Raw genomic sequence first — 72,089 nt, forward strand, 5'->3', positions numbered from 1 at the left:
TGCTCATTCCTTTGGTTTGGAGCTCTGTACCTTCCTGTATCCCAATGACTCTTAAGTTTGGTCTCTTAATGTTATCCCATATTTCTTGGATGTTCTGCTCATGGTTTCTTAACAGTCTTGCTGAGCTGTCTATGTTCTTTTCCAGTTGAAATACTTTGTCTTCATTGTCTGATGTTCTATCTTCTAAGTGTTCTACTCTGTTGGTAGTATTCTCCATTGAGTTTTTAAGTTGGTTTATTGCTTCCTGCATTTCTAGGATTTCTGATTGCTTGTTTTTTATAACCTCTATCTCCCTGTATAGTTGATCCTTTGCTTCCTGGATTTGTTTGCGTAATTCGTTGTCGAAGTGATCTTTCATTGTCTGATTTTGCTGTTTAATGTCTTCCTTGATACTCCAGATCATCTGAAGCATGTATATCCTGAATTCTTTATCTGACATTCCATCTGCTGCAGCTGTTACCTCTTCTAAAGTTGCGTTGACCTGCATTGCTTGTGGTCCTTTCTTTCCTTGTCTTTTCATACTGCTTGCGTATCTTTCCTGCAGGTGCGGGCGGCGGCTCTGCTCTCTCCTTATTCCAATTGGGGTGTCGTGGCTACCACGCCGGCAGGTCACTGGGCCTGTTCTGGGAGCTGGTGGCGGCTCTGTTCTGCCCCTACTCCAATTGGGGTGACGTGTCTGTCGTACCAGCAGGCCACTGGGCCTGTCCTGCTGGTCGGTCGCAGATCTGCCCACCTTTCGGGCACGAGTGGAGGCTCTGCTTTGCCCCTACTCCAATTGGGGTGTCGTGACTACCCCGCCTGCAGGATGCTGGGTCTGTTCCTGGCAAGGGAGGCGACTCTGCTCTGTCACTACTCCAATTAGGGTGGTGTTTGTACCCCGCCGGCAGGCTCCTGGGCCTGATCCGCCGGTCTGTTGTATGTCTGCCTACCTTGAAGGCGCGGGCGGCGGATCTGCCCTGCCCCTCCTACCACGCCTGCGGACCCCTGGGCCTGATCTGCAGGTTGATCACTGGTCTGCTCACCCTGCGGGCACGGGTGGCGGTTCCGCTCCACCCCCACTCCAATTGGGGTCACGTGACCACCACACCGGCAGGGCCTGATCCGGGCGTGGGATAAGGATCTGCTCTGCCCCTACTCGAGTTGGGGTGACGTGTGTACCACACTGGCAGGCCACTGGGCCTGACCCGCCAGGCTGTCACAGGTCTGTTTACCTTGCAAGCGCGAAGGGCGGCTCTGCCCTGCCCCTCCTACCACGCCCATGTACTACTGGGTCGTGGGTCTGCCCACCTGGCGGGTGTGGGTGGCGGCTCCGCTCCGCCCCCTCTCCAATTGGGGTCACGCGGTCACCACGCTGGTGAGCCGCTGGGCCTGCTCCGGGGGCTGGCGGCGGCCCGGCTCCTTCCCTCCGGCTCGAGGACAAATTGAGGAGACTCGGGTGACTGAGCCTCACCCCCCTTACCAGAAGACCAACTGCTTATGTCACCGCTGGTATTGATGAAGATCTCTCCTCCACCGCTTTCTGCTGACATCAGATCTCTGCCATGTTGGTATCCTATGCGAATGGCAGCATTTCGTTCCCCTTGCCAGGCAACCCAAGCAATGGGTGAGTCCTGACCTGCCCTCAGCAGGACCCGGACCGAGACACAGTTTCCGCGGGCTCCTAGCCCCGGTCCAGGGAAGTTCCGGGAGCCGGAACTCGGCCGCTCCGTGCTCGGTGTAAGCTCCTATAAGTGTAGGCTCCAAGAAGCAGTCCCCGCGGGCTCAGTTCCGGGAGCTGGAATTCGGCCGCTTAGTGTTTGGTGTATGCTCTGATAGTAGCAGGGTCCAAGAAGCAGCCTCCGCGGGCTCCGCAGCCCTGAGCCAGGGCGGTTCCGGGACGGTTCCGGGAGCCGGAACTCGGCCGCTCTGTGCTCGGTGTAAGCTCCTATAAGTGTAAGCTCCAAGAAGCAGTCCCCGCGGGCTCAGTTCCGGGAGCTGGAATTCGGCTTCTTGGTGTTTCGTGTTTGCTCTGATATTAGCAGGGTCCAAGAAGCAGCCTCCGCAGGCTCCGCAGCCCGGAGCCAGGGCGGTTCCGGGACGGTTCCGGGAGCCGGGACTTGGCCGCCCCGCGCTCCGTGTTCACTCCGATAAGATCAGATTTTAAGAAGCCCCCAGGCGCTGAACCCTAGCAATCTGTCTGCAAGCCGCAGGCGAATTGCAGCCTGAAATTACCTGTTCTATGGCTGAATGAGCTGCGGTCAGTCAAAAACAGGTGTGGTGACGTCAGTTTACCAACATGGTGGCTGCTGGCCTCCTCTGTGGTCTGACCGGTGTGGAGAACCGAGATGGACCGCTTCCTTCCCCGTCTCGAACCCAGAATTCAGCCCTGAGTGCGGTGCTTGCGCGTCTGGCAGAAACTGCAGCGCTGTAACCCTGCGTCTCTATCCCAGCGCGCCTTGCAGACTCCTATTTCCTGAATTTTTAAATTTTAAAAATTGTTATTGCTTATTCATCCCTATGTATGTATCAAGATTCTGATTTTAAAATAGATTGCTGTAAGGGGACTTACTGGATCAAAAAGCATATATTTTAAAACTTTGTTGCACACTGGCAAACTGCTCTTGAGAAAGATGGATGAAAGATGGTACGTCACATCTTCAGACACTTCCATGGATGCAGCCCGCTGTGATTAACCTTGTATTTTCCTGAGTTCCCCACAGCATGTTTTGATTTGTATTAATATGCTTGTTTTTATATTATACTGATGCTATTACCATTACCCTGTATTTTTCTTTATTATAAATCTTCTCACCTACATTTATCCTTCAGTCTTCCTTAGTAATTGATAGAGATTCCCTAAAAATAATTGATATTTTTTTTTAGAGAGAATTTTTTTAATATTTATTTTTTTAATTTTCAGCGGACATGACATCTTTGTTTGTATGTGGTGCTGAGGATCGAACCCGGGCTGCACGCATGCCAGGCGAGTGCGCTACCGCTTGAGCCACATCCCCAGCCCCAATAATTGATATTTTGAAAAGTATTGATTTGAGGTGATTCAAGTAGGAAAATAGGAAAAACTAAATGAATATTAGACTTTGTAGTATTTGACAGATACCACCTTCAAGACACCTTCTAATAAATACAATAAAAAGTGAACAAGTAAATAATACTTAACATTTATAAATAGTACATAAATGACAAATGATTTGTAATGCACTGATGCATTATGGGGTCAGAGATGCCTATCACTAGGTCTGTAAGTCACCTAAAGTTGACTTCTGGATATAGGAATACATTGTTTGTATCTTTAAAGTTGCTATTGAGAGTAATGCTTATAGATGTTATTCATTATGACCACCTCCTCACATCACGTACACATCTCAGATAGTACTGTCTTTGATTCCTATGACTCTGTACCCTTTGTTGAGTAGTGTTTTGCCAAACAGACTGGCAAAATCCACCACACAGATTCATGAAAGTGACAATAAGCATACTTAGTTGGCAAAACCTTGGGAAAATTGTTTAACCTCTTTAAAAATTTATTTTCTTGTCTGTAAAATGGGGATAATAATACCTGCAGCTACCAGGAAACTGTCAGAGCTGTGCTTCTGGAGAGATGGTGCACATTTAAGTATTTGACACAGGCCTTGTCATAAGACAAATATGGTCATTATTATCATTCCTTATTTTATACTAAATTTGGGCAATGCTGTACTCTACCAATATATAAAACAGAATGACAATCACCAAATCTTTGGGGGATAGTTTTTAGTGGCAAGTTTCCTGATGAACATGGTGGGGGATATAAGCAATTCTAAAATTGAATCTTTGTTATTTTATTGTCTAGCTTAGGATGAAAATCATATCAAATTTATCTGGATATATGAAATCTTTTAAGTGCCAAATAAGATATACAAACACAGCTGCTCTAAAATATGAAAAGAATGTATGGAATTTGTGAACTTCTCTGTGACTTTTATTGGTTACCTACAAATGCCTGTCATCTTTTCCCCCCATTTTTCTGAGAAAGAGAAAGTGTCAAAAGAAGAGATTCATTTAAAAGCAGAATCAAAATAAGGGATAATAGGTCAACATTCATTAATTATTCAATGATTAGGTACCTCTTGTTTGCCACTACTATAACCAACACTCAAATGAATGCTTCAAGACATAAATTCTGCATTAAGTAATGCAAAAGAAATGAAGCATAGGATTTATCAAATACTTATTCAAATAAACTAATGATTGAGTTAATCAGGAAGGATGTAAAATAATTATAATAGGATGTCTCGTTATATGCCTGGTAGTCAATAAAAGTGTCAAAGCAGGAATTTTAAATAATTTAAAAATAAATGCAGATTTCACTTTAATTAAAATGTGTGAATGTACTTTTTATTCACTATATTTTAGTAGAACAATTAAAATTTTTTTATTAAGGATCCATCATTGACAAACTTACTTGTGCTTTCATACTTGCTCAAATCACACTCACTGTGTATGAGTTTCTGTTTAATTTCTTTTAAGATAGTTGAAAGGCAATCAAATTGCAAGTTCATCCAGAGTTTACAATTATTTTTTTAAAATGTTTTTTAGATGTTGATGGACCTTTATTTTATTCATTTATTTATATGCGGTGCTGAGAATTGAACCCAGGGGCCTCACACATGCTAGGCAAGTGCACTACAACTGAGCTACAACTTCAGCCTCCCAATTCTTTATAATAGCCTTGCCCACAGCAAAACATTAAGTTAAACAAAATAACTTTCATTTTTAAAGAGTATTTGCTACTATTTACAAAGCATTCTACTTAGTTTTCATAAGAAAATTTTAAAATATTCATTTATCATTGGCCCTTATCAAATAATATAACTACAAAAAAGTGGCATAAACAGATTTGAGAATAAATATCCTTGCCCTTGTTAATGGGTAATTCTGCTGTCCAGCTATACCTGAGGACAATCTACTATATACACCTGCTCAATGTACCATGGACAGCACGGAATTTGTCACTGATACTGGTTAGGAATGATTCTATTGTTAAGTTGTACTGAGCACTCACAACTAACAGGCCGTTGGTTTTAGTCTATCTTGATGAATTCACAGTATAGTGAGGAAGGCAGATATGTAAAATAGTAATTATCCTGTTACAATGCAAGTGCTATAATAGAGAAATATGTAAGTGCCTGAGACTGTGAAGGAGACTTCAAATAACTGAATGGAGGCATGAAAAAAATGGGGTCAATTGGAGGATATTTGTAAGTTGAATAAAATCTTTAATTTTCTCTCAGAACTGAACATGAAAAAAATCTATTATAAAAACAAATGCACGGAGATATATAAGGAGAGGAAGGAACTATGAAGTTTGTCCCACTGGAATCTCTAAGATACTAGACAACCCGCTACAATTCCTTATGAGTAGCAGGAAAGGAAAGTTATGTAAGGACAGAGAAATGGAAAGGTTCATTCCAGCTTGGAGTGCGGGTGATACAGAGCATGTGGTAGATGGGTAAAGGGCTCCTATAGCAGGTGACATTTAAGCATTCATCATGCAGTAGACATTTTCATGCTGGGCTGGTGTTATTGCCAGATCAGCCACACCTGATTCTGCTATCTGGAGCAATAATCCAAGGTTGTTAATATAACCAAAACAGCTTGACTCACTTTGTACTTTGGGTGCAAATTTTTCTCTCTGTGGTCACATTATGCTACTATAAAAATCTATGAGACTAGATTCATGGGGCTTATGGATTCTGGGCTTCTTCATTCTGGGAAAAGTTTCTAACTCAGATACTGAAAGGTGTGGATACCCAATGAGTCAAAGCCCAGGAAGGAGAAGAATCTGGCATGTCACAGAAAAAGAGACATTTTTACTGCCCTACTTTGGGTTGGACACAGTGTAATTTGTGAAAAGTAGTGCATTCCCTAAAGAAGTAGAACACCTAGTAACTCTAGTTTTAGTGGAAAAGCCAGATATAACTGTAGCCAGATTAGTAAGTAATTTCTTCTTTCCTAAAATTGTACAAAGCCCACTCAGAGCCAATGGGGACCCTCACTGCTCAGGAAACTGCATTAACTTTAGTCAGTGAAATCCCAGTGAGTATAGCAATGAAATAATTCTGGCACTCTTCACTTGCCTTAGTTAGTTTATTTTGCTTTAGGATGACAAAGTGTGCTTCAAGTGCAGCTGGCAGAACACACTGGTGCTAAATGATTAGTGATGATTTTAGTCAAACCTTGACAACTATCCAAGCATCTATGCCATAGCTCTTGGTTAAAAAAAAATGTGGGATGACAGATTTGTTTTCTTTCTTTTTTTCTTTTTTTCTTTGTGGAAAGTTCCTCATGAAGACTATAGGAGTTTCATGGAGAAATTAAATAAACCATGCATCCACACATTATTGCCTACATTCTTACCATTTTATACCAGTTCTTGGGATCACTTCATTCTTTTTCAAGTCTGTTGTGGGAATAGACTATGAAGGAAAGGCCTGGCATCCTTTGCATATATTTAAGTCTAACTCCTGCTATCTATCAGGATGGCCGGGGTCCTCAAGCCTCAGCCTTATAATAGGGGAAAGTGAGTACAGAAATACCCGTCTGACCTCTTGGCATTCCCATTGATATAGAACAACAAAGAGTGCTTTGAGAACTACAAAACACTGACCATGTTAAAAATATTAAATAACATGACACTTATTGTTGATTTTATAAGGCAATTACAGTGTCACAAAATCATGTGTGGCACCAAGTTCCATAAAGCAGATTTGAAATATTTTATCAGTTTTCAAATCTCAAGTTGTGTCCCCTATTAGCAAAATATTTGAGTGAATTCTCATGCTTTTATATAGTGCATGTGTGTTTTTGTTAACATATTATTTGTATATGGATACAATATCTTTATTTTATTTATTATTATGTTGTGCTGAGGATCAAATCCAGTGCCTCATGTGTGCGAGGCAAGTGCTCTACCACTGAGCCACAACCCCAGCCCCTTAGATAAACATTTTAATGAAGCCAAAACTAGCTAAATCCAGAAGAGTAGTGATCAAGTTGTGCTCCATATATCAGCAGGATCAACATCACCTGGGAACTTAGAAATTCATTAGGGCTCACCTCAAAACTGAATCAGAAATTCTGGAGGAAAAGGTCCAGCAATTCATGTTTTAACAAGCTCTCCAACTGGGTGAACCACTGATATTGGAGTAAATTAACAAAACAGATTTTAAGTATTTGCATTTATTTATTTGTACATTTTTTATTGCTTAAGTATTTGCATTTATTGATGTATTACTCCAAAACAATATAGTTAGGGACTTTTAAATATAGTTAGGGACTTTGGGCATACCACACTATCTTCACCTTTGCCATAATTGACCTGACATCTCAACTCCTTTGCCGTTTTCTATTGGTTAAGAATTAAGTTCCAAGTACTGTTCACAGTCAAAAGAAGGAAATGACACATGTTCATGGATCATTGGGATTCAACTTAGAATTCTACCTATTATACCATTAATGGAAGGCATGGTAATTATCCTAGGAAATGTATGAAATACCCATTTTGGAAATGAGATGTTTAGATTATTTGATTGGCTAGAGAGAGCATCGAACCTGCTAGCCCAACTTACCAGCACCTTTGAATCAAGTAATAGTCACAGTCAAAGTGCTATTTATCCTTATTTTCTATTTCATGGGGGGGGTGTCTGCCACTTAACTTGACAGATATCTCTGGCTGGTTACATTTCGAGATGGTTGCAAGTGCCTCCACATGAACACTTCTCATGAGGCACATTCCAAGTGTCCAACAATAGAGAGTGGGAATTCCCTTGGTTTATAAAGTCTGTTTTGTGATTACTTATAAATAAACATTTAAGGCTTACCAATATTTAACCTAAGAGTTGGCTTTCATAGAGCAGACTGTTGGTAGAGAAGTGGTAAAAGGACACGAATGCTACTCCTACCTCTAAACCCAAGGGAATATGATTATTTAACAAAATACTGGAAAAGAAAATTAGCATAGGTCAGTTTACATAAGAAATGAAGTACTTACATTATACATTGTTACATACTCTGGGCTGCCAAGAAATCCTAGAAGGCTAGGTTAACAGTTAAATCACATGCTTGCATGGCAATCAGTAAGACTTCAAAATAGCACGATAAGGATATGGGAGAAGATGTACACTGGGAGTAACTTTTAAGTTTGAAAGTCAGCCTCTTTATTCAGATTTGTAAATATACTGCTGACAGAGTCCAACTATAAACCTAAATGCCTGACTTCATAGAGTTGATGAATCTTTCCATTGCTTCAGTTTCTGGTGGAAAAGAGCTCAAGTTCCCTGAAATATATGAGGGTTTTTAACAGGATAATTGACCTGAACACTCAACCAGTTTCATTTAATTCTGTGGTAATGATCCTGGAATCATATGTTATACATGAAAGGTTAACAAGGATGTTTTAGTATTGGATGCCATGTTGAAAATAAAGCATATAAAATCCTTTAAAAGCTGAGTATGATGATGCACACCTATAATCCCAGTGGCTCAGGAGGCTGAGGCAGGTGGATCATGAGTTTAATGCCAGTCTCAGCAAAAGCGAGGCATTAGGAAACTCAGTAAGACCCTGACTCTAAATAAAATACAGAATAGGACTGGGGATGTGGCACAGTGGTCGAGTACCCTTGAGTTCAATCACCAGTACCGCTAAAAAATAAATTTTAAAAATCCTTTAAAAACTATCCAATGAAGATATTCCTTTAAAAACAAGGTGTCCTTTGCTAAATGTATACATTATAAGTAAGTCTGTTAGGAAAATCTCTTGTGTTGCAGACTCTGCAGTCTTTAAATTCCCTAGTGTAATTGAAAATGAAAACAAACCAACAGAAAAAGAAATGCTGGCAATATTTTTGAGTCATTTCTGTCTTGAATTCATCAAAGATGAAGACACTGGTACCTGAGTTTATGCTGTTCTATAACTTCCTTAGACTTTCTGTTTTTTCTTTGTTTGCTTGTCTTATCATTGTTAATTAATTGATTCTGCATTCATTCTATCTCTAAATTTCTTTGAAATATCAAGTAAGCCTTGTGACCACCATGTTGCAAACACAGCATCAATTAACTTACCAAAACATAACTTTGGTGATAGCTGTCCAAGGTAGAGCACTCTCCATGGAAGACTTATTGCTCTGGAATTACCTTTCTCTCTTACACTGATGAAACTAGGTTTGGTAGATAGAAAGATGAAAATGTAAGGGGCTGCTTTATAGAGGGAATGATGGGCTTTTTTGAAAAGGGCTAGCCTTTATATTTGGTGGCTCAACTCTTAAAAAATACCTCCTTAAACGTAAATCATCTCTGATCCTTCACAAAGCAGTTGATATGATTATCACTGCATAGAATGATCGGTTTCTACAAGGATCCTGTGTGTGAGTCAGGCTAGGCAGGGGAGGATTATTGTCCTTATTGTCTCTGCTACCACTTTGGTTCACCCTGAATGCTGAATTTGGATTATAACTTTCTAAATGATTTATTTACCCAGTTTTTCCTTCTACAAGCCTATTCATAGCCAGATTAGTATCCCTTGCTGTAGTCAGTCTCCCTTGTGCAAAATTTGCACTCTAAAATTAAAAATTATTCACACATACACATAAGCAAACAAATACCCCAGCATACCCTTAGGCCTTTTCCATATCCAAATTATACTCATTCATTCCATACTTTCTTTAAAGTTTGCCTATTCAGCTGAGCTGGAAGTAACTTCTCTCATTTTCTGGATGACTTTTATGAACTCTGTCTATAATTTAACATTTTTATACAATTTAACATTGTTTTGAATCTTCAACAAATTTGGGGGGGGGGGGCCCAAGGTTATTTTGTGTTTCACATTGGGTCAGGCAAGGACTCTGTGTATAAACAGACAAATACCTCTCTCTGGGATATCTTGGGAAGAGTCCATGAATGCATTAGCTCTATCAAGTTGCCTCTCAATTCATTTGATGCACACTCATTTGGAGATATGTGAAAGAGAATGCTTAACCCTAATTTTTTAGGAGATCTGGCGCTCAGATAATGAAGGATAAGGGGATGGAAAGTATAGATACATACTAAGGAAATCCCATAACCCCATGCCACTGGCCATTGATCCTTACCCTAATGTTTTATCTACATTTGTTTTTTGTGGGTAGGAAAAAAATGGGAATTCCAGGTTCCAGATCTTTTTAGGTTTTTCAATATTTTATTATGGCACACAAGAGAGAGATGGACAGTGGACTTACTTCAACCAAGTGTTCCTCAAACCAACCAGCAGTTTCCATTTGGCTAATTGTTTTACATGTATTTTGCATCTGTCTGAAAATTACCACATGCATCATCCCATCAGCATCAATGGGAAGACCTTGGTTTCTGAGAAGACTCCTAATCTTTACCCAGGCTGAAATGCTGAGAGCCTTCTTGGTACCATCCATATCATGATAGACCAAGAAATATTTTACCTATTTGCTTAGTCACATATGTTTGACTAGATACAGTGCAAAGAGATCAAATAACTTTAAATGTAGACCACTTTGGTTTCAAGTGAAATCCATAACCTTTAAAGGCCTAAAAAACACATATTGAGCAAAACTGGCTAACAAAGCAATTGCTCAAAAACAGAAGCAGAGCAGAAAATAGTCAATAAATTTCATCTCTATTCCACACCAAATGCAAGTGCAAGAGTTTTCATAAACCTAAGGTGCATGTGGACAGATGGGATGTACATTCAATGAAACTTCCAACTAGATAAGTTTTCACTGGAATCCAAGTATTTCCCAATTAAGACATGCAGAACAATGCCAATGTAACATACAAATACATTATCTCTCCCCTAAGTGACTGATAACAATTTCATGTATCTATAGTTTTTAAAGGGTTTAAAACTGTGTGGCATTAAATATTGTCTATTTGAGGCAATAGAAGGAAGCTAATACCACACTGAATCTTAAGCTTAGGATTTCAGGCACCATATTTCCAGTGGCAAATGACCTTTGGTATTCTTTCTTCTCCCTAAATTACATGCTAATTTAAAAAATTATTCCTCTTGACTATATCATGCGCTCAGATTTCAACTTCTGACCATGATAATTAGATGGAAAATGTTAATAATGACAAATATGTAGAATTCCTATTCTACCCATATTGTATTATTACATACTAGTTTACAATAAAGGATATACTTGTCACATAATTTCAGAATTATCTCCTAGAAACTATTCTTCACATAATATAGTACACATGTAGGGCAAAATATATTGTTACTTATGGACTCTCTTTTTACTCATGTTTAGTACCAATAAAATTTTTGAGAGAAAAGATTTTATGAATAGTCACAACCTAATTATAGCACTAAGAATTTCCAATTAAAGAAGAAAAGATATTTTAGTTGTTAAAATTTTGATTTTACAAAAAAAGAAATTGTAGATCAGTAGTCCACTTGTTTATAGTTTATATTTTGCCATCATTAAGGGATTTTAATTAAGTCAACAACCACAGCAAGAATATGTTATTCAATGTAACTTTATTTACTATTTATTGCACATAACTCAAAGACTTTAATTTCTAACCACCAAAGGTTCAAATGACTATTTTTCCATGAAGTCTGACCTTGACATTAGTGAATTCATTTATTCATGTTGTGTTTTTATGGCAAACCTCTGAATGATTCACATTGTCATACATCCTGAACTTATAAGTGTGGACCATGCACAGGCTGGCAGCAAGCCAGAAAGCCAGTCTGCAAGCCAAAGGATACTCTGCCTAAGGAGAAAATTCATAGCACAACGCTGAATGTCCAACAAAGTCATCTCAGAATTATACATATATTGACTTCTTAATTTATGTAAGGTCTGGAACTCCACAGGTTAGTTGGTGATGAGGTTGATCTGATTTCGGGAGAATTTTTCCTGGAATAATTAAGGAAAGGGGGCTGGATGGATATTTCTTCTTAGTTGCTTGTTCCTCCCCAGCACTTTCATCTTTCTTCTCATCCTCTTGGGCTCCTTTGGTTTCTTCTTCTTCTTCACCTTCACCTCCTCCATCTTCTTCCTCTTTTGCTTCTTCAATTCTTTTTTGGCAGCTTCTTCCTCTTCGGCTCCCTCCTCTTCCTCAGCCTCTCCTTCTCCTTCTCCTCCTCCTCTTCAGCTTCCCCTTCAGAGAGCGGCTTGCCTTGGCCTCCTAGGCTTTGGCAGCCTGGATGGTCTCCACCTCTATCTTTTCTTCCTGGACGTGGATGGTGTAGTTAAGAGGAGAAGTAGTGGGCGGACATCAAGTAGGAGCCAGTCTGCAGACTTCCATTTCCATAGGCAGATCAGCCAAAGAGCTGGGAGCTTTGGGAGTAGCTGCTTGTTAAGCTGCCCACGCTGGTGAAACTGAGCCGGGTCTCCGCCTTCCAAGAGTTTACTCTAAACTATAATCTCGATATCCAAAGCCATCTTCACGCGGATGAGGTCTGGGTATTCTTTTAGGTAACGTGCCATTTTGCTCTTTGTGGTTCTCAGTTCATTTTGTAATTTGTTGATGGCGTCCTGCATAGCACTGATGTCAGCATTCTGCTTGTCCTCTAGCTCCTGCAGCTGCTTCTATAGGGCTTCGTCCACACCCAGCATGCTTCAGTCTCCTTGGTCTTGGCCTTGAGCAAGCGATGACTCTCCGCACCTCTTCTTACCTCTTTCTTAGTGGCGCGCACCGCGTGGGTGTTCTTGGCTGTACTCACAGGGAGCACGGTGAAGTGGCTCTTGCCCTCTTGGGCATTCTGCATGTTCTTGGAGGCCAGCTTCTCACATTGCGCGTGGATGTCCTTGAGCGCAGCGGAGAGGTAGGGCTTGGAGGACACGTCCATCTCCAGCGAGATCTGTGTGTACTGGATCTGCATCTGAAGCTCTGTATTCTCCTCTTGCACTTTTTTTCAGAAAAGCGATTTCGTCCATCAGGCTGATGATATGCTTTTCCAGTTCAGTGCCGGCCAGCGCCGCCTCATCTGCGCCTTTGCGCGCCCCCTCATCTGTGCCTTTGCGCGCCCCCATCAGCCGGCCTTTGGCGTCCGAGCAGCTCAGCACCTCCTCTTCATAGCGCGCTTGCAGGTTGCACAGTCTTCTCCAGCCCTTCGCATTCTCCTTGGAGCGCCTGCTTCTCGGTGGTAGCGTCTTCCGCCACCAGGTGCAAGTCGCGAATCTCCTGCTCCTACAGCGCCCAGAAGCGGGACAGCTTGGAGTGCTTAGGAAGCAGCAGCAGCTCCGCTTTCAGCACCTTGTTCTGCTGCTCCAGCTCTTGCACTTTTTTTCCTTATGCATAAGTTGGATAAATTAACACCTATTCCATTTTTTGGATTGTCATATCTAGATTTGACATTGTGACTTTGGAAAAAGTATTTTCTCTGTAAGCCTTACTTTCTTAATTTATAAAAATATGAACAATTATAGTATCTCATAAAATTGTAGTAAGGATAAGGAAGGTCCTGGCACATAGGACATACCCAGTCTTAGCTCTTATCTATTATGACATCACAAGATGTTTGAATGTAGGTAATGTAAGTTGTGTTAAATAATATTGCATTTAATCATATCATAGCTATTTACATTTCAAAATGTAAGTAGCTAAAAGATGAGTTAATAACACTGTGATCTTTTTACAATCAAACATTCAGTTTTTTACTTTAACCACTTTCATGTGGTGATTCATGTGTGTCATGGCCTATGTTAAATTTCAGTGATATTTTTATTTGGATAAATTGTATTTAGCTTCCTATTTCTGTCAGATGATAGGAAAATAATGAAATAATAGTATGAGAATTTGACCAAAGTGAACCTGAAAGCCATCAACTGAATATTTTGTTAGAAAAGTAATAATGAGATAAAAATGTGAATTATATTGAAATTCAGAATGACTTCATTCTTTGGTTGAATAATACTGATATCTGCAGTTTTCCTTTTGATGATAAAAGTGCATGAGAGGTAAGCATTTTTCTTTACATGAACAATATTTGGGTTTTACATACTAATAGCTCTTTTAGTTTAAAATTGTTCCCCAATATATTTATTGCTGTTTTGCTACTTTTAAACTTTATTAATAGGGTATCTTGTTATCAAAAATTATTTCTTCTCTATTAACATTATTTTAAATCCTGTACTCTTTCTCTTTTATCTGATTTTTATTTGAAAATATATTTTAGTGTATTTTTATGAATCTTTATGGATAGAAAACTATGGACCTGTACAGTATTTCTGGGAATTAATTGTATTCCTATGAGGTGATAAAAGTATTGTTAGTTTGTTATTCAGTACAGAAATATGAAGGTTGAACAGCTATTTAGTGCAAAATTATTGTGGAGGAATGTGTCCTAAGAAGTCCAACACTGATGTGCATTTTACATTTTACAAGCTTTTAGACAAGCTTTTTTTTTACACAATTTTTATTAAATAAGGAAAAGTGACTTAGGTGTGGTTTGGGTAAAGCCCATCTTCTTAGATTAATTTTTTTTATCATTGTGATTGTCATTGCCCACAATAAGGATTCAAGTACAGCAATAGCAACTCATGTTAACCATGTGTTCCCTATCCTTCTATACCAAGCTAGAGAATGTATTAGAAAGGTTTCAGATAACATTGATCAAATTAGTGTGTGCCTGTGGTTTTACTAATACTTTTCTAGGAGCTTTAAGTATAAGACAAAGATTGGATAATAATCCAATCTTTGCTCTTATAAGAGCAAAAAAAAACTAATTCAGCAGAAAACTTTTTTGCCATATCAAGTGTATTTATTAATGAAATCTAATTGGCCTGTCACTGATTGATCTTTGAGACAAAATCCAAAGGCTGTTGGTGTAATTGCTATATTATTAAGTGCATCTGTACACATTTATATTGTAAAATTACATATTCTTATATAGTCTTAAGATTTAAAAATTAACAATCTGAATTTTCTCTAGTATCTTTATATTTTTAATTTTCTTATTCTAGTACCTGACCTCCTAAAGCTAGAATAATGCAGACAGCTGTATTTATTCATTAGTGATAGAAGGCTGAAGGAAGATGGTAATGAAAGAAAAAACAAATTTTCTCAGCATAAGCTTTGCCAGTTACTCCTAAGTGTGTAGCTGTCTTACATTTTTAACACATGACTAAAGCAGATACTAAATTTTTCACAATTGTATAAATTAACAATGTACGCTCTTTTAGTTTAGATCATTAAAATGACTTTACCATATGATTTGACTTTGAACATGTCTTGACATGTTGCTGTTCCTTTAACATTCCTTAGATGGCACAAAATGGAAAATTTTTTTTCTGAACAAAAACATGAACAAAGTATTCTTTGTAAAGTATGCAAGTCAAATATTTAGTTATGAAGCAAGCCATCATGTGCAAACATTATCTGGCCATAATTTTCCTTTTGGGAAATATACAATTTTAACAGATGCTGTCACTGAATATAAAGCAAAAGAAAAAATCAGAAAAAAAAGATAGCTTTATTTTTTTCCCTTCCACAACAGTTATACAAAATTGCTTTAGTATTTATTGCAGGTAGATCATATGCAGTTGAATCAATTATCAATGTACTGTTGCCAGGCTTATGATGAAAAACTGTGATTATATTTTACTATTTACTACATATTATTTTATCATTGACAACTAATGTTAGGACTATTTAAACGTTTAAACATTTGCTGGCATGATATTTGGAATTTGTTATTAGAGTGTCCTAAGAAGGATGTACTGGGTTGGTGGTGATTGACTTATCCCCATCACACTGAACCTTCCACTCTTCTTCTGCTTTGTCCTTCCTTGGAAAAATTTATGTTAGAAGCCCATAACTATAATTCTTTCCAGCAGTATCATCGGTTCCTTGGCACCAGAAGTTATATTAGTTCTTTGTGGTTGCTACTGAATTTGTCATAATATAGGGTGTTCTTGCTATATGATCCTAATTTTCTTTCAACTAATTATTGATTATTACTTAGAGAATCTTCTTTTGCCATTTCTGAGAGCATATCAGGATTTTATTGTGACAAAATTTTCGAATCCAAACAAGTTGTATGTCAGCCTGGAAATTCTTTACCCTGTATTATTTTTTGTTGAGTTCTCCATTTCAAGAGAGATTTATTTAAAGTTAAACATGAAGGTTTACTATTTCATTTAAAGCCTGTGTATCCTTTAAAAAATCATTAAAATGTATATTTAAAATCCTATTATTACTACCATCATGTCCCACGTGTGAATATTTAGAAATTTCTATCAGTGGCTCAGATAACCTTCTAAAATCCAACAATAGTTTATCCGTGTTTAAAGATAACTGCCTGTGTGAATATTGTTTTATTTTGTAGATGAGGTGGTTCTACTGTCACATCTAATAACATTTAGAAACAATTTAAAAGTAGAATTGTGGAAAGTTCATCTGAATTTCAATAATTAAAAAGAAATTTCCAAGCACATATTTCTACAAACTTCAGCAGTTTTTTCATCTTACATTGTCAAAAAGACACTTTTGTTGAAAGCAAATTATTTGGCCCACTTTTTTCTAAAATAAAGATCATAAACAAAAATAATTTCTTAAGCTCTTAAAGAATCTGCATAGAAAGCAGATCACTTTCATAAATATTTATTTTATCATTTTATTTGATTTATTTTTTTATTTCTTTATGACAGGAGAATGCATTACAATTCTTATTAAACATATAGAGCACAATTTTTCATATCTCTAAATGTATACAAAGTATATTCACACCAATTCATGTCTTCATACCTGTACTTTGGATAATAATGATCATCACATTCCACCATCATTTATAACCCCATGCCCCCTCCCTTCCGTTCCAACCACTCGGCCCTATCTACAGTTCGTCTATTACCTCTCATGCTCCCTCTCCCTATCCTACTATGAATCAGCCTCCTTATATCAGATAAAACATTCGGCATTTGGTTTGGGGGATTGACTAACTTCAATTAGCATTATTTCCTCTAACTCCATCCATTTACATGCAGATGCCATGATTTTGTTCTCTTTTATTATTGAGTAATATTCCATTGTGTATATATGCCACATTTTTTTAATCCATTCAGCCATTGAAGGGCATCTAAGTTGGCTCCACAATTTAGCTATTGTGAATTGTGCTGCTATTAACATTGATGTGGCTGGTAGTATGCTCTTTTTAAGTCCTTTGGGTATAGACCAAGGAGAGGGATAGCTGGATCAAATGCTGATTCCATTCCCAATTTTCCAAGAAATCTCCATACTGCTTTCCATATTGGCTGCACCAATTTGCAGTCCCACCAGCAGTGTATGAGTGTACCTTTTTCCCCACATCCTTGCCAACACTTACTGTTGTTTGTGTGCATAATAGCTGCTATTCCAACTGGAGTGGGATGAAATCTTAGAGTGGTTTTGATTTGCAGTTCTCTAATTGCTAGTGATGATTAACATTTTTTTTAGATATTTGTTGAATGATTGTATATCATCTTCTGAGATGTGTCTGTTCAGGTCCTTGGCCCATTTGTTGATTGGGTTAATTGTTTTTTTGGTGCTTAACTTTTCGAGTTCTTTATATACTCTAGTTTGTGTCCATCGCATTGATTGATTCTTGATTTTAATTCTTGCACCATAGGAGTCTTATTAAGGAAGTTGGGGTATAATCCCACATGATGGAGATTAGGGCCTACTTTCTCTTCTTTTACATGCAGGGTCTCTGGCTGTAATCCTTGATCCATTTTCAGTTGAGTTTTGTGCATAGTGAGAGACAGGGGTTTGATTTCATTTTGTTGCATATGGATTTCCAGTTTTCCCAGCACCATTTATTGAAGAGGCTATCTTTTCAACAGTGCATGTTTTGGGCACCTTTGTCTAATATAAGATAATTGTAGTTTTGTGGGCTAGTCTCTGTGACCTCTATTCTGTACCATTGGTCTACCAGTCTGTTTTGGTGCCAACACCATGCTGTTTTTGTTACTATTGCACTGTAGTATAATTTAGGGTCTGGTATACCGATGCCATATGCTTCACTCTTCCTGCTTAGGGTTGCTTTAACTATTCTAGGTCTCTAATTTTTCCAAATTAATTTCATGATTTCATGCTGTTTTTAAGTCCTTTGTGTATAGCCGGAGGAGAGGGATAGCTGGGTCAAATTTGCTTTTTCTATTTCTATGAGGAATGCCATTTGGATTTTGATCAGAATTGAATTAAATCTGTATAGTGCTTTTGGTAGTATGGTCATTTTGATAATATTAATTCTGCCTATCCAAGAGCAAGGTAGATCTATCTTCTAAGGTCTTCTTTGATTTCTTTGTTTAGGGCTCTGCATTTTTCATTATATAGACCTTTCACCTCTTTCGTTAAGTTGATTCTCAAGTTCTTTTTTTTTTTTTTTTGAGGTTATTGTAAATGAGGTAGTTTTCCTCATTTCCCTCTCAGAGGATTTGTCACTGATATACAGAAATGCCTTTGATTTATGTGTGTTGATTTTATATCCTGCTACTTTGCTGAATTCATTTGCTAGTCCTAGAAGTTTTCTGGTGGAGTTTTTGGGTCTTCTAGGTATAGAATCATATCTTCAGCAAATAGTGCTAATTTAAATTCTTCTTTTCCTATAATATCCCTTTGATTTCTTTCGTCTATCTAATCATTCTGGTCAGTGTTTCAAGAACTATGTTGAATAGAAGTGGTGAAAGAGGGCATCCCTGTCTTGTTCCAGTTTTTAGAGGGAATGCTTTTAATTATTCTCTACTTAGAATGATGTTGGCCTGAGGCTTAGCATAGATAGACTTTATGATGATGAGATATGTTCTTGTTATCCCTAGTTTTTCTAGTGTTTTGAACATAAAAAGGTGCTGTATTTTGTCAAATGCTTTTTCTGTATTTATTGAGATGCTCATTTGATTCTTAATCTTTGAGTCTATTGATGTGATGAATTACATTTATTAATTTCTTTATGTTGAACCAACCTTGCATCCCTGGGATGAATCCCACTTGATCATGGTGCACGATCCTTCTGATATGTTTTTTATTCAATTTGCCAGAATCTTAATTGAGAGTTTTTGCATCTATGTTCATTAGAGATATTGGTCCAAAGTTTTCTTTCTTTGATGTGTCTTTGCCTGGTTCGGGGATCAGAGTGATATTGGCTTCATAGAATGAGTTCGGAAGTGCTACTCTTTTTATATTTCCTAAAATAAATTGTAGGTCTCTTATTTTTCCAGATTAGTATTGGTATTAATTCTTCTTTAAAGGTCTTGTAGAACTTGGCTGTGTATCCACCCAGTCCTGAGCTTTTCTTGGTTGGTAAGCTTCTGATGGTGTCTTCTATCTCATCACTTGATATTGGTCTATTTACATTGTGTGTATCTTCCTGATTCAATTTGGGCAGATCACATAAGTTAAGAAAATTGTCGATGCCTTTAATGTCTTCTATTTTATTGGAGTATAAGTTTTCAAAATAATTTCTAATTATCCTCGGTATTTCTGTAGTATCTGCTGTGATATTACCTTTTTCATCACATATGCTAGATATTTGAGTTTTCTCTCTCCTTCTCTTCGTTAGTGTAGCTACTAAAAGGTTTCTTCTCAGCAAAAGAAACAATCTGTGAAGTAAACAGAGAGCCTACATCCTTGAAACAAATTTTTACCCCTCAAACATCAGATAGAGCACTAATCTCTAGGGTATATAAAGAACTCAAAAAGCTAAACACCAAAAAAAACAAATAATCCAATCAACTAATGGGCCAAGGACCTGTAGAGACACTTCTCAGGAGATGATATACAACCAATCAACAGATATATGAAAAAATGTTCATCATCTCTAGCAAATCAAAACTACTCTAAGATATCATCTCACTCCAGTCAGAATGGCAGCTATTATGAAGACAGACAACAGTAAGTGTTGGCAAGGATGTGGGGGAAAAGGTACACTCATACATTGCTGGTGGGACTGCAAATTGGTGAGGCCAATATGGAATGCAGTATGGAGATTCCTTGGAAATCTGGTAATGAAACCACCATTTGACCCAGCTATCCCTTTCCTTGGCCTATACCCAAGGGACTTAAAATCAGCCTACTCCAGAGACACAGCCACATCAATGTTTATAGCAGCACAATTCACAATAGCTAAATTGTGGAGCCAACCTAGATGCCCTTCAGTGGATGAATGGATAAAAAAATGTGGCATATATACACAATGGAATTTTACTCAGCAATAAAATCAAATAAAATCATGGCATTTGCAGGTAAATGGATGACACTGGAGAAGATAAAACTAAGTGAAGTTAGCCAATCACAAAAAAACAAATGCTGAATGTTTTCTCTGATATAAGGAGGATGACTCATAGTGGGCTAGGGCAGGAGAACACGGGAGGAATAGATGAATTCTAGATAGGGCAGATGTGTGGGAGGAAAAGGGAAGGTGGGGGATTAGCAAGGATGGTGGAATGTGATAGACATCATTATCCAAAGTGCATGTATTAAGGCACAAATTGATGTCAACATAATTTATATCCAACCAGAGATAAGAAAAACTGTGTTGTGTATGTGTAATAAGAATTGTAATGCATTCCACTGTCATTTATTCTTTAAAAATCAATAAAAATATATAAATATTTAAAATTTTAAAAAAGAATTATAATGCATTCCACTTTCATTTATTTTTAAAAAATAATCAATAAAAAAAGAAATGAGTACTCTTTGCCATTGCTCCTTTGACTTTTTTTGCATGAATCTCTGTGTGAAGTCTGTTGTCTTTTCTATTTATTGATGCACTATCATTTCCTTATGCTCACTCTCTGAATTCCTGGGGCTTTATAATAAGTACTGGAATGAGAAGGTATTATTTCTTTATTTTTTTTTATTTATTTATTTTTCTTTTTTTTCCTTTTTTATTAGTTGTTCAAAACATTACAAAGTTCTTGACATATCATATTTCATACATTTGATTCAAGCGGATTATGAACTCCCATTTTTACCCTATATACATATTGCAGATTCACATCAGTTACACATCCACTTTTTAACCTACTGCCATACTAGTGTATGTTGTATTCTGCTGCCTTTCCTATCCTCTACTATCGCCCCTCCCCTCCCCTCCCTTCCATCTTCTGTCACTACCCCATCTACTGTAATTCATTTCTCTCTCTTGTTTTTTTTTCCCTTTCCCCTCACTTCCTCTTATATGTAATTTTGTATAACAATGAGGGTCTTCTTCCTTTACCATGGAATTTCCCATCTGTCTCTCTTTCCCTCCCCCCTCTCATCCCTGTTTAGTGGTGATCTTCTTCTCATGCTCTTCCTCTCTATTCTGTTCTTAGTTGCTCTCCTTATATCAAAGAAGACATTTGGCATTTATTTTTTAGGGATTGGCTAGCTTCACTTAGCATAATCTGCGCTAGTGGCATCTATTTCCCTGCAAATTCCATGATTTTGTCTTTTTTTAGTGCAGAGTAATATTACATTGTGTATAAATGCCACATTTTTTTTTATCCATTCATCTGTTGAAGGGCATCTAGGTTGGTTCCACAGTCTAGCTATTGTGAATTGTGCTGCTATGAACATTGTTGTAGCAGTATCCCTATAGCATGCTCTTTTAAGGTCTTTAGGGAATAGTCCAAGAAGGGGAATAGCTGGGTCAAATGGTGGTTCCATTCCCAGCTTTCCAAGGAATCTCCATACTGCTTTCCAAATTGGCTGCACCAATTTGCAGTCCCACCAGCAATGTACAAGTGTACCCTTTTCCTACATCCTCGCCAGCACTTGTTGTTGTTTGACTTCATAATGGCTGCCAATCTTACTGGAGTGAGATGGTATCTTAGGGTGGTTTTGATTTGCATTTCTCTGACTACTAGAGATGGTGAGCATTTTTTCATGTACTTATTGATTGATTGTATGTCCTCCTCTGAGAAGTGTCTGTTCAGGTCCTTGGCCCATTTGTTGATTGGGTTATTTGTTATCTTGTTGTTTAATTTTTTGAGTTCTTTGTATACTCTGGATATTAGGGCTCTATCTGAAGTGTGAGGAGCAAAAATTTGTTCCCAGGATGTAGGCTCCCTATTTACCTCTCTTATTGTTTCTCTTGCTGAGAAAAAAAAAATTTTAGTTTAAGTAAGTCCCATTTGTTGATTCTTGTTATTAACTCTTGTGCTATGGGTGTCCTATTAAGAAATTTGGAGCCCGACCCCACAATCTGTAGATCGTAGCCAACTTTTTCTTGTATCAGACGCAGAGTCTCTGATTTGATATCAAGCTCCTTGATCCATTTTGGGTTAACTTTTGTGCATGGCAAGAGAAAGGGATTCAGTTTCATTTTGTTGCATATGGATTTCCAGTTTCCCCAGCACCATTTGTTGAAGATGCTATCCTTCCTCCATTGCATGCTTTTAGCCCCTTTATCAAATATAAGATAGTTGTAACTTTGTGGATTAGTCTCTGTGTCCTCTATTCTGTACCATTGGTCCACCCGCCTGTTTTGGTACCAGTACCATGCTGTTTTAGTTACTCTTGCCCTGTAGTATAATTTGAAATCTGGTATCGCTATACCGCCTGATTCACACTTCCTGCTTAGAGTTTCTTTTGCTATTCTGGGTCTTTTATTTTTCCATATGAATTTCATGATTGATTTATCTATTTCTACAAGAAATGTCATTGGGATTTTGATTGGCATTGCATTGAACCTATAGAGAACTTTTGGTAATATCGCCATTTTGATGATGTTAGTTCTGCCTATCCATGAACAGGGTATATTTTTCCATCTTCTAAGATCTTCTTCTATTTCTCTCTTTAGGGTTTTGTAGTTTTCATTGTATAAGTCTTTCACCTCTTTTGTTAGGTTGATTCCCAAGTATTTTTTTTTGAGGATATTGTGAGTGGGGTGTTTTTCCTCATTTCCATTTCAGAAGTTTTGTCGCTGATATACAGGAATGCCTTTGATTTATGCGTGTTGATTTTATATCCTGCCACTTTGCTGAATTCATTTATTAATTCTAGTAGTTTCTTTGTAGACCCTTTTGGGTCTGCTAGGTATAGAGTCATGTCTTCTGAAAATAGTGATAATTTAAGTTCTTCTTTTCCTATTTTTATGCCTTCAATTTCTTTCGTCTGTCTAATTGCTCTGGCCAGTGTTTCGAGGACTCTATTGAATAGAAGTGGTGATAGAGGGCATCCCTGTCTTGTTCCAGATTTAAGAGGGAATGCTTTCAATTTTTCTCCATTCAGAATGATGCTAGCCTGAGGCTTAGCATAGATAGCTTTTACAATGTTGAGGTAAGTTCCTGTTATCCCTAGTTTTTCTAGTGTTTTGAACATAAAGGGATGCTGTACTTTGTTGAATGCTTTTTCTGCATCTATCGAGATGATCATATGGTTCTTATCTTTAAGTCTATTGATGTGGTGAATAATATTTATTGATTTCCGTATATTGAACCATCCTTGCATCCCAGGGATGAATCCTACTTGATCATGGTACACAATTTTTTTGATGTGTTTTTGTATCCGATTCGCCAGAATTTTATTGAGGATTTTTGCATCTAGGTTCATCAGAGGTATTGGTCTGTAGTTTTCTTTCTTTGAGGTGTCTTTGTCTGGTTTCGGAATCAGGGTGATGTTGGCCTCATAGAATGAATTTGGAAGGGCTCCCTCTTTTTCTATTTCCTGAAATAACTTGAAAAGTATTGGTTTTAATTCTTCTTTAAAGGTTTTGTAAAACTCCGCTGTATACCCATCCGGTCCTGGGCTTTTCTTGGTTGGTAGACCTTTGATTGTTTCTTCCATTTCATCCATTGATAGTGGTCTGTTCAAATTGTGTGTATCCTCCTGATTCAGTCTGGGCAAATCATATGACTTAAGAAATTTATCGATGTCTTCACTATCTTCTATTTTATTGGAATATAGGGTTTCAAAATAATTTCTAATTGTCTTCTGTATTTCTGTAGCATCTGTTGTGATATTTCCTTTTTCATCTCGTATGTTAGTAATTTCAGTTCTCTCTCTTCTTCTCTTTGTTAGCATGGCTAAGGGTCTGTCGATCTTATTTATTTTTTCAAAGAACCAACTTTTAGTTTTGTCATTTTTTCAATAGTTTCTTTTGTTTCAATTTTGTTGATTTCTGCTCTGATTTTAATTATTTCTTGCCTTCTGCTATATTTGCTGTTGTTTTGTTCTTCCTTTTCTAGGGCTTTGAGATAAAGTGTGAGCTCATTTATTTGTTGGGTTTTTTTTTTCTTTTTTTGAGGAATGACCGCCAGGCAATGAATTTCCCTCTTAAAACTGCTTTCATTGTGTCCCATAGATTCTGATATGTTGTGTCTGTATTTTCATTTGTCTCTAAGAATTTTTTGATTTCCTCCTTTATGTCTTCTGTAACCCATTGATCATTCAGTAACATATTGTTCATTTTCCATGAGATGTATGATTTTTCCTTCCTTCTTTTATCATTTATTTCCAGTTTCATTCCATTATGATTAGATAAAATGCATGGTATTATCTCCACCCCTTTATATTTACTGAGGGTTGCCCTATGGCATAATATATGGTCTATTTTTGAGAAGGATCCATGTGCTACTGAGAAAAAAGTATATCCACTTGATGATGGTTGATATATTCTATATATGTCAGTTAAGTCTAGGTTATTGATTGTGATATTGAGTTCTATAGTTTCTTTGTTCAACTTTTGTTTGGAGGATCTGTCCAATGGTGAGAGAGGAGTGTTGAAGTCACCCATAATTATTTTGATGTGGTCTATTTGATTCTTGAACTTGAGGAGAGTTTGTTTTATGAATGTCGCAGCACCATTATTTGGTGCATAAATATTGATAATTGTTATGTGTTGTTGGTGAATGGTTCCTTTTAACAGTATATAATGTCCTTCCTTATCCCTTTTGATTAACTTAATCTTGAAGTCGATTTTATTCGATATGAGGATGGCCACCCCTGCTTGTTTACAAGGACCGTGTGCGTGGTATGTTTTTTCCCAACCTTTCACCTTCAGCCCGTGTATGTCTTTTCCAATCAAATGTGTCTCCTGGAGGCAGCATATTGTTGCATTTGTTTTTTTAATCCATGTTACCAGCCTATGTCGCTTTATTAGTGAGTTTAAGCCATTTACATTTAAAGTTACTATTGATCTATTGATATATGATTTGTACTTCCAGCCATGTTTTATTATTTTTTTTTTACTTTGGTTTGTTTCTCCATGATTAGCTTCCCCCCACCCCCCGCTCTCTGGCTTACTGAGGTACTTCCCACTGTTGGTTTGGGTTATTGTTTTTCATTTCTTCCTCCTGTAGTGTTTTGCTCAAGATGCTTTGCAATGCTGGTTTTCTGGCTGAAAATTCTTTTAACTTTTGTTTATCATGAAAAATTTTTATTTCGTTGTCATACCTGAAGCTTAATTTTGCTGGGTACAAAATTCTTGGTTGGCATCCATTGTCTTTCAGAGTTTGAAATATGTTGTTCCAGGATCTTCTCGCTTTCAGCGTCTGTGATAAAAATCCGTTGTTAACCGTATTGGTTTACCCCTGAATGTAATCTGCCTCCTTTCTCTTGTAGCTTTTAATATTTTCTCTTTGTTCTGTATATTGGATATCTTCATAACAATGTGTCTTGTCATTGGTCTACTGTGATTTTGTATGCTCGGTGTCCTGTATGCATCTACAATTTGTACATCCATTTCCTTTTTTATGTCTGGAAAGTTTTCTATAATTATTTCATTCAGCAGGTTGTACATTCCCTTGGTTTGAACCTCTATGCCTTCCTCTATCCTGATGACTCTTAAGTTTGTTTTTTTTATGTTATCCCATATCTCTTGGATGTTTTACTCATGATTTTTTACCAGGCCTTCTGATTTGGCTAGACTCTTTTCAAGATGATATATTTTGTCTTCATTATCTGACATTCTGGCTTTTACTTGCTCCACTCTGTTGGTCATACTCTCATTTGAGTTTTTAATTTGGGTTATAGTTTCCTTCATTTCTAAAATTATTGTTTGATTTTTTTATAATCTCTATCTCCTGATAAAGATGCTTATTTGCTTCTTTAATTTGCTTGTGTATTTCATTTTCAATGAGTTCTTTCATTGTTTGAATTTGCTGTCTCATATCCTCTTTAAGATTCCATTCCATCTGTCTAAGGTATTCTTTGAGTTCTTTATTTGGCCATTTTTCTGGTGCCTCTAGGTCCTCCTGTATATTTAGGCTGTCCTGCATTGTTTGTACTCCTTTTCTTCCTTGCTTTTTCATGCTGCTTATGTTACTTCTTGCTCTGTTGGACTGCTAATTTACTGATTACTCCTATAAATTTACTTGGTTTTGTGTGTCTCTGGGGACTCTCTTTTGTGGTGGGAGACTATGACTAGAGATGATGAGTTTTGTTACACTTTAGTGTAGATTTATTCGTTTCCTAAACTGTGTATGGTTTCTGATGGCATATAGCAGTCTGCGGTTTGGTCTTGAGACTTATATTTAGGTCGAATGATGTGATAGTATTGAGGTTGGTATCTCTTGGCAACCTTGGAAGGTTACTCTACTGACAAGGGATATTAACAGGAGAATGGTCTGGAGTATTTGGGGGAAGTTAAGGTCTTGGTAGCACTATATAACGTCCCGGAACATTGACCTATACATATTTAGTAAATTACACATAAACAGCGTTGTATTGCTTGGGAGGAAAGGTATTAGAAGGGAAGGGAAGAAGTCACTAAAGAGAATGAGAGTAAACAGATAGAATTCAAGGAAAGGGGAATAAGGAAATTGAAAAGACAAAAGAAAAAAATAGAAAAGAAAAAATTAAAAAAAATAATCAAAAAAAGTGAAAATAAAAAATAAAAAAATATTACACAGAATATATTAAAAAATTAAAAAAGAAAAAAATTAAAATTAAAAATTAAAGAAAAAATTTAAAAATGCAGGCTTAGAGTTCGATTAACTTCTCTTCCAGTAGGTGGAGCTGTGCCCACCGGGCCAAGCTTCTCCTCTCAGTGTGCGGGAACCAATCCCTGTGCAGCAGCTCCTCCTCCCCGACTGGGCGGGTCTCCACTCCTGAGTGCCTCGGACCATTTCTTGTGTCTAGTCACCTCGCCACTGGCCCCGTTCACAGGTGACGCTCACCACAATACTGGTTACACGCCAGGTCTGCTGCTCACGGGAGCCCTATCTTCTTGAACAACTGGGCACACTCTCCCTGCTTGCCAATCCCTCAGCCCCTAAGGTTGTGGAGCTTGGGGCTGAGAGCCCTCTGTGTATTTTGCTTGCCCTCCGGTAGCCATGCCCCCGGGAGCTGGTGCAAGAGACCTCAGTTGTCTGCGCTGGTGGGAGCAGTAGCCACAGGTCCGCGCCACTCCTGAATCCCTCGGTCTGACTATCGTGCTCACGGGAGAGCTGGGAGGGGCCCTTGAGGTTTCCCCGCTGTGTGGAGGGGGGGGCTAGGGGATTACACACCTGTCGCCCCTGGTATCAATGAAGTTATCTACTCCGCGGCTTTCTGGTGATGTCAGTTCTCTGCCATGTTGGTATCCCATGCGAATGGCAGCATTTCGTTCCCTTTGCCAGGTGACCAAAGCAACCGGTGGGTCCTGACAGGCCCTCCCAAGCCCTGTCTCAATCCTGTTGCCACTGCCTATGAAGGTTCGGTTGGTATTTACCTCCACAGTATTCGGCGTGACCCGGACTGAGAAGCAGTTTCCGCGGGTTCTTTAGCACTGAGCCAGAGCAGTTTGTCTGGGAGACGCAGGCAAACCGGAGCCTGAATTCGGCCCCTATGAGCTTGGTGTGTGTTCTGAGAGGCCCAGACTGTTCGCCCCAGATCCACATTAGCTCAGCAATGCCTAGTGATCTTGAGCAAACAGCGTTTAGATGATTTAAGACTCCCTATGCCTGCGCAGCTGGAGAGGTCAGAGACTTGATACCTCCGTGCCCGCCGCCATGTTGGATCTGTATTATTTCTTTAAATATGTTATTTAGTGTTGTGTAGGCTAGTCTAGGTTATGAATAGTTGGTGAAAATCTATAAAAGAGGCTAATGAAAGTCTGATTTGGAATGTTGTATTGACCAAGTTGAGATGAATTGGCATCTTAAAAATATTCAATTGTAAATAATGAAAAAGGTGATCTCTTCATTAATTTAGATTTTATCTCCTTCCCACAGTACTTCACAGCTTTCTGTGGATATACTTTTGTACATATTTTGCTATAGTTACAGCTGTTCCATTTCTTAGTGATTTTGTAAATGGTGTTTTTTAAAGATTTAAAGTCCAGTTGTTCATTGCAGGTGAAGGAAACTCAGTGACCTTTATGTCTTGACATGGTAGGTTGGTTCCTGTTAGCTCCATCTACCTTCACTAAAACATGGGATACTTGCTTTGATGCATTTCCCTTTGCACTTACAAAATTGTGACATCAAATACCTGCGTATCAATGTCCAACCATTCAGCTGGAGATCCAATAGGGGGCAGCCGGGAACCACTCAACAGTGAACTCTGAGCATCCTGTGCTGTGCCCTGGCTGCCAACAGGGGGAATATGAACACATCTTGGCAGTCTCAAAGACAGAGGAGCCATTTCACTCAGGAAGGGTGCCATCTTTTGCAGCTGGGGAGGAAGCTGGGGAGCTCATTGGAAATATAGGAGGAAAAAGCTCCTTCCTATATGCAGCATCATTGGCAGAGAAAGGAAGCTGGCAGAGGAGGGGGTTTGCTTGGCTTTTCTCTGATATTTGTTAACAGCCTGCAGAGAAGATCTCATTTCTGGAATGTTCCATGTTAAGTTACCCTTTTCTTCCTGACACAAAATTTTATGAAAACTTACCTTACAGAAATATTAATCACTGCAGGGGTTAAAAGGCAAAAATTAACACGCTATGGTTTTTTGTTTGTTTGTTTTTTACAATTTCAATATGAAAAGATCTTCCAGACAAAAGTTGAATAAAGAAACTGTAGAACTCAATATCACAATCAATAATTTAGACTTAACTGACATATATAGAATATTTCAACCTGCATCAAGAGGATACACTTTCTTCTCAGCAGCACATGAATCCTTCTCTAAAATAGACCATATACTATGCCACAAAGCAACTCATAGCAAATACAAAAAAAGTAGAGATACTACCATGCATTTTTTTCAGATCATAATGGAATGAAATTGGAAATCAATGACAAAATAAAAAATAAAAATTTCTCCCTCATATGGAGACTAAACAATATGCAACTGAATGAAATATGTGTTACAGAAGACATCAAGGAGGAGATTTAAAAAATTCTTAGAGGTAAATGAGAACACAGACACAACATATCAAAATCTCTGGGTCTTTAGGAGAACTCTTGACACAGATTCAGAAAGGGACCAACATATACAGTGTGAATACAAAACATCAGGACTTGAGGTCAATGAGTCAGGATGATATCAAAAGCTTGGTCTTTTCTCCATTGCCAATCTAACAACAAAGACAAGGTTTTGAGAAAAAGAAAAAAGTTTTTCTGGACTTGCTAGCAAAGGAGGAACTTGGGACTGCTGCCCCAGAGGCTGTGATTTTCTCTGCCTGGAGTAACACAGGGCTTTTACAAGAGGAACACAAGGGTGGGGAATCCAGATATTATCAGTAGATATAAATCATTAGTGTACATCAGGTGTCCTTTAGTGTGACCCATTGAGCTGGACCTCAGGTATAGAGTTCCTCCCTCCCTCCCTCCCTCCCTTCCTTCCTCCATTCCTCCCTTTCTTCTGGGCAGTGAAGGACAGTATAATGTAGTACAGGACAGGAACAATTTTGGTCTATTTATCCTGCTGATATGGAGTGTGAGAGGCAAAACAAGAAGAAAAGGAAAGAGAAAAAGTTTTACAATAAGCTGCTTGTAGTCAAGCAGCAAAGTTTATACTCAAAGCATGAAGTGGACCCCCATTACAGGGACAGGCCAGAGCCAGCAGAATCTTGTTGGAGCCCAAATTAAAAGGGAAAATGTGTGCTCATGTATCCATCTGTCATTAACTTATATCATTTATTTTTTCCTACAGTATTAAAGTAGTTGCAAATATCTTTAAAAACAAGTGCATTTAAACTCATGTTATTTCAAGTTTAAGTATGTTATTTATACAAAACCAATTTATTTTTACTTTCCTGGATATTATGGAAGCAACCTCTCAATAATGTGTTTAAGATAACTTCTTTGTGTATCTGACTTTGAGAGCCACATTTAGTCCATCTTTTTGGTCAAAGAGGAGACAGCCTTATTTGTACTCAGTAGAGGAAAAGTATTATGTGGGAAAATGAAATTCAAAAAGTCAGGCTGATTCCAAAATATCTCAAAATAATTTACAACACCAAAGACACCATAGCTGTTAACATATTATTCATTCAGAGTCTCCTCTGTGGGAGCATTTAGACATAGGTTGATTAGTTTCATAACTGTGTTATTAGTTTCAAACTGTGTTGGGATTTAGGTAGAACTTTATAACAATATTGGATGATGTTCTTACTTTACTGGTATTACATATTGATATGATCTTTTGTCTATTCTGGCCTTTTTAAATTGCAATATTTTATATAAAATTATACAGAATTAATCAATTGTTTTTTCTATGTGACTTTGAAAAATAAAGTCTACTGATTCTAATAAAGAATCAATTTTTAACATGATTAAAGTCATTTGTAAAGACTTATGTAAAATATCAGTTGAGACTTTTTGCACTTAAGTCTAATCCATTATAAACTAATGGAAATCTTAAAAAAAAACTGTTCCAGAATAACTTCAAATACACCAGGTACAAATATGTAAGTACAAGGAGCTCACTAACTATGCTATTCCAAATAGATGAAAAGCAATATTGATTTTATACTATAGTTCTATGGAAATAAATTAAAACCTGTTCTTTCTCCCTATGCTTGGATTCATAGACAGATAACAAAATTCTCCATTTCATTCACTTCTTGAATAACTAGCTGGTTATAACTTCTCAAAATCCCACTCCTCCATAGTACTGTCTCTCCTTTTTTCAAGACCAGAATTTTCACCTTTTTAATTTTTTAACAGAGGTTTCAAATCGATCACTGATGCCTTCCCCTGGGTTTTAAGTACTTTTCTCTTTGAGATTCTTTTTCATTCTTCAGTTTATCCTCTCTGAAACATTTATTTCCTTCTGAATGAATTTTATGTAATTCTTGAAATTTATTCCACATATTTAAAGGAACTCCAGAAGGACACTCTGCACATGCATTTACATTTGGCTCTGTTTCAGATTTATTGTCCATCTCTTGGGAAATCTGAGAGTTTAGAAGTAATAGCCAAAGAGAAACTGGCCTGTGGTTATGGAATTGACTTATCTGCAGTTAGTATAATAGGGGTGTAAAAGAAATAAAGAAATGAGGAAATAAATAAATAAATATATAGTGAGAAATTAGAGGATAGAATGAAGTGTCCAATAAAGACAAGGAGTTCAAAGAAAGAACCACTGAGGAATTAATATTTAATCTGAAACTCAAATATAGTGAATTTGGTTTGAGAGGATGTACATAGACATCAGGGTGGAAATGAATTATTACATTAGTGATGTTAGTGTTCAAAGTGGAGATATCAATTATTTTTTAATTAGTTCTTTTTAGTTATACATAATAGTAGGATTCATTTTGACATAATTATAAAATCATCCCTTATCTTTGGCCTCTTTCAGAGCTGTGACCAAGGCCCAAATTGAACTCATTTATTGCCCTTACATTTCCATAGGACTCATTCAAACCCATCAGGGCAGGAGTAAAAAAAATATATAGGGATGTTCTTGTGCTAATATACCCAAGGCATGTAATTCGTCTGTCGCAAGCCATCCATGGGCTATGTATGGACTTTGTCTGCATTGCAGCCTAGTGGATAGTAACATCTGGTGTCTGGGAACTTCCAGTGGACATTTCCTTTGTGTAAGAGTGCCCAGAGACATTGTGAATTTCTATCCTGCTCTTACATGTCCCACATGGCACCTGAGATGGGTGTTACCTGCCAAGATGCCAATCAACCTGATGAACTGCAGGACAACATAAAGCAAGACTCTGCCCTTGAAACCTTATTCCTGCCTTTGATGTATCCCCACTGGAGCCATTTTCTTTGTATAGCTCTAACACCTGTGTGGACTAAACCTATCAGGGCTCCACTTTTGAAAACATATTTCTGATTCTTTGTCTTTTGTACTTCACTAACTATTCTACACTTTAATTTCTCAGGTGGCTTACACCCTCGTCAGCAGGAAGAACACCTCCCCAACAAGATGCTGGCCATTCCCCATGCCTCTACAATGATTTTTGTTTAGAAAAGCACTTGAGATGTTCCAATTCCCAGTCCCATAAGACAAAGCTTTTATTAAGTCACACAATGTCTTTAAGATTAATCCTAAATTATGGAGTAGAGTGATGTCAGCTTCTCAATATCCAGGAAGGTCTGTTTTGGAATTTAGAAAATTTATGTACAACAGCAGGACACAACCAAATAACCCCTGAATGCCAGAGAGAGACCCCAAGCCTTTCCAACTTGTAGGAGTTTACACCCCATCCTCTGTCTTGGAAGTGTGCCTACACTCTTTGAGCTGGTGGCGTAATGACACAGAAAATAAAGCAACATGATCAACATAATAAAACTTAAGTACTTATTCAGTTTATGTCCAAGTCACAGCTGCCTCCACAATCACATAAAATAGGATCAGATTATGTAAATACACTTGTGGAAAAACAAAGACCATTGTTGCACTCCTCCCGTGGAAGCATATTGACCTTCTTTTCCTCATTGGACCTCTTGTATTTCCTTTGCCTTCTAGTGTGGCTTGAGAAATATGAAGTGCCAGTAAAAGGCTCAGGAATGACTATAGACATCTATGACACTGCCTCATAGATGCTTGAAGAGTGGTCCTTCAGTTCTGCTGTACATGGTTCATTATCAGGACCAGTGCAGATTGCTGCATGAAGGGCCTGCTTCATCCATAACTGCCTTAGGTCTTGGAGTTCTTCCATGGGTTTCCATCACAGGGTGCCATGGGTGACTCCGCCACATTGTCCCAAGCATAGTTTCAGGAAGCTATCACCAAGAAAAATAAAGAGATGGCAGTGTCCTCATTTACAGCTTAATATATACAGCTTAATGTAGGGCAGGTGGTGACTGATGTGCTCTTACTCTGTTTACTTTAGTACGAGTATATCTTCAGCACAAGTGTCCCAGATCCAAAAGAGCCATTCTATTGTACTTTCTATAGCTTTTTGCCTAAACTTATTCCCCAGTTCTACCAGCAGAATATCATCTCTCATGAAAATATGCATGTGCTGGTGGGGAGGACCTTGGCTAATGTGTCTTGGCCTTTTCAGTTATGACTATAAACTCTCTGTCACTTGGCACTGACACCTAAATTGGCTCATCCAATCTGCTTCTGCTTCTTCAGAGATATCAGATTCACAAGTATCTCATTTATGGAAGTCCAGTCCTGAACAGGTATTCCAAATTGTAAAATCTATGATAACCAGTCACCTCCCTTTCCCTTGAGTAATGAAAAGGGAGAGGAGAGGGCCCAAGTGCAGCCAGAGGAATCATGGTGGGTGAGGAGCAGGAGGAGGGTCACAGAGAGACAGATGGGCTGGGCAAAGAGTAAAGAGTATCACCCTTTAAGCCTCTGGAGATGCAGGAAGACTTAATTGCCATGAAGCCAATTCCTAAGACAAAGGAGTGAAGACCTTGCAAGAGAGGACCCAGGTCTTCATTGCCTGAAACTCTATCTAGTGTGTTGGTGATACTCTCCATTGAATTTTTAATTTGGTTTATTAATTCCTTCCTTTATGAGGATTTCTGACTCATTCTCCTTCAGGATCTCTATCTCCTTATTGAAATAGTCTACTACTACTTGAATTTTCTCTCTGATTTCATTTCTTATGCCATCTTTTACCTGGTAGATTAGCTTAACCATGAATTTTATGAAGTCCATCTCTGACATTTCTTCCACTGTGGTGTCAATGGAGTCTATTGTCCATAGTTTCTGTGTTATTTGGGATCATTTGTTCCCTTGCTTTTTTATATTGTTGGCTTATTAATTCCTTCCTTTTGAGGATTTCTGACTCATTCTTCTTCAGGATCTCTATCTCCTTATTGAAATAGTCTACCCATCTATCTGGATGGTTCTGATGCTGTAGAGTTTTTACCTTATGAGTTTATAGTGTTCCTCTATGTCATTAGTACCTCACAGATTGGAGTGGGGGGGATCCCAATCATAATAGTAATGTATTAAACATTATATAGCAGTAGACTAAGTCCTTAGATCCTATTTGGCTAGCTAATGTTAATTGGTACAATATGTAGATAGTGGGATGAGCAATTTCCATTAGTAAAAACCATAAATAATTATGCATTATATGGGGCTTAAAATCAAATAATAGGTGTTGTCTATGGTTTCCACCATATTAATTATTGCTATGGCATTGATGGTAGGTGTAGATGTTATGTATCTCAATTAGTTTTAACAAATATTAAGGATAGAGTTGAGTATGAGGAAAGAAGGAGAGAAAAGAGAGTCGAAAACTGTTTGCAATTTCAAAGGGTGAATAGGGCAGACACAGTGGTACTTAGGATATGTTGTTAATTAGAAAATGAAGAGAAAACAGAAGAATCTAAAGGAGGAAAGAGATTAAAATTTTGGTGTCAGAAATAGAAAAAAAGAGAATAGGAGATAAGGGAGACAGTAGTGGCAAAGTCGATACATAAAACAAAATCAAAATCAGCTAATCAGAACTGCTAACCCTGAAAATACAGAACATGGGAAAATTACATCTTCAGGGGGAAAAAAAGAAAAATGAAAAGAAAAAAAGGCTAGAAATGAGGAAAGAGAAACAAATATGAATGTGTGTAGGAGTCCTGGATCATTCAGTACACAAACAAAACAAAAGCCCTTCACAGATGTAGAAATACAAATGGTCAACAACTATATGAAGGATATATAAAGTAATGTTCAATCACTCTATTAGTCAGAGAAATTAAAACTAAACTGAGATTTAATCTCACTCTAGTCAGAATGGCAATTATCAAGAACATAAGCAACACTAAATGTTGGCGAAAATGTGGAGAATAAGGTTCACTCACATTGCTGGTGGGAGTGCAAATTGGTGTAACCACTCTGGAAAACAATAAGGAGATTCCTCAGAAAACTTGGAATGGAACCATCATTTGACCCAGTTATCCCACTACTTGGGTTATACCCAAAGGAGTTGAAATCAGCATACTGCAGTGATACAGCCACATCAATGTTTATAGCTGCTCAATTCACAATTGCTAAGCTAACGAACCAAACCTGGTACCCTTCATCAGATGAATGGATAAAGAAAATATGGTATATATACACAATAGAATATATTTGGACATAAAGAAGAATGAAATTGTGGCATTTGCCAGTAAATGGATGGAACTGGAAAATATCATGCTAAGTGAAGTAAGCCAATTCCAAAAAAAAAAAAAAAAAAAAAAAACCAAAGGCCAAATGTTTTCTCTCAGATATGTGAATGCTAATCCATGACAAGAGAGGGTAGGAAAGGGAAGTATAGGGGTTGATTGGATTAAGTAAAAAGAAATGAAGGGAAGGGAGAGGGTTGGGTATAGGAAAGACAGTAGAATGAATTGGATATATTTGCCTATGCTTATATGTGAATACATGACCACTGTAACTTCACATCATGTACCACCAAAATAATCGTATCCAAATTGGAATGAGTTGCACTCCATGTATGTATAATACAACAAAATATACACTACTGTCATGGGTATCTAAAATTATCAAATAAAAAAGAAAATAGAAGGGAGATCAGTGGAGTATAAGAAGGAAATAGAGGATGAGGGAGAAAGACAGGAAAAGAAGCAGCTGTTAAATGAAATTGACTGAATTATGCCATGTTCATATATGAATATACCATGATGAATTTCACCTTTGTGTATGCCTACAAAGCACCATTTAATATAATAAATATGTTGAATACAAGTAGAGGAGGGGAAGAGGAACAGAGGGAGGGAGGAGGGACAGATAGAGTAAGCACTGAGGACTAAAATGGAGCAAATTATTCTCCATGCATGTATGATTTTTGTCAAAACGAGCCCCACTATTATTAATTATTGTGAATAACTATAATGCACTAATAAAACATTTTTAAGATCAAAAAAATTAAATGCTATGCTATGCAAGAAAAAAAAAGTGGGGGCCCAGGTTTCTCCCATGAGCTACTTACTCCTTGGATGGCCATGCTGTCCCCAGTTGGCACAGTCCTGCTGCTGGTTGGTTGACTCTTTCTCAGGATGATACAGAGGCAGCAGTATTCCCTGAGCCAACCCCAGGCTGCTCCACACTGCCATAAAAGTGAGGAAAGAAATGCCTGAAAGAAGAAAATCTGTCCCACCCTCAAGGCTCCTAGGAGCAAGAAAGTAGTGCTGCTGAAAATCTTTAATCAGGCTGATTGGGGAGCTGCTTTCCAGGTGTAGCTGCTAGAGGGAGGCCACAAAAAGGAATAGGCCCATGCCAATGGCACCAAGGCTGCTGTGGTACAGAGAAGAGGGTCACCACCTCCTAAGCATTATTGTGTTTCTATGGAAGAAAACCCAGGCACCCTGCAGAAGAAGGTTCTGGATCTGAAGAAGAGCTGGATCTCAGAGGATGCCATGGAGGCCTTGCAGGGTAATAATATGGCTGTGGAAGCCTGAACCATCATTCAGACTGCCCCTTCTCCCCCACACCTGTGCATCTCCCAAGCCTGGACAGATGATGTTGTAGGTACCCACCCACTGTACAAGGCAGTCGTCTTCCAGTCTCTTACTGCCTCCCAGAGCAACTTTGGCCCATGTTCTGATGTGCATCATGAGTCTAGGGATCTGCCATCCAGTGGCATGATTGACATAGGCCCCTTGACTTTCATGTGGTGGGCACAGTGGGTGCAGGGACCAAGAGCACCTCTCTAACATTCCAGCAGCAGAGCAGTAATCCAACATCCCAAACTAGCCTTCCAGGTATAAATTTTCATTAACAAAATATTTTTCTAATTTGGTAATCAAGATGGCTTTTGGAAATATTTTGCCTTGACAAATTTGACCTCAACATGATCACTTCTACAAAGCCCAAGTATCAGAAGAATCACCTATCATGAGCTGAATGTTACTTTGCCTCCAAAAGACAAGTGGAGAATATTACTGATGACAGAAAGCATTCTGAATCCAAGGCCTGGCTGGGCCACTATAGGTGGTCTGACTGACCTCAGAGAGCATGTGGGGCTTCCTATGCTCTTAACAAAATTCAAGGAAGTGAATGGAATCTGCAAGAAGGGGTGGGGCTGGTGGCAGCATGCTGTTAAATGAGGGAACGGCTCCCTCTCCTCAGAAGCCCAGGGGCAGCGGGTCAGGCTCTAGCCTGGTGGGAAGATGCCCCTAGATGTAAGGTAGAATCCAAGAACTGGAGGTGTTGCTGGAGGGGCATGGCAGGATCTGAGTTGCTGGAGGTTGGGCTTTCAGCATCACCCGCACCACTCTTCCATGTCCCAGTAACCCCTACACCTCTTTCTTGTCTCTCTCGATGCCCTTGAGGAGAGGGCTGACGACACACATGCATTGGGTGCCCAAAACAGCACCCTGGCCTGGCATCAGGAGCTTTTGGAACTGGTACCCAAGACGGAAGATCACTGTGGGATCAGGCTGCAGTCCCATAGTCTACACATAGTGGCCCCCATGGCACCACACACCAGTGAGGAAGTGGAGAGTCCCCAGTAACTAAGAAGTGCAGCCCAGCACTGGATAGCGGGCCTAGCCTTTTGCCCTGGGGACTTTCTCTTCACCAACCATTCTTCCCCACCAGATCCCTGCAGGCCCTTTCTTGTCCCCTGTTCCAGCCATACATCAGAAGAACTGGACTCAATGTGCATTTGGGCAACAGAAATTGTCCGTGTCCTAGCCCAGCTGCCTCCATCTCTTCACTCCTCTCTAGAATAGCACCCCACCAAGTGCTCTGAAAGGGCAGTCTCCTCAGCAAGTGCTGTTGTGGACCAACAGGCCCTCTCAGCTATTGCCCACCCATTGGCCCAACCTGCCAGCCTCCAGCTCCTAGGCAGGATCACCCTGCTGCCCCAGCATCTACCACTTCCACCAAAAAACCTGTCATTTTGTGTGTTACTCAGCTGGCTGCTACAGAGGCCCTCTCCTGCAAGCGGTGCACTTTTCTATGTGGATCCTCCCGCCTCCCTCCTATTGGGGACACAGAGAAAAGCACACACTGTCCACTGGTAACAAGGGAAGGTTCTGACCCTCCAGAACCTCAGGAACCTCCTCCCAAGCCTAGACCTTTTGTCCTGCCTTCACCACTGAAACAGGTCCATCATGCTGTGCACTTCAGGACACTGGGTCACATACCTCCATTTTCCTTGGGAAAGCAAAGAAGTGAGGGCCCAAGAAAAGCCAGAGGAACTGATGGCAGCAGCAGTGGAAGTGGCTGTGGTGGCACAGGACAGAAACTTGCAAGAGGAGAAGGAGAATGGAGGAATAGGAAGAAAACAATGAATAGAAATGCAGGACAATTTGGAAATGGTGTCCCTAGCAATGGAGGAGTAGCACCCTCCAAGCCTCTAGAGACCCAGGAAGACCTTGCTGTGTCCAGCCTACTCCTAGGTATGAAGAATGAAACAATATACAAGAGAGGGACCAGGTGCCTCCAGTGAACTTCTCTGACAGCCTTGCTGCCCCAGATGGCACAGCCCTGTTGCAGGTGTGCTGACTTTGGTGCAGCCTGATGCAGAGGCAGCAGTTCACCCTGGGCAGCCCCAGACTGCTCCATGCCTCCAGAGAAGTGGATAAAGGAAGGGTTGGATGAAGACCTTCTGCCCAGTTCTCTAGGCTCCCAGGAATCTGGAGAGGGGTGGAGGGGAAAGTCTTCAACTAACTCAATAGTGAGATATCTTCCACTCATTGCTGCTAGAAGGAAGCCTCCCAATAGAAACAGGCCCCCACAAATGACCCTTTAGCTACCACTGCCAGTGGCATTGAGGTGAGCTGCCACACCTCCTAAATGTCCTATTGTTCCAATGGAGGAAGACTTAGGACCCTGCAGAAGAAGTTTCAGTCTCCAAAAAAGAGAGTATCATGGAGGATGACATGGAGGCCTTGGTGGGTAAGACAGACTGCAATGGCCTGCACCACCACTCTGAATTCTATCTCCCCACTTGTGGCCCCTGCAGGGACTTTAGATCCATGGCTCCACCCACTGATGCCTCCCAGATCCCAGCTATTCTTGCCACCACCAATGGGCAAACCAGGCTTCTTCCCCTGATCCTGTCTGTCTGCCTATATTCGCTCACACCAATTATTGATGAGGAGGTTGTCTTTGTCTTCTCCTGCTACCCTCTTGATCCCTTGAGGCCCAGTCCCAGTGTGGGTGTCCTTGCTGGTGAGTATCAGCACTCTACTCACTTGGCAAGAGCTGCCACATACCCCATTTCCCTCCTCCCCATACCTCATATCCTGGAGCCTTTCCCCTCAACCTGCCTCCTGAGAATGAAATCCCCAACCACCAAGTGTGTGGATTTTCCTCCTTCTCTTTTTTCGTTCCCAGCTCTCCTTTAATCCCTTCCACCAGCAAACCTGTTAGCATTGGCCAGCCTTCTAACTCTGGCAAGGAAATCTGTCACCTCTAGAGCCAAAGCATCTGCACATCTGACGCAGCAGCCAACTAGCCAACTGTCCATCTGAGATCCCTGCCATGGACACTATACCCTCTTCTATGGCAGTGATTGTCATAATTGTCCCAGGCTTAAATAAGAAGCTTCTGCCATGCCCCCAGGTCCATAATCCTACTCATCACAGGCAGGGTGAAAATGGACCAGTCTCTACCAGACCACCTACTTTTAGGGTCTCCTTTCCTAACTCCTATGGGGAGTATAAAGTATAAGTATCCCTTTGTTCCACACATCACTCTTCAACCCACATCTGAAAACCCTCATGAGGAACTAAGGAGAGCCTCTCTACAACACCCCTCTGCTCATTTTATTCCAAGTTATGGATCATGCAGTGGACGCATTCCTAGATGACAGAGACTCTATATGATCAACATTAAGTCTGTCATCGATGGTGCTATGGATACCACCCATCATTTAAGGCTGTCATCTTCCAGTCCCCTCTTGTCTCCCAGAACAACTACAGCCCATACGACAGGTTGCTCGCTGGTTATGGAACCTCTTACCCAGTGGCAGCATTGCCTCTCTCCCTTCATCTACAAGTTGACATGTATAGCTGATGCAGGGACCCAGATCTACTCTCCAGCATCCTAGTAATGCTGAAACCACCCATCAGCACCCCCAACACACACACATTATACATACTATGGATTACAACTAGGGCTGTTGGTGGCAGTGACTGACTGCACAACTCTTTCTCTTTGGGTAACACAGGAAGCCAAGCCCCGGCTGTGGGCAAAAGCTTTCTTGCAGGTAACAGCTGAGTGACAGCATAATACAGCCAGGACCTGTGGGTATCACATCACTGTGGAATCCATTTTGCATACTAGTCCACAACCTGACAACCTAGGTGTTATGCACATGGGCATAGCCAAAAGGTCGGACTTGGGACATGCCAGCAGGATGACAAGCTCCAGAGATAGCACTTCAATCTTTGCTAGCACAATTCCTGGCCCAGTGGGGCTCGTGGGAACTGGGGCTCCTAAAGGTGGATGGAACTATGGGTTTAGCATAACCACACCAGCATCTAGGTCCGATTCTGGGCCCCTCTTGCAACCAGGCTGGATCTAAGGCAGACCAGTGTGAAGCACAGAGGAGAACTTTGTAGATACTCAGCTTGACCCACATGGCTTGTCAGCTACCTTGGCTGAACAAAGCTCTGGTCCATTTTCCCTGGCCTTGGACTTGGTTAGAGTGTACTCTGCTAGTGACAGGGGCTCCCTTTTCCTCACCTGTTTGCCTCAGTAGCCATCCTCTTTCCCCAATGATATCCATACAATCCTCTTTTTTCTAGTTCATCTGTCTCTGTTCATGCATCTTTCTAGTTCTTTGACTAAATGGTGGAGAAAGAAGTGGCATGTGTGGGTGGCAATGTATGGACCCCAAAATTGCACAAGAATTTGGTCCCAGGGAAAAGTATATGTAGCAGCCACCTTTATGGAAGTCTGTGGGAAGACACTAGAGGAATGCCAACTAACAGACACAATGTCTGTATTCTTAAGTGATATCCTTTGGTGCAAACACTACTGTCCCTACTTTTTTAAAGACACAGTAAACAGATATATAATTTGTTGATGTTGCTAAGTAGTGCATCTTTTCTGGAAGGCAGTATAGAGCTTCCTCACAAAACTAGAAAGGAAAAACCATATCAACCAGCTCTCCCACTCTTTGATGTATAACCAAAGGAACTAAAATCAGCATACTGTGGGGTTCAAGCACAATATATTTATAGAAGGACTACTCCCATTAGTTAGCTATGGAACCAACCTAGGTACCTGTGAACAAATCAATTGATAAGGAAAATGTGATATATATATATATATATATATATATATATATATATATATATATATACACTCATACACTCACACACACATTATACATACTATGGATTATTACTCAGCCATAAATAAGAATGAAACTATGGCATTTGGCAGTAAATGGTTGGAACTGGAGATCATCTTGCTAAGTGAAAAAAGCTGAACCAAAAGTTGGTTCACAAGCTGAACCAAAGTAAGGAGAAAAGAGAAGAAAAGAAAAATTGTGGTTGGAGAGTGTTCCATGAAAATAGAAGAGAAATCAGTGGAACAGAGGATGAAGATTGAGGGGAGGGAAGAGAAATGAGAGAAGAACAGTGGAATGATTCTGACCAAACTTACTATGTACATATATTAATACTCCACAGTGAATATCACTTTCATTCAAATCCACAAGGTACTAAAAATGATAAATAAACCAAAGAAACATCAATAAAATACAGGAAAGGGATCATGGGAGAAAAGGAGTATAAGAAAAGCAAAATACTGTGAACTGAATTGGCTCAAGTTATATTCCATGGTTGTGCAATTATATCAATTCCTCATGCTCCTTCCTGTGGCCTGCCCTCCATCTTTGTCCACGCTACACCTCCACATCCCCAGGATGCTGTGCATCTGATCTCCACGACTACAGATGTGTCAATACTTTTTGAAATGTATGAAAATGAGTATAAACAAAGTGATCTGTTTGTCTTCCTTCAACAACTATGATTTTGAGAGGAAGACCATGTTTTTGTTTGTGTCAGTGACCCACGCGTGTGTTTTTCTGTATAGTATTGATTGTAGGAGTGTACCAAGGCAAGTTGATCACCGAGCTATTCGTGGATATCTATGTTGTGGTTTTAAGTTAGTAAATGTAAAGCAAGTGTGAATGTCTCTTGAAAGATATTATAAGAATATACAAAGGAATACAAGCCTATGTCATAAGCTAGAAGTAGGTTTTAATTTTAAGTGGCTGGATTTTCTGCTCTCAGAGGGATTGTACCAAGCCACTAATGGTGCAGAAGTGTTTTATTTCCTACACTTTCTCACCAACATTTTATATAGTCAGACATTTAAGATTTAGCCCTTCAACTGCTATGCTATTGTGTCCTCTTGTGGTCTCAAATTTTACTATGATAATGATTTGATTTTGATAAGTAAACTTTCATGTGATTATTTGATGTGTGTATGACTTTCTTAATGATATCTCTTTTCAAAGTATTTTGCCATTGCTTTCTATTTTATTTTAATTTTCTAACATTTGGGCTTGGATTGTTTCATATGGTATAGAACATTTTTATATGATTTGCAAACATTTCTATCAATCTCTGTCCTGCTTTTTCATTCTTACAGAGATATCGTCAAATATCTCTTTGTCATCTCAGATGCCATTTTTGCTCCTTTCTTGTTCTTGGGATGATACTGTCTGTAGGTAATCTTCATCTCACCCAAGAGCAAAAGGACTTTGTCCCACATTTAGACCCATAGAAATTTTATAGATATATGTTTTGAATTTGGGCTCTTGACCTATCAAATAGAAGACAAATTCCTATATTTTGAGAATGGTTTTCTATATACCATCCCCACATACTACCTGTGTACAGAAACACTTCTCAAAAACTCTCCCCTTCCTCCACTGAACTTCCTTTGTACCATTCATTCTTCAAAACCAATTGTCCCTCTATGTTTGACTCTGTAACTGTACTTTTCCATTGACCTATTATGAATGATTCTTAATTATAACAAATTCTCTCCCTGACTGCAGTTCATTACTCATGGACACTGACTTATAGCATTATGGCATAAAATTTTACCACACATACCTAGATATATCCGAAATGCATTTTATAAAACCATGCAGCATGGGTCATGGGATTAGTTCCAAAAGACATTTTAAATATTAAAATATAAAACTTGCATATTATACAGCCTAATAAGCTCCAAAACTTTCCTGTTAATATATCCTGAAAAAAAGAAATTATTTGGTATAGATTATGTACAATATTGATCACAACTCACACACACAAATGCATTAGAAATCCCCAACAACAGAGTACATCAAGCAAAACAAAACAAAACAAATAAATTAAACCTTGAAGGCAGCTCTCTTGAGACAAAGAAGAGAAATGAAATAGAAAACATGAGGGAATATTTGAGCTCTTCATACACCATTAAATGCACAAATGTCTACATTTTCAGAACACCTGAATATGAGGAGAGTCAAGGTGAGGACATCGAAAACGCATTCATTGAAGTCATAGCAAAAAAACTCTCCTCATCTTGGGAAAGATGTGGACATCCATGTACAGGAAGCATATGAGACCCCATATAAGCATTGCCTGAAGAGATATTCATCATGCTATATGATACCCAAAAGTATAAGAAAGAGAAAGAAATACAAAATCTACAGGACAAAGGCACTAAGTTGAGTTCAAGCCCTTGTCCTGGAGCAGTGGAGCAGTGATCTGGGGGGTCTTGAAACTTCCTGAGATTCACAAGCCATATCTCCTATTGTCTCAGAGTAAACTGTTTAGCATCTCTGTAGTGACTATAATGATTTAACAACCACATCTTCCTAAGACCCAGTTTTACTCTGACTTTTCTTTCCAAACTTCATTTACCCTCTCATTTCTACTCCTCATGATCACAGTAAACCTGGAAAAAGTTTGGTGGCCATATCCATACAATGGGCTGAATGCTGGGTTGCCTTGAAATTTCCTCCAGCAGAGTAATGAGCACATCACCTCTAAATTCAGCCACACAAACAGTGACAGAACATGTGCAAAATATAGATAATCTCTATGCCAGAATGTAGCAAGAATGGCCTCTATTTGCATTTGCATTGGTGTCCTCTTCTGCTGCAATCTCAGGAGCACAGCCTTTCCCATGGACAATACTGTCACCATTCTGGTCTTCTGTGCCTCCACCAGAGTGACACAATAAATTCCACTTGCAATGTTCAATTCTTTCCCACCTCACATCTCTAAAAGTTTCAAAATTCCTACACCAAATACCCCAAATCACCAGAAGTTCCTGAACAATGTGGTCAGACTCATAAAAATAAGGAACTTCCCTTGTGGTACCAATTTCTATTCTAGTCAGCTTTATTTATTCTTTTTTTTATTATCACCAAAAGATCTGACAAGATTAGAGGAGGAAAAGTTTATTTGGCTCACAGTTTGAGAGATCAGTCTATAGATAACTGACTCCACACCTCTGGTCCCAAAATGAGGCAAAACATAATAGCGGACAGAAGAGTATGGGGGAAGTTTCCAATTCAATATTTGGCCACCAGGAAGCAGAGAGCAAACTCACCAATTTCAAAATTTAAACCCCAAAGCCATCCCCCTAGTCATCTACTTCTTCTAACCTACTCTTTTCTGTTTACAGTTACCCGCCCTGTTAATCCATATCAGTGGATTAAGGAACAGATTGGTTTAAGGCTCTCATATCCCAATCCACTTACATCAAAACTTTCTTGCATTGTCTCACACATGAGCTTATGATGGACACCTTATTTTGAAACTGTAACACCTAATATTGGACTTTTTCACCTGTGATGACAAGATTCCACGGAACCCAGACTGAGAGCAATAAGAACGGTCCCTGGAGTGACACTATGGGAACACAATCTAATGAAATGTGACTGGGTAAACTGTGTTTCAGTTTTCAATGGATAGTTTGATGTTTCATTGTTGCTAGATTCCTTGGTTACTCCGTATCCAAACACAAAGACAGTTCAGCCTGAATGTATTTGATAATGAAGAACTGGAAAAAAACACAATTCTGACTTTGTAACAAACACATTGGCTACTTACACTGTGGACCAGTACAGGGACATGCTCTCCTAGGAGCCACACAGGGGGTGGTAGTCTGGTGTCCCTGCTGCCTGATGCATCACTGCCACTACAACCTGGCTATGACCTTTGCAGGACCCTGTGCTGCAGTGACCTATATGCTCCCCCTTGAGAGGACAAAAGTGAGGAGGCAGCCTAAGGATGAGAGGTGAGGCCACAGGGCCTGAAATACAGGGACGAAGCCCCAGCCCCTCAGGAATGATGGGAAAGGGAGGGATGGGTGTCTGTTTAGGTCAATGCCAAATATTTGGGCTTAGATTTTTTTCATATGGCAGAGACCAAATTTTTGTACATGTTTTGCAAATGTTTTATCAATATTTGTTCAACAGTCAGTTACAGTGATCCTTAGACTCAACTGACAGTTGCCAATAACCCTATCACATAGACAGGTAGTCAAGCTGCTGCTGTCACCCCTTTGCATCCCTGGTATGAAAGGATTGTGGCAGTTGGTGCCACTCATGCATTCCTGATAGGACACTTGCCCACAGCTTTGGGACTATGTTATCTATGATGTCTGTGAAAAGCTTGCCCTACCACACCACCACTGCTGCTTCTACTAGGCCATGATTAGGCCCTTTCAGGTGTCTTGGTTTCCCAGAGGACTCTGCTTGGCCACTTCAATAGTCATGGGCACTGAGGACATTTGCTAGACCACAGGTATTCTATATGTCCCCACGCAAGTACTTCTGATGTCCAAATTCTTTTCTTTGAGGAACTCCTCTCCCATACATGACAGCCAAGATGGGGGAGCACAATAAGCCTGTGCAGACTGCCATGAAAGTGCAAATGGGGTTCAGCAGGCTGGTGCCTGGCTTCCTTCCTGCACCCACCCTTTTGTCCATAAATGAACAATGACTTTTATGCTTATTGTGCTAGTCTGACACCTCTGTCCCTTGCACTGCTCACTTTTGCTGCAGCATAGGCCCCAAGAAAGCCTCTTGAAGATGGTTTAATTATCTATTTATTACTTCTGTCTTGAAGAGAGAGAGAGAGCTGAGCTGCTTCCACCATGAACTGGTGAAAACAAGGGACGCTGGCCCAGAGAACATCTCATTGTCAACTCGAGACCCACTATTTGAGCTCCTGCCCCTAATGGAAGGCTCCCTCAGCTTCACTGGAGGTTTTCAGCTGGTGAAGAAGAGCAGAGCAGGGGACCCAATCCTGTGAATACCCTGTTTCAGCCATGGTTGATCCTACTTTTATTCCATCACTGGGGCCAAAACACACAGAAAACCCACATTTCAGTTTGATCACCCAATCCCACTACAGCAAGGTTTTCTCTAGGGCACATCACCTAATAAATGGTTTATTAATAAAAAGAGTCCATGAGATGAGCCAACTGGCCTATTTCATATTTACATCACAGGAATATTATGTATGTACTGTGTTTCAGGTGGAATACAAAGCAAGAATGAGAAACATACAGCAGTTCTCCCTTTCCCACAGCTTTGCTTTCCATGGCTTCAGTTACCTGTGATCAGCAGAGCTACAAAAATATTACTTGTCTTATTCTCAGAGAGAAGGACTGCATTCAGATTAAGTTTATCATAGTGTATTGTTGTTACTATGTGATTTTACTATTAGTTAGTGCTTCTAATCTCTTCCTGTGCCTGCTTTAGAAGTTGAGATTTATGCTGGACATGGTGGTGGATACCTATAATCCCAGCAATTCAGGAGGCTGAGGCAGGAGCATAGTGAGTTCAAATCCAGCCTCAGCAAAAATGAGGTGCTTAGCAACTCAGTGAGACCTTGTCTTTAAATAAAATAAAAAGAGGGCTGGAGATGTGACTCAGTGGTTGAGTGCCCCTGAGTTCAATTCCTGGTACCAAAAAAAAATAAAATAAAAATAAAGAAAGAAATTGAGCATTATCATATGTGTATTTGTCAACAAGGTCATAGTCACTATGAAAAGGAAATAGAGAGTTCAGCCCACAGGGAATATAAAGCCCTATTCTGAACTTTCACTGCAAAGTCCCAAATCAAATGATCTACACAGGAAGAAAATTCCTTGCCACACTGGTGTGTTCTGTAGGTACTGAGAAATTTTCATGGCAGACTTTTGGATGTCTCATCCACAAAGAAGTTCAGATTTAGGTCTCTGTGTTTGATTCTCTAAGTGTGGTTCACAGCCTGCAGTATATTGGATGACTTACCCAGTTTAGACTCTTCTCCCTACCAGTGACCTCAGGCAATCGCAGTACACTAAGTGTGGAGAATCCCCTGTCTAAACCAATACCAAGATATCAGTATTTATGTTCAAGATCACACGGTGATACTATGTGTTAACAGGACTGAGAACCATCAATGGCACCATGACATCAAAATTTCAGGAGCCAAACTACACCTAGTCCCCATAAGGAATGCACAGTCAAATGCACAGGTGATTTTTCATGGTCCTGTGGGGGCAAGGTGACAGGGTATACAATGCTTGATATACTTCCTTCCTAGTGCCTCAGTGTCCCTAGACTGCAGAACTGCTGCTTCTTGAGAGGAGCTTCATTTCATGCCCCCTCATGCCCACCTTCATATCTAATCCCTGAGGATATCAAGTGGAACTTCTGCGATGTTGGGTTCACCTGCAGAGCAACTTGTACCTGAGCCTCCCTTTCCTCCATCTTCGAAAGCAGCCCTTCCAACTGCAGACTGGCAATGATATCCTTATTCCTAGAGATCACAGGTCAGAGGAGACACCAGAATACCTCCCCACCAAAATCCTTCTGCAGGGAATGAGGAAGTAGATGCATCCACACTTCAGGCACATGGGTATTTAAGATATTCAAGGCAGACGGGACATCTGCATACTTTTTGGAAGAGTTTCACCTGTCCTTTTGGGGGGTCAAATGCACATGAAAAGGAATTCCTTGACCATTAAATTTAAAAATCCAGGACTTTTTTGTATGCAGAGTTATTGTGTTGCAAGTTTGTCTTTACCAGAAAGGTACCAACAGAGCAACTCCCTGTTTTCAGAGATTTAATGTTGTATTTGGAAAAAAGTCATAGATGGTTAGTATGCTTTGAGCTGAGTGGGAGGAATGGCCTCTGCTCCTGGAGTCTCTCAATCTGTGCTAATACAATAATAATATGTGCCCAGATATGACCTGGTGATATCTATGTCAGAAGCAGTGTTATCTCACCATGCACAAGGGACCCCAAGCAACAATCATAGATGCAAATAAGAGATCTGGTTGTAGCCCCCGAACTGCATGCCACATTCTCTTCCTACCACCCTTAGAGTGTGTGATTCAGGATAATAATTCGTGAGTATCCTGACAACACTTGTTGATTCAACCATTTACCAATTTCCTAATAGGCACATATACTGCCCTTTTCTTATTTGAGACAATTCCTTGCTGAATTGCTAAATTCCAAAGCCTGGCTTCAAACGTGCAATCCTTCTGCTTGTTTGTTTCCCCAGTAGCTGGGATTACATGCATGTACCAACCTGCCCAAAATTACTTTTTACTTTTTCAAAACTGAGGATAAAACATAGGGACACTTTACCAGTGTCCTTTATCCCTGGCCCTCTTTATTGTTTATTTTGAGACACATTCTTGCTAAATCGCCTACATCTGACCTCAAATTTATTCTCCTCCTCCCTCAGCCTCAAAAATAGCTGGGACTATAGGAGTGCACACCACCCCACCTGGCTCATGTAACTTATAACTGACAAAAACTGCTAAAAGCATAATTTTGGACTTGGCATGCATGTTGGTTCCTTGACTGGGGGCCTTCTCTGGGAAACACTTTCCAAGGTCTGCTTACTGCATGAGAATCTAGCGTCCCACTGTGGCCTCCATCACCGCTGCCACCACCCAGTAATAACACAGTCACCCCTGCCTTGCAGCCACCAACACCAATGCCACCTGTGTGGAACCACTTCATGATGACATCACAGTCTTCAAGTGGAAAACCTCTTCCTCAGTTCCCTACACATTTACAGAGGAAGTGAAGAAGTGTGGTGTTACCCTAAGAGTAAGCATATGTGAAGCCACCAAGGACACTCCTCTTGTAGAGAAAGAAGGCATTCATGTGCTTGATTGAACTTTTGAGGATGTTGCACGACCCTCCAGCCAGATCAGTTTTGATGTTAAGTTTGAACAATTTTCAAACACAACATGGCTGTTGTGTTTGAAAATTGTTCAAACTTAACTCATTACTGCTTGTTGCAGTTGAGCCTTAGATAGCTCCAGTGCTGGGTGCTCTAGCATTAATTGATGGTGGAGTGAAGTATGAAGGTACAGCACCATCCCTAAGACAAAGGCAGTGTGGGACTTGAAACAGCAAGCAACTCTCATATTTTGATAAACATAAAGTAAAAATTCAGCTGTGCTTCAAAAACTTCAGTTGCACAGAAGCAACTGCTGCATTCAGTAAATCATGGTTCCTGATGCTACTGCCTTGGAAGTGTAACTTGAGTTGGGGCCTAACTGGTTGTTAATATTATCTGAAGTGTTGATGTCCTGGATGTATCTGAGGGAGCTTCCATAGGAGTATTGGAAAGAAGTTTCACCAGGCCAAAGATGGGCAGAATTTCTCCCTGTATGTTTTGGTGATGATCAACCGACTTAGACACAGGCAAAATATTCTTACTATTCAGCAATTAAAATGGGTTGTGCTTTGGGTATGAGTTGTCCCCCAAAGCTCATGTGAGACACTACAGCAATGCTTACAATGAAGTGATTAGATCATGAGAGCTGTGTCCTAACAGGGCAATAATACTGATGGCTTAATCATTTGAGAGAACTAAGGTACTAGGTGGTAACTGCCAGCAGGTGATGTGACTCAGGAGGATAGAGGTCACTGAGGGAATGCCCTTAGGGGTTATATTTTCTCTCTATGAGTTTGCTCTCTCTCTCTCTCTCTCTCTCTCTCTCTCTCTCTCTCTCTCTCTCTCTCTCTCTGCTTTCCTGCTGTCATGAACTGGGGAGCTTTCCTCTGTCATGTCCTTCCACCATAATCTTCTACCTCTGCTCAGGCTCAAAGCCAACTGACCATGGACTGAATCCTCTGTAACTATGAAAATTACTTTTCCTCCTCTAAATTTTTTTTCAGGTATTTGGGTCACAGTAACAAAAAAAAAATGACTCCCACAAAAATTGCTTTTCTTTTTTTTCAGATGACAAAATGATACTCATTTTATTTTTAAAACTCTAGTAAAATTGTTTTCCATATGACATCCCATTTTAAAAATTTAATGTAAACCAACCTGTGGGTTACTCATACTATACAGAATTAAGCAGCATGTTTACAGGTGTCTAGAATGTTTACAAATGCTATTCATTAGGTAGTAATGTTTTGTAGTAATGTTTTGTTGCAATTTTTCCAGCATATATTCCACTGTACAAGAAAGAGCATATATTGGTGTTCTTCTATAAAAATTCTTAATAAATGGAAAATGGCAATTTTCCTGAGAGAAGATTTTTTTTCTTGAAATGGTTTTCTTAAACAATTGGAAATATAGAAAGGAGATGTAAATGTAAAAGAAGTATAACAATGTCTAAGTTAACATTTTTCTTTTACATGATTGAAAGAACTATTAATGTAAAAAGGTTTTCATTCATTATAAAACCGTTCTTAAATCTTATGCAAATAATGTAACACAGATTTCTGCAATGCAAATTTCACTTTTTAAAAACTATTGTATACATGGAAGAAAAAAATCTTATTTGCCACCCTGTGTTCAAATTCTAGCTGATCTCAGATCAGTCAGACAAGATGAACTTGGAGAAACTTCAGTCACAGTGTATGTTAGAGTATCTATGCAATCTTGAAACTGTGAAATAATTTCACAAGAGATCCAGGAACTCACTCAGTTTCCAAGATGTGTCCCAAGTGGCCTTCAATGGTCTTTTCTATGAATGCTTGTGAAATCTGCATATGAAACAGGTATGTAAAATTCTGGAATAACCAAAATCAATCAGAAGAACCACAAGATTTGAGGTTATACACATGAAACTTGTTTCAAAGAATCTCTTTCCATCTTCCTTAGCAGGCAAGGCCCTTGTCCCATTCCCAGTTTCTGCAAGCAGTGCAGGAACCAACCCAGAGGCAGACTGGCTGGGGGTGACCCTGGCTAGATGGAGCTGGCCACATTCCTGTTGTACTGGCCCTTCTCTGGTGAAGCCTCATCTTTTCTTACTCTTCAGCAAGCCTCCTGGGGAAACACATCTCTTTTAGAGTCAAAGGCACAGAAATCACCTTAGAGCAATATTCTATTGGTATTCGCTACTATCAGGGCTACTGGACAAAATCAGACATAAGAGGTGCAAGGACTTCTTCAGTGGTGTTCTCCCTGCCTCCTGGCAGCAGGGGCTCAGGCCAGGGCCAGAGCATACCTGAAATCCTGTTGCTCTGAGGATGCGACACCAGCAAGCAAGGCCAGACTATGTAGAGCCCGCCCATCTTGACTGGAATACCTGAGCTTGCTGTTCTGGGGTTGGTGCCCCTCCTGCATAACCCATCACTGGGGCACCTGCACCTGAGGCTGTTGGATGTGTTGGAGAAGAAGTATTTTTGCTGCAATCCTCTTAGAAGAGGTGGAAGAAATGCAATTATTGTTATTAGCAGAGCAAGTCTTTGACTTATTTAGGTCTTTAGGTTTTTGTTTCCTGGTTGAACTCCTTTTTTCATAGCATGTGGTCAAGACACCCCATGGGTTTCAAGTAGATTCCAAAAGTAGCACACATAGTTTCACCCTCAGGGTTTCTTTTGGTTATGGTGTGCCATTTGGCACAGGACAGTGGAATCCTCCATGACGAAGGTATGTGCTTCTGGCTGATGAGGGGCCAGCTAAGGGCATTCAGCTTGTTGTAAAAGCCATGGGCTTTGCACAGGTTAGGCCAGGGTCCTCCAGTTGCCACAGCAGCATCATGGTGAAGCCATAATTCACACACTAGGGGCTCTCTGCCAGATTCTCTAGCAAGTCTTCACTAGGTTCCTCAGGTCCCAGGAGTAGGGCCTCCAGGTGGCCAGGCTGGTATCAGTGGCCCACCCATGTAGGGCAAGTATGGACTCAGTGTTGGTGGTAGTGGTGATGGTGGTACATCTGGTTCAGCGGCCACGCCACAGACACTGAGCTGTACTCACTGTTCATGGGCGCCAGGATGCACCTGCCCCTGCCTCTCATGCTGCCAGAGCCCCTGCTGCCCACCAAAGTGTAGCCCCCAGGATCTGTGCTCTGCCATTGGCCATGGGAGAACTGGCCAGTAGGGGAAGCACCAAGGTGTGCACCTCAGCCTAGCCAGGGAAGTCAGTCTATTTGGCCCAACCACTGGCTACACTGTCTCCTCTGCCTTATGGGGGACTGTGGGCTGAGGCTTGGGGCCAATTAGGGTCTCGTGTAAGATAGGCTAGACAGAAAGCATGGAACACATGTGGGTGCTAGGCACATAGACCAGGAACTGGCCATCTCCATAGCACCAGCTACTGTGGCTGCAGAATGTAGGAAGAGACAGGTGCGCCATGGAAAGCTACAAATCCCTAGCTGGAGAGGGCACGTACATGTGGGTGCATACCCACTCACGCGCTCAACCGCCGCCACTACCCAGCTCGGGGCGCCTCGGGCGGCAGGCCAGTTGAGGGGAGGGGGACCGCGGCATTCAGTCCCCATCAACTGGCACCACTGGGACCAACGGTCAGAAGGACGCAGGTCTCCATGAGACGTCCCTGCCTGCTGCGGGTACTAGCGGCGCCTCCTGCAAGCCACCAGCCTGCCACCCTCGGGATGGCCGGGAGCTCTCGCCAAGCAGCCGGCTCCCCAGTGGGCAGAAGGCCCCCAGAGTTCTGGGAGCGGCCACCAACTTCGCACAGCAGCCTCCAGCGAAAAGGGCGGCCCCAGTATATCCGCCTTTGCACACCTCCTGGCTCTGGGCTGAACGCGCAGCCAGAGCTGCGCCCTCCACGCCACAGGCAGCCCATGCATAGGTAGAGGGCAGCCCCAGCAGCACCGCCATCCTGCTGGGGACCAGCCTCCCGGATACCTCAGTGGCAAGGCAGAAGACCATGGTAGACAATGCATGCCTTGCCAGCCGGGTCTGTGCCAGCGTCTAGGGCCTCAGGTCAGTAGGCAACATAGCCAGTAGTGCACCAGCCGTCCCACCAAGGAGAGCACTGGACATTGCACCTCTTTCAAGAATTTTAAAGCTCTCCTAGAAGAGATGATTGATACAATAGAAGCAGATGGAGATACAAGGAAGCCAAATGATCATGAAATGTTGAAAGAGAACAGCGGGGAATTGACAGGACTCCACAATGGGCAGGAGGAGTGGTAAGATGCATAATCTGCTTGAATCAAATGTATGAAATATGATATGTCAAGAGGTTTGTAATGTTTTGAACAACTAATAATAAAAAAAATTAAAAAAATTAAAAAAAATAAATCATGAAAAAAAAGATGCTGCTGTCAAATTGTACAGTGCATTTATCATGTTTTAACCCATTGGTAAATTCACCATCCCACGTTGATTAGCAGGGCTTTAGCTGGAGAAGCCAAGGCTCTCCTTCTCATGCACTACTGATCCATGCCTTTACATTTCCTTGTCCACCATAGATCATGTCCTAGCAGCAACTCTATCTCTGGCTGTTTTTCAACCACCTCCAACCACTCCAGCCCTGTGTCCATACACTGCTGCCTGAGAAATCTTCAGCCAGACCCATGTACTGACACTTACTCTATGTTCTTTTAGAACATCCTGTGGATCTCGCTGAAGAGGTTCCAAATCAGAGGCATAGAACCCAAAACTACCTTCTGATTGCACAGAACCCAGGGAAGGCCTGACAACATGGAAGTCAGGGCAAGAAGATGCTGTCCACACAGCATGGACTCAGAGGTAGGAGCAATGGCAAAGGCACCCTGTAGCCACACAGTGTTTATGTTTCTGTTTCATATGGTTGGATTCTGGAGAGCATCTTTGTCTTGAGAAGTGAATGGGATGACCACTAGACAGTCACACACTGAAGGTAGGACACTATGGGAGCAGGTCTCTATGATAGCTGGAGAACTGCTGCTTTTTTTGAACCTGGGGAGGTTCAAAAATATATGTCTGAATGCAAGTCTCTTTACATTTTTCATATATTAATGACCTTGTGTCAAGAGATCTGATTCCATGAACTTTGAGTGTGCTACGTTACCACCTTTTCTAGCCCTACATGGAAAGTTGACCTTTGCCAGGAGATGAGCTCATTCTCCCCTTGTCACCCAAACATCTAGACTTGGGCTCTGATTGGTGATGACCTCTTGGGCAACAAGCCCAGGAGATCTTATTTGGAATTAGTGTGTATTTCTGCCTAGACTCTTTCTGCTCTGCAACAAATTACCTGGGGATGGTCATCTAAGAGGAAGAGAAATTCCTTTCTCACAGCCCTGGAGACCATGGAGTCCCAGATCCAGGTGCTGAGCATTGGACTGCTGAGGGCATTCTTGCTGTGTCTGCACATGGCAGAAGGCAGGAGGACAGGGCACAGGGTGGGGGTTGAACTCTCACAGGCACAACCTGGAGCCAGGAGACAAAGTTCTGTCATCTGTCAGGTGGAGGGAGGGCAGTGCACCCACTCTCTGCAGGTTCAAAATGTGCAGCAGCATCACTTTCTCTTCCTCACCGTCAATATCAGGGCACAGCGAGGACTGGATAGTTCAGGAATGTTTTGACTGGGATGAGTGTGAGTGCCCCACCATTGTGAGGAGATGTGGGGAGAATGAGAACCTTTTGCAACAGAATCCAGTTTACAGGAAGAAGGAGTTGAAAGGATACTAAGAGGAAGAGGAGAAATGTGAGATTTGTTGGCGGGGGTGGATGCAGAGTAAGACAAATGGGTGCCCATGTTCTAAAGTTCCTGGCTCACTTTTTTGGGAGTTGACATAGGAAGAAACCGGACACACTGAGGGGAGCTCTGCAGAGGCTGCTACTGTGTGAGCTCACAAGTGGAGACAAGAGGATGGGACAATCCACGTATTTCATTTAAGCAGCCCCAGAACACTCTCCCAGGGAATCCATCACCACTCCATAGCTGCTCCTCCTGCTGCCAGGCTGAGGCTCCATGTCTCCTTTATCCAGACGCAGAGGCTGCAGGTGCTGCTGGCACCAGGGTGTGTGACTAAGAGGGGGCTGCCCACTGTGTCCCTGATGGAGATGCCACTGGAGAGGTTCAGTCTCTTACTCTGCAGGGACTGACAACCACTCTGCCTGTCCAACCCCCAACTCAACAGGGCTATGGTCAGTGAATCACTAGGTGTGGAAGGACCAGGAAAAACCTGGCCTTCAGAGTCTCCCAGGCTCCTCATGCAGGCAGGACCACCCACTGCACCCAGATTTGCAGCGCTGTGGGCAAGCAGTCCTGGCCTCAAGCAGGGACACTGTGGCTTCAAGGGCGAGTGGGACAAATCCCAGTCCTGGAATCTCTCAGTTGCTGAGAATTCCCTTAGGAACTGGATGACATCCTATCACCATTTCTCAATCTGAGGACTGATGGAGTTGGTATATAATATAATCTATACTATATATATATATATATATATATATATATATATATATATATCACTTTTTGTACATATGCCACATTCAACCAAATCCAATACCTATTCAATTAAATGCAGTGCTCACATGGAAAAGTTAAAGGAACAGGATTATATGTTACTTACCTTCCTTTTTTCCCATTTTGTGACTGAGAATCAAATAATATATAGTCAATTTTTTTGTTTTTCTAATTTGTTCTAATTAGCTATACTTGAGAGTAGAATGAATTTTGACACATCACACATAAATGGAGTATAACTCATCATTCTTCTGGTTGTACATGAAGCAGAATCACACTGGTCATATAATCATATATGCACATAGGGTAATAATGTTTGATTCATTCTATTATCCTTCCTATACCCATACCCTCTCCCCTCCCTTCACTCCCATCTCTTCACTCCCCTCTCTCTAATCCAAAGTTGTGAATTAGCATCTGTATATCAGACAAAACATTGGGCCTTTTGTTTTTTGGGACTGGCTTATGTTGCTTAGCATAATATTCTCCAGCTCCTTCTGTTTACCAGAAAAAGCCGTAATTTCCTTCATCCTTAAGGTTGAGTAATATTCCATTGTGTGTGTGTGTGTGTGTATATACATATATCTCACTTATTTTTTATCCATTCATCTGTTGAAGGGCACCTAGGTTCGTTCCACAATTTAGCTATTGTGAATTAATGTGGCTGCATTACTGTAGTATATTGATTTTAAGTGCTTTGAGTATAAACCTAGGAGTGGGATAACTAGGTCAAATGGTGGTTCTATTTCAAGTTTTCTAAGGAATATCCATATTGTTTTCCAGAGTGGTTGCACTGATTTGAAGTCCCACCAGTAATGTATGAGTGTACTTTTTCCCACATCCTCACCAACATTTAATATTGCTTGTATTTTTGATAATTACCATTCTGACTGGAGTGAGATGAAATCTTAGAGTAGCTGTGATTTGCATTTCTTTAATTGCTAGAGATGTTAAACATGTTTGTTGATGGATTGTATTTCTTCTTAGTGAAGTGTCTGTTCTGTTCCTTAGCCCATTTTTAATTGAGTTATTTGTTTGTTTGTTTTTGGTGTTGAGATTTTTGAGTTCTTTATATATTCTGTAGATTAATGCTCTATCTGAGGTGCATGTGGTAAAGATTTTCTCCCATTCTGTAGGCTCCCTCTTCACATTATTGATTGTTTATTTTACTGAGGAAAAGGGTTAGTTTGAATCCATCCCATATATTGACTCTTGATTCTACTTCTTGCACTTTAAGGGTCTTGTTAATGAAGTCATTTCCTCAGCCAATATGAGACTACTTCTTTTTCTATTGGGCTCAGGGTCTCTGTTCTAGTGCTTAAATCTTCATCCATTTTGAGTTGAGTTTCAAGCAGAGTGAGAGATAAGGGTTTAATTTCATTTTTTACTTATGGATTTTCAGTATTCCCAGCACCATTGTTGAAGAGGCTATCTTTTCTCCAATGAATGTCATGTGTGTGAAGTAAGATTCCTTACTACACAGGATCTAGCCAATTCAAATACTGGTCAATTTGCAGAAGGTATGAGTTGTCCCCCAAAACTCATGCAAGACAATGCAGGAATGCTCACAGTGAAATGATTATATTACAAGTGCTGTGACCTAACAGTGCACTAATCCTGATGGCTTTGAGTGCATGATTTGAGAGGACTAGGTACTTGAAGGTAACTGCCAGCAGGTGATGTGAGTCAGCAGGAACGCGGTCCCTGGGAGCACACCCTTGTGGGTTATATTTTGTCCCTGGGAGCTTGCTCTGTCTCTCAGCATTCCTTCTGCTATGGGACAGGGTAGCTTTCCTCTGTCATGTGCATTGGCCATGACATTCTGCCTCTGCTCTGGCCCAGAATAATGGTGCCAACAAACCCTGGACAGAAACCTCTGATATTGTGAAAATATGTTTTCCTCCTCTAAGATGTTCTTGTTTGGTATTTTACTCACAGAGACAAAAATGTGACTACCACAGAAAAAAAATGCATATCATTTTTTACAGAAGACAAAATAATACCCTTTTATTTTTAAAATTCTAGTGAAATAGTTTTCCATATGACATCCCATTTTTCAAAAATTAATGTAAGCCAACCTCTGGGGTAGTCCACTATACAGACTTCATCAAAGAGTTTACAGATGCTTAGAATATTTACAAATGCTCTTCATTACATGGTAAAGTTTTGTTGCTATTTTTCCAGCACTTATTCCACAGTAAAGGAAAGAGCCTATGTTGGTGTTCTTGTCTAAAAATTCATAACAAATGGGAAAAGGCAATTTATTCTGAAAGAAGATTTTTCTTGAAATAGCTTTCTTAAACAATTGGGAATATAGAAAGGAGATATAAATGTAAAAGAAGCATAAGAAGGTCTAAGTTCACATTTTTCTTTTAAATTATTTTAAGTACCATTATGTTGAAATATTTACATTAATTATAAAAATGCTTTTCAATTTTATGCAAATGATTACTACAGTGAAAATTGAACTTTTTTAAAAAATATATTGTATACATGGAAGAATAATATCTTGTTTTGCTACCTGTGTACAAATTCCAACTGACCTCAGATCAGTTAGGCAAGATGAATTTTTTAAAAAATTTATATATATAACATCAGAATGCATTACAATTCTTATTATACATATAGAGCACAATTTTTCATATATCTCTGGTTGTATACAAAGTATATCCACACCAATTCATTCTTTATACATGTACTTTGGATAATAAAGATCATCACATTCCACCATCATTAATTACCCCATGCCCACTCCCTTCGCCTCCCACCCCTCTGCCCTATCTAGAATTTGCCTATTCCTCCCATGCTCCCTCTCCCTATCCCATTATGAATCAGCCTCCTTATATTAAAAAAAATCACATTTGATGTTTTGAGATTGGCTAACTTCACTTAGCATTATCTTCTCTAACTCCATTCATTTACCTGCAAATGCCATGATTTTATTCTGTTTATTGCCACATTTTTTAATCCATTCATCTATTGAAAGGCATCTAGGTTGGTTCCACAGTTTAGCTACTGTGAATTGTGCTGCTATAAACATTGATGTGGCTGTGTCCCTGTAGTATGCTGTTTTTAAGTCCTTTGGGTATAGACAGAGGAGAGGGATAACTGGGTCAAATAGCAGTTCCATTTCCAATTTTCCAAGAAATCTCCATACTGCTTTCCATGTTGGCTACACCAATTTGCAGTCCCACCAGCAGTGTATGAGTGTACCTTCTTCCACACATCCTCGACAACACCTATTATTATTTGTATGCATAATAGCTGCCATTCTGAATGGAGTGAGATAAAATCTCACTCCATTTGATTTTTGGTTTTGATTTGCCTTTCTCTAATTGCTAGAGATGATGAACATTTTTTCATGTATTTGTTGATTATTTGTATGTCAAGGCAAGATGATCTTTGAGAAACATCACTCACCTTGTATGTTGGAGTCACTACTCAGTTTTGCAAACTGAACAATATTTTGACAAGAGAGCCAGGAACTCAGTTTCCAGAATGTGTGCCAAATGGCCTCCAATGATCTTCTCCACAAATACTTGTGAAATATGCATGTGGAACAGGTGTGCAGAAATTCTGGAATAACCAAAATTGATCAGAAGAAACGCATGATTTGGGTAATTCACTTAGAACCTTGTTGGAAAGAATCTCTCCATCTTCCTTAGCAGGCAATTGGCCCTGTTGCTAGTCCCAGTTTCTGCAAGCAGTTCAGGAGACAACCCATGGCAGACCAGCTGGAAGTGGCCCTGGCCCAATGGAGCAGGCCATGTTTTCACACACTGGCCCTTTCCTAGAGGAGCTTCATCTTCTTTTTCTCTTTAGCAAGCCTCCTGGGGAAATCACACATGGGTGGGAGGTTCTGTCTGCATCATCGCCACAGACTGGGCTGCTGGACAAATTCAGACACAAGAGGTGCAAGGCCTTCTTGGGTGGTGCCCTCCCCACCTCATGTTCACAAGGGCTGAGGCCAGGGCCAGAGCACTTTAGAAATCCTGTCCCACTGAGCATGTGACTTCACTGGACAAGGACAGACTGAAATCTATATAGAGCCCATTTGACTGGAATACTTGAACTTGCTATATTCAGGATTAGTGCTCTCTCCTGCAGCAGACCTCAGTGAGGCTCCTGCCCCTGAGGCTATTGGATGTGTCGAAGGGGAAATATTTTTCTGTAATCCTCTGAGTTAGAAGAGGTGGAAGTTGGAGTAACTGGAACCAAATTATTGCTATTAGGAGAACAATCTTTGGCTTACTTGTTCCTGGTTGGAATTCCCTGATTTTTCATAGGAAAAGGTCAAAGCACTCCATGGAAGTCAGATAGAGTCCACTAGCATTGCACACAGGTTCACCATCAGTGTTTCTGTGCCATAAGGTCATGGTGGTGGTGTACCAGTTGGCCCAGGAGAGTCAGAGCCACTAGGATGAAAGCACATGCTTCTGCCACTTGAAAAGGGTCAGGCTGAGGTCATTCATCTTATTGCAGGGGCCACATGCTTTGCACAGGTAGTGGTCAGTGCCCTCCTGCCACCACAGTGGTGTCTGGATGGAGTTGCAGTTCATGCACTTGGTGCTTTCTGGCAGGTCCTCCAGTAGGTTTGTGATGGGGTCCAGAGGCACTTGGAGCAAGGCTCCAACTTGACTCAGCAGGCTGTGTAGCACCAGAATTTCCAAGGGTCTAGCTGCCAGGCAGGCATCAGTGGCTAACCTAAGTGCTCTAGACTGATAAAAGGAGGGCATTTATGCACCCAATGTGAAATCCAGGCTCCCCACTTCTTCCTCATGTGCTATATTTGCTACAGCATTACATGTTCATGTATAATAATATTTTATTGATTTGTATATATTTATTGATTTTGTATATATCAAAATAGGGTGTGTATCTATATATAGACATTACACATTATATACCTGTGTGAATAAATATTTCATGATTTGAGTATAAATTTTTAGTTTAAATTGAATATTGATAGCATTTTTAATTTATAACTTTTGTGTGTCTCTTTCTCTTTTCTCCTCCATTTCTCTCTCACACACAGATACACTTACTCTTCTCACCTTCTACTGAGCATGCTCACAGTGTCCTGCTCCAGCTTCTGGGTGTCACCAAATGCATTAATCTTCATTGTCCTTTTTACCCCCACCCACCCTTTTTATAGTATTTATCTTTGTTTGGCTTTGGATTTGCATAATACTGACCTGATAAAATGAGTTGGACAAGGTCCCCTGCTCTCCAATTTCTTGGATGTTTCCCACTGTGCAACTGTCACGTATGCCTACAGTGTCTTGCTGAGTCTACCAACCACTTCAACCTCTTTACGTGCAAAATAGGTGTTGGTTGTTACTTTTCTATTGTTTAATTATCTTTATTTTAGACTAATTGTCACTTGATTTATTTGCATAAGTTTATTAATAATTTTCTGTAATATCTTTGTCTCATCTGAAGTTCTAGTGAATAGTTAACATTGTCTGTGGAGGGAGGGGGATTGTGATTCAGGCTTCCCACATGGTAAGCAAGGTTTCTATCCCTAAGCTACATCCCCAGGTCCCATGCTGATTCTTGATAGTGCTGTTCTGGGTTGTCTATATTTATCTTGGTAGATCGTTAGAGATTCCTTAATTTTATTTATCTTTAGGAATGAGTGGGAAAAGTAGTGGGAACCCAGGGCAGTCAAGAAGACAGAAGGGGTGAGCAGATCAGTGTAACCAGGAACATTACTAACCTAAACTGGACTCTAAATTTCACTCTCATTGGCACAGAAAACCACTGGTCCAAGAAAATGTTAAGACCCGTCTTCTATATGCATGTTATATAAGAATTAGCCATTTTTCAGTGGATCCAAAGAAATACATTTTTACCCCTCATTTTTCATGAACTTGGAGGGGCAACTTTCTGATAAATCTATCAGACATGAAAAAATCCTAAGGGGAAAGTGCATTCACTGTACCTAAGATTTCAGCATCACAGCTTAACAGCACAGCACAGCACAGACTATCAGCACTTGCCTTCATGAGTCAGGTGCCACTTAGGAGCTTGGCTCACTGTTGCTGCCCAACATTGGAGGACTGGGATAACTCACATAGGGCTAGTTTGAGAAAATATCAGTTAATAATTCAAAGGATGAGGTTGCCACTGCATGCTTAGGGCTTTGATACTAGAGTAAGTTTGAGAATTTTAAGTCAAAGCATTCCAGATTGGGAACCATCTATATTTATATTAGGTCTTATATCTTTATCAATTGGGAATTCACAAAATCTGTTGGATTACATCCAAATGATCACCTTATAACATCATTAACAGTGTAAGGTGATTTCACATAAAATAAAAATGGAAACACTTGTTATTTGATGTGAAAGCTTACAGCATATTTATTGAGACAGAAGTATAAATGTAGGATATAAAAGACAGAAGGGATAATCCTTAATATTAGACGTGTAATTTTTCTGAATTCACCAAAGTAGCATTTATGTTTATGATTTGCTATGGTTTGGATGCAATTTTTTTCCCTAAAATATGTTGTGTTTTTCCTTTAGCTTCAAAATTTTCACCATTCAGTGGTATTCATGATCTTGATTAAGATTTACCTATGTGTACATTTTGTTTTTATATTTATCCTGCTTGATATTCTTGGAGATTCCATAAGCTATAGTTTGTTGCCTATCATTATGTTGGAAAAATGTTAGTGCTTATTACTTGAAATATTTTTAGACTTTTCTCTCTTTTCCTCAAATTTTCCCATTGCAAATATTATTTCATGTAAATGTTCCAAGCACTTGGATATGCTCTTTGCTTTTTCATTCTTATTTTCTTTTAAATTTCAATTTGCCCATTGTTTTACTTACATTGTCAAGCTCCTTTATTCTCCCCTTGTCTGTCTGTGGGCAGCCCACTGGTGACTCCATTGAAGGCATTCTTCATTTATGTTCCAGTCTATTTCATTTCTGGCAGCTGCTCCAGATTCCTTCTTAGAGGTTGCATCCCACAGCTTTCATTGCCCATCTGATCTTGCCTGCCATCTACTCAGTCCTTACGACCATTATTAATGTGTTCATCAGCATCATTTTTAAATTGCTATGTGAAAATTTCCAAATCAATGTCCTGTGGGAGTCTGGTTCTGTTCTCCTTTAAATATTAAAAATAGGATAAAAACTTAGTTTCTTCATCTTTAAATAATTATGAGGATGTGATTTATGTTTATAGTCTGTTTCCATCTTTCAAGACATACAGACTTGGGATGTAGGTAGAACTGACCAGAGTGAACACTGCTCAAACGGCTCTCCACTCAGCTGTGGGTTAGGCATAGAACCACCCTCTGGGTTGGTCCCTGGTTTGCTATGGGGACCTTCCTGGGCTCAATTTCTTGCCCATTGGCCACCTTCTGGTGGCCACACCATTCTAGTCATTAGGATTCAGTTCTCCTACATTGTCCCAGCTCAACACTGCAGCAGTGCAGGACCTACATGCTTCCAAGGAAGGGTGTAGACTTTGCACTCTCCTGGAGGGTTGGTCAGCTGTGGTGGCAGCTCTACAGAGAAGCATAGGGAATAAGAGACCCACCTGAGGCCCAGACCTAGCCCTCAGCCCACTGCTAGGGAAAATATCCTGCCTGGGGTACCCTCTCTTGCCTATGCTCTCAGTCTAAAACAAATTCATGTCCTTTCCAAAATAAAGCCTCGGCTGCTCAATTCTGTAAAATGAGTGTGGTGTGGTTGGAGAGGAAAGAAATGATAAGACATGCAAAAAGGAATTTTATAATGATAAATAGTTTTTAGATTCTATTTCAAATAGCCCTACATCATAAAGAATGATACATACAAAAGAGAAGGGTAGTATATTTTAAACTCAATATCTATTTACTTAGAAATGCAAGGTATTTTAGGGCAATTTGATCATAGAAGACACTTATCTTGCATAGCAAAGTACCAAATATCTTATGCTACTAGTCTAAATGTTTAAGCTTAGCTGTTTTACACTCATGACCAACAGACCTGTCTTACAAAAGATTTTTAAGAAAGTCTTACATCAAGAACTGAAAGAAAGATAGCTCTCATCATGAAAGTCTGTGAAAGCATAAATCCTAAAATAAGAGCAGACACAGAAGAGAGAGAGAAAACAATCAAACCTTATCAATGTAGCTAGCCTTATCTATCAGTCATGGTCACATGGCTCTATCTCTTATGGCTTGTAGCTGGGCAAAACATTATGATGGGGAGCATAAGTGAGAGCAAAATGGCACATATGATGGTGGCTGGGAAGGAAATTTTTAAAAAAGACATAGGGAATGGGGTGGGGTACTAATATACCCTTCAAGGGCATACCTCCAATGACCTCACATGCTCAATTTAGGAAGCCCCTCCTCCTAATGGCAACATGAGCTAGGGACCATCCTTCAACACATAAGTTTTAAGGTCCAAACCATAATATACATACCCAATAGAATAGTTTATATTTCCAGTATGAATACTTCAAGTGTTGTCAAATGAAATGACTGATTCTCAAAATTTTTGTGCCTAAACTCTAAGCAGCCAAATACTTTTACCAAGTTGAATGAAAGAATGAAGGGATTTTTAAAAGTTAAAATTGATAATACTTTATATTTAAACCCAATATCCATATTGTTTCTACGTTTCTAGTAACTTTATTATGAATGTAAATGATACTCAATTCCCTATAGTTAGTAAAGGACAATATAGTGAAGACATTTTTATAGTGAGGTCTTTTATAGTGACTTTATTATAGTGAGGCCTTTTCCTGACTTTTTGTAGTATTGATCATCATTTTACTATGACAGGGATCTCTGATGCTAACATCAGATCTAGAACATTTTTATTCAATCTAGACAATCAAAATAATCACCTCTTCATGTCTCGTCGAATTCTTAAACCAGTACTCAGAACAATGTTGAATGTGAAGTTGGTAAATGTTCTTTTCCATTCATCTCTTATAATCAGTATGATAAAAGTCACTACTTTAATATATTTTAAGATCAATAGGTACAAGAATATCAAAGAAGTTCATAGCTAGAGAATATTTTTTCTGAGAAGTGCTCATAATTTCTTTTTGGGGACTTAAATATTTAGTTATTCTAAGAGAATAAGATATTCTGTGCATAGCTATGCAAAATAAATGTCTTTTTATAAAGTTGCACTAAAATACATTACATTTGTGTGTTCATTTAGATATTGAGTTTCAAATATGCTACACTTCCATTGAGTGTGTATCATTCTTTTGATGGAAGAAATCCTAAAACAGAAGTCCAAGAACTATTTATCTAGTGAAATTCACTTTTACACTTCTTACAAGACTTTTACATGAAACTTTATTATTTGCTTCTTATATTCCAAGCAGAGTTGATATTTCAGTTATTGCCCATTTCATTTTAGTTAGATTCTGTATACTTTTAAATCTTATAAAATATTATGATCTATAAATAACATTTTTTCTAAATTTGTGAAAATCAAATGTGCCACTTACTCATTTCTTCCAAGTTGTACTGACAACATTAAATTAGATTTGGCCTGAGGATGCCTTCACACTGAGTCCTTGCTGAAAACTACAATACAATTTAGTAGTTTGACTGATAGCCTTTTTTCTTGAATAGCTGCTTAGCTTGTCCTTTGCAGAGTTGTCATGAATTAAGTTTCCTTTGTAAACAATGAAAGGGGTTTTTGCCTCATTTCAGTTCATAAGTAGTGCCCCATGACACTGCACACAATAACTCTTTGGACATTTTTTGATTGTGAGGGCTGCCAGGGAATCTACTTTTTTTTTTTTTTTTTTTTTTTTTTTTTTTTTTTTTTTTTTGATTTTTGTTTTCCTGCCAGTTCAGATAAATTCTACTGAATTTAAATTAAAGGTTTTTTTTTCCTTTGAATATCAACTATGGGATACAAACCAAGAGCTTATTCATCTTAAAATAATGAGGAGGGTGTGATTTATGTTGATTCTCTATTTCCATTTTTAAAACATTACAGACTGGGGGTGTGGGTAGAGCTGACCAGAGTTGGCACTGCTTAAACAGCCCTGCACTCAGCTGTGGGACAGGCACAGAACTACCTTCTGGGTGGGTCACTGGTTTGATATAAGGAAATTCCCCCACTCAATCTCATACCACTCTAGTAGTTAGGATCCAGCTCTCCCATAATGTCCCTGATCACTATTGCAGCATAGGAAGTGTGCACACTTTGCAGTCTCCTTGCGGGGGTTGGAAAGCTAAGCTATTGCTCTGAGAGGGTATAGGAGCCTGGCCACAGTGAACTTTTCTGCCCAGTGGCAGACCTGCTCACCCAGGTAACACCAAGCTGGCCTCCTCCTCCTAACACCTCAGAGTCACCCTCCTCACTTTTGTGCCTGAGATTCCCAGAGGCAGAAGCCAGAGCTCACCTCCTGAGGATGCTGTGGACCCCACTCAGGTCAACCAGCCTGAACCCTACCTCTCAGCCTGGCAGTGGCCTTTGTGGCTCCCAAAGCCAGGCACTCTCTCCCCTCCACAAGTACAGATAAGCACATGCTGCTGAGAGCTGCAGGTAGAAAAGGATCAAACTAGGCCTGGAGACAAGTTTGTGCAAGGCAGACAGAGGCATCAGGATTGGAAACGGGTGTTGGGAGCAAAGGCGCACACACCGAATAGCACTTAAATACTGTCCCTGTCCCCAACCCCACACCTCTCCATGTCCCATGCACCTGGCATACTGGCCAAAACAGGTGACTTTTAGTGCATCTCCTGGACAAACTTCAGGGTTCTCAAGGGACATGGTCAGCTGTTTCTACTTTTACCCTTGTTCATTCTGGAGACCTGAGCAGACAGGAAGCTCCTTTTATTTCTGATCCCTTCTCTAGGGGCTGAGTTCATGGCCAACTTTGGCAAAAGCCACAAGCTTGACATAGAAGATAGAACATGATCCTGTTAGAGAGTCCCATCCCCTGGTACTGGTCTGCATGACCAAATGACACCCTCCAACCCCAACACTGTCTTCACCCTCTTCCCTGTTAATGACCTAAGTTGTCTGCCCTCCATGGGGGTTCACCTAGACTAAGTGGGAACATGTCCCAGGGTCAGGAGGGTGGTGACTCCATCTGTGCCCAAAGCCTTCTCATAACTGTAGGGACAAGGAGGAGAGCCAATGAGGACAGCACAGGGGAGGAATCGCAACTCCCCTCTCATCATGCACTGCCTGGCTACTGGTGGCAGGGCAAACATGGGTGGCCTAGTGAGCACCTGTACAGGTGGGTGCCAGATCCCTGCCAACAGACATCTCTCAGAACTCGACCCCCATGTCTTGCGGCTACACACAGGAGGCTGAGGTGGTGGAAGGAAGGCTGCCCACAAAGCCTGAAGGAACTACAAGAGAATGTGTTGTGAGCTGTCCGCCCCTCTTTGCTGGCCTTGTCTGGACTTGGTGGGCTGCAGGTTGCTTTCCAGGCTCAGGATGCCTTACTCCAATCCCACTATCTTCACTTGTCCACAAGATTTTTATTAATGGCAGGTTTCTTTCTAGATTATTTGGGATAATTCTGGTGAGACCTCATTAATCTTCCACAGTCTGGTTTCAACTGCCCTCACAAATTTTTCTAACTTGGTTAAAAATTTCCAGGAAGCACGCCTGTAATCCTATTGTCTTGGAAGGCTGATGCAGGAGAATCACAAGTTCAAAGCCAGCCTCAGCAACTAAAAAAGTCCATAAGCAATGTAGGGAGGCCTTATCATAAAATAATATAGAAAAAAACAATCTGGGAGGTGGCCCAGTGTCAAAGACCCTGTTGGGTCAATACCTGGTACAAACAAATAAACAAACAAAAAATATTTGAACATTGTCTATGGATAAGGTGTTGGATGGGGAGATTTTGACTTCAGGGTCATGTGGGGTCTTCTTCACAAACTATGTTAACCTACTACCTAACAACACTTTCCACATTCCAGATGCAACCAAGTTCAATGTCCAAAACCAGGAGCCTGGTGATGGTAACCACAGGACTTGATTTCATTCCAAAGGCCTAATTCCAGGGGGAATCCAGGTTTAGAAATGAGTCTAAATTTGATCCTTCTATCACAGGTTAACCTGAAAGGGTATGATAATGGGGGTTGGTCTACTTGCATTCCACCTCAGATTCCCCAGGGCATTGATGACCTCAAGGAACAAGGTTCTTCAGTCCAGGGACTTGACCTTCCACAGCTGGCTGGCCTGACTATAGCCTGATGGATGTCATTCCTCTGCAAGAGAGTCACGACAGGAGTCTTTTTGCCCTACTTGCATGTGCTTCAGCCACAGAACTGTTTTTACCAGACTTACCTGGTCCCAGGCATGCAGGGTGGATTTTAACTTGTGCCATAGAGGGGTAAATTGAGGCACATGGTCAGTGAGTGGCAGAGACAGGGAGACACTAGGCCCAATGCAGCACCTCCAAGAGGCAGCACCTCTTGGGCTTCAGCAGTGGGCAGTTCTTGGCATGCATTGCCCAGGAAGCTCAGCATCCTGTGGGGTGAGCACAACATTGGAAGGAGCAGGTGCTGGCAGATGTAAAAATGAGTAATGTGAGGGGTGTTCTCTTACCTCTGTGAGCTCCAGTGTCTGTGTGGATGTCATGGAATTCCCCTTTTGTAGACCAAGTAATAAATGCTTCTTTGGAGGAACAGTGTATGGGGACATCGTATAACCTTCATGTGGCTGTTGCATGAGAGGACTCTGCAACTGCCCACTTTTACCTCCCGAACGCAAACCTGATCCTGGATCTCTTAGTACCCAGGTATGTCGAATATTATACTATCCTTCTCTTGATGTCCTTTTCCTTGACTTCACTACCTGGTGGTACCTAGCATGAGATATCATAAGGCAGAGATTCTGCTGTCATTACTTGAGGTCCCAGGAACCCTGTCCTCTGCTGGCACCTAGTGGGAAACTTGAGTTCCAAGGTCTTGAGTCAGACAAATGCAGGGTCTCTTTTCCTTCCTGCTCCCCTCCCCAACCTCTCTGCTTATTCTCTCCTCTTCCCTTCCACTCTACCCAGGCTGCCATCGGCTGGCCTGGGGGCTGGACTATGTCCCTCCCTATCTGTCTGTAACCAGAAAAAAGCCAGTCATCATGGGGATGGCTAGACCTGATGGTGTTGCCAAGACCCATCTGAAAGCAAGATGGCAATGGGTCTTAGGGCAGGGCCTGGGGCTGAGACTATAAGAACCAGACTATTGTGGTTTTTCTGAGGCGATCTTATACAGCAGAGTGCTAGGAGTTCCCCACAGGTCAGAGTAGTCAGAACTGGAGGGCCAGGAGACCCCTTGACTCCAGGACCCTCCAGTTATGCCTCTAAGCTGTGTATCTCTAGGGATGCAGGCTCCTGTTGCAGTGAAAAGAAGAAGGGTGGGTCCACTTGGCTGGCAGTATCCCAGTGGGCACTTGGTACATAGCACTGGTGTAATGAGGATGGGCACAATTGGGTCTGACTTGGATATCAGGGGCTGATATGGCTAGTAGGGTCAGCGGGGCCCTCAAATCTAGCTGACACATTGTCAGCCCTGCTGGGTTGGGAGGTGGTGCCCTGTGTGGGGAGACCACTGGCCATTTTCCCATGATCAAAGTGCAGCTACCCTCCTGTGGCAGTCATTTTTTGGCACTGGCAAGGAGTCCCGTGTTTGATGGTCCATGTGGCTGATTGTATGTCCCGAGTTTCAGGCTTTGGGCCCCTAAAGAGCTGAGAAGCCCTTAAATAGGGGAGTGGCCTGGGGCCTACATTTATGTATCTGGACATGGAGATGCTCTACTGCCCCAACTTCTCAGATTTCAGGATGAGGCAGCCACAGTTTCCGAACATTCTTTCTCCCACACACCCAGGACCTCTCCCACTGTTGCAGTTACCATTTCCTGGTGTCTGAAGACAAGTCATTATAAGGCTCTCTGTCTTCTCATATGGGCTGACCCCCTGGTACCAGAATCACCTTCCTCTCACACATTCCATTGCTGGTGCCCAGGGGACCAATGAAGCTGCAAAGACAAATATAGCCAGGGTGGGTGGATCCTCTATGTGCTGAAGGGGCAGCCTTGTTCTGAGAGGCTGAAAGGGGTTAGAACTCATCCCTGTATTTTTTTCCCTAAACCACTTTGATGTTCTTGAAAGGACATCTGCCTTGAAGGGCAGGGATTCAGCTGTCACATTTGGATAGAGAACTGCCTATCAACTGGAGTTCCAGAGCCAGAGAGGAGAAAACATATTTAAGAGCACTGTGCTAGATGATTCCAACCACTGAGAAGGGATACTAAGGCTGGTGAGAAAGAAGGTCAATGGCTTCTCTGAACACCATCCTCAGACACTTGATGGGAGGGGTCAAAACGAGAGGCAGGGCTCCTAGGTAGCAACAGGTTCTCATCCACATGTTGATGCTGTGCTGGCAGCTAAAGGGATAGACAGAACACAAAGGGTGATAAAGACCCAAACCACAGTGGGATGATCTTGAGGTCAGAAGTGGCTTCTGGGCTCATTGGCCAATTACTTGTCTTAAACAGAGACTGAAACCTATGTTATTTTCCAGGCCCCAATCTATACATATTCCCATATCCACCACCCAGTATTGATGAGCAGAAGTGACCCAGTGAGCCCAGGACACAAAATGCATTAGCCAAGATACTCAGGCAGCACTCAGGAGAGAACATGCCATACAAGGGTGAGGATGAGGCCTTCATCTAAAAGGGGGAAGGGGGCAGTCAAATTTAAGAAATAAGAAAAAGGGACTTAAAAATTATTAGTCAAACCAGATGTTGTGGTGCATTCCTTTAATCCCAACAATTCAGGGGCTGAGTCAGGAAGTTGTTGAGTTCTAGGGCAGCATCCCAAAAGTGAGAACCTGTCTTAAAACGAAAAGTAAAAAGCCTTCTGTAAAGCTCAGTGGAGAGCACCTTTGGATCTGTCTTCTGGTGGGAGAGATACTTGCAGCAGATACTTGTTATTATTCCAAATTTTCATAATGTCAGACTCCACACATCACCATGAACAAATGCCACTTCTTTTTTGACATCTAATCAGAGAGCAGGGAAGATGTGTGAACAGAGACTAGAAACTATAAGAATTCATGTACAAGTTGGAGGTAAAAGGAAGGTCATGGAGGCAAAAATGTGAGGGAATAGGAAGCCCCTCCAGCTAGCAATGAACTTCCTAGTCAGGTGGAAGGCCAGGAAACTGCCCAGAGCTCAGATCAATGAGGTTATCATAAAAACAGAGTGTGGGTTTTTTAGGGGTATAGAGTCAGGCACTCATGAAGATCTCCTCTGTGCTCTAGAGTGGATGTTTTAGATCCACAGTGTTTAATGCTGGGCTGCAGGCTTGAACCCAAGTTCTGGAATGGGCATTCCAAAACCAGCTTTCCCTCCATTCCTAGCAGTGCAGGTTCTAAGAACACTGCAGGCTTGAGATGAGAGCTGGCAAATTCTGAAGTGATATCTTATATGCAACCCACCTGTGAGGAAGTCCAAGTGAGTCCTGAAGACTCTAAATCCTTGCAGTTCACCATAGGAAAGTCTGGCCACCTGTTGAGTGATGTGCCCAAGTGGATGTGGGGTGATATCATACACACAAGACCAGGCAGCCCATTGTTGATGGGTTGGTGTGTTTAAGCCCATACCCTGGGCTGAGCTTCCTGGATGGGTTACCCAAAATCAATATGTTATGCTGTCGCTGCCTACCAGGGCCCCTATATATGGACTGAGAGGTGGATCTAGAACTGCTGGGAGACTTGGTCCCTGTGTCTGCTGTGTACCCCAAGTGGTGGGAACTGGAATTGAGGCAATGCTGCCATTCTGATGGAGGTCCCTAGAAGCAGGAAGCAGCCCATGTAAATGTTCCAAGAATCTAGGGAGAGGCAGGAGGGAACTATGAGAGGACAGCTTAATAAGGAGTGGTGGTATCCATAGGTTCCTCTGGTGCTGCAGGCTTTAACAATGATGGTGGAGACACTCTGCATGCCAGGTGGAAGGCCAGTACATGGTCCATAACTGGGATCGCTATAAGCAGGGCAGCATTGCGAAGGCAGATTCTCCATTGATCACCAGGAGGACCCCCGGATGAGAGCTGAGGTGTGGTTAGTGGGACAAAGGACTGGTTCAAATGGGGGGTTGGGGTGGGAGACCAGAGGTGTTGAGGAACCAGTAGAGGCTGATGCCTTTGATGGCTGCCTATGCTGCCTAAGGTTGTGGACCAGGGGCATGGGCAGGAGCTGTCCTTGGAGGGTCCTCAGACTGCATAGTGGGATGGTGA

At 40.6% G+C, this 72,089-nt stretch overlaps 3 pseudogenes; all 3 read right to left on the minus strand.

Annotated features, from left to right (window-relative positions):
* Positions 1-11,841: 11,841 nt before the first annotated feature.
* Positions 11,842-38,904, minus strand: LOC124091881 (neurofilament light polypeptide-like; annotated as a pseudogene).
* Positions 38,905-51,636: 12,732 nt separating this feature from the next.
* Positions 51,637-52,416, minus strand: LOC131424142 (transcription factor GATA-6-like; annotated as a pseudogene).
* Positions 52,417-59,836: 7,420 nt separating this feature from the next.
* On the minus strand, positions 59,837-60,589 carry LOC131424143 (transcription factor GATA-6-like; annotated as a pseudogene).
* Between the last annotated feature and the right edge of the window lie 11,500 nt (positions 60,590-72,089).

This window comes from Marmota monax, unplaced genomic scaffold (assembly GCF_021218885.2).
Source record: "Marmota monax isolate L192 unplaced genomic scaffold, Marmota_monax_Labrador192_F-V1.1 WCK01_AAM20220418_F8-fsc00595, whole genome shotgun sequence".
Taxonomy (NCBI): domain Eukaryota; kingdom Metazoa; phylum Chordata; class Mammalia; order Rodentia; family Sciuridae; genus Marmota; species Marmota monax.